General features: G+C 37.6%; 4 protein-coding genes across 10 annotated transcripts; 3 read left to right on the forward strand and 1 right to left on the reverse strand.

The window, feature by feature from the left end:
- The first annotated feature begins 2,766 nt into the window (after nt 1-2,766).
- Nucleotides 2,767-16,586, forward strand: LOC104603739 (butanoate--CoA ligase AAE1). Of its 2 annotated transcripts, XM_088888018.1 has the most exons (3): nt 3,244-3,381; nt 4,398-4,530; nt 14,962-16,586. In XM_088888018.1, exons 2-3 carry the CDS (start codon nt 4,501-4,503, stop codon nt 16,432-16,434), a joined length of 1,503 nt encoding a protein of 500 aa, XP_088744144.1. In that variant the 5' UTR covers nt 3,244-3,381; nt 4,398-4,500; the 3' UTR covers nt 16,435-16,586. The 2 variants fall into 2 exon arrangements, with proteins under 2 accessions (XP_010266143.1, XP_088744144.1); XM_010267841.3 differs by lacking the exon at nt 4,398-4,530 and having other exon boundaries at nt 2,767-3,381.
- Nucleotides 16,587-21,745: 5,159 nt separating this feature from the next.
- Nucleotides 21,746-33,546, forward strand: LOC104603738 (Zn-dependent exopeptidases superfamily protein). Of its 4 annotated transcripts, none has more exons than XM_010267839.3 (11): nt 21,753-22,040; nt 22,451-22,508; nt 22,601-22,711; nt 23,024-23,161; nt 26,936-27,005; nt 27,091-27,146; nt 27,345-27,470; nt 31,155-31,294; nt 32,725-32,797; nt 32,863-32,937; nt 33,020-33,546. In XM_010267839.3, exons 1-11 carry the CDS (start codon nt 21,907-21,909, stop codon nt 33,338-33,340), a joined length of 1,302 nt encoding a protein of 433 aa, XP_010266141.1. In that variant the 5' UTR covers nt 21,753-21,906; the 3' UTR covers nt 33,341-33,546. The 4 variants fall into 4 exon arrangements, with proteins under 4 accessions (XP_019054363.1, XP_088743423.1, XP_010266141.1 ...); XM_010267840.2 differs by having other exon boundaries at nt 21,814-22,040; nt 23,005-23,161; XM_088887297.1 differs by lacking the exons at nt 26,936-27,005; nt 27,091-27,146 and having other exon boundaries at nt 21,752-22,040.
- Nucleotides 33,547-37,113: 3,567 nt separating this feature from the next.
- Nucleotides 37,114-49,446, reverse strand: LOC104603737 (Pentatricopeptide repeat (PPR-like) superfamily protein). Of its 3 annotated transcripts, none has more exons than XM_010267837.3 (5): nt 47,620-49,446; nt 46,717-46,869; nt 45,965-46,036; nt 37,595-37,807; nt 37,114-37,441 (listed from the first exon to the last, which is right to left on the reverse strand). In XM_010267837.3, the coding sequence occupies exons 1-4, from the start codon at nt 49,357-49,359 to the stop codon at nt 37,697-37,699; spliced, it is 2,076 nt and encodes a 691-aa protein (XP_010266139.1). In that variant the 5' UTR covers nt 49,360-49,446; the 3' UTR covers nt 37,114-37,441; nt 37,595-37,696. The 3 variants fall into 3 exon arrangements, with proteins under 3 accessions (XP_010266139.1, XP_010266137.1, XP_010266140.1); XM_010267835.3 differs by having other exon boundaries at nt 37,114-37,480; nt 47,620-49,445; XM_010267838.3 differs by lacking the exons at nt 45,965-46,036; nt 46,717-46,869 and having other exon boundaries at nt 37,114-37,480.
- Nucleotides 49,447-54,975: 5,529 nt separating this feature from the next.
- On the forward strand, nt 54,976-57,458 carry LOC148791179 (uncharacterized). The gene is made up of 4 exons (XM_088887501.1): nt 54,976-55,375; nt 55,880-56,257; nt 56,640-56,983; nt 57,075-57,458. The coding sequence occupies exons 1-4, from the start codon at nt 54,976-54,978 to the stop codon at nt 57,456-57,458; spliced, it is 1,506 nt and encodes a 501-aa protein (XP_088743627.1).
- Nucleotides 57,459-71,663: the final 14,205 nt, after the last annotated feature.

A 71,663-nucleotide genomic window follows, 5' to 3' on the forward strand; every position in this document is an offset into this window, starting at 1 on the left:
TCAGAATTTTTAAAACGTTGGAAAAAAGTAAAGCTTAACACATAAAATGTAAAGCTTTTAGATCTTAATCACACACCATCTAAGTTAAGCAAACAAATAAAGTTTGACTTTAATTGTATCTTCAGACGAAAAAGGTAAGGCTTTTAGAAAAAAGGGAACAATACAATTATCAAATCCCAAGCACTAATGAGACAAAAACTCAAATGTACGTAAGAATTGAGTTTCGGTTTTCAAAACAAATACCCAGAAACTCAGATTTCAACTCATTCGATGTATGTTTGTAAAAAGAAATTGAATAAAATTTACTTTTTGTGTGCACGTGTTCTCTTAGATGAATCAGCAAATGACTGTGATTAATGGTAGCACATTTCCCAAAAGAAAAGCTCAGAACGAAAACATCAAGAAAATAAAATATTGATAAAAAAAAAACTTCAGATACATGAAAGCAAATATTCTCTTTTCTATTTTTGTGGAAAAACCACAGAGAAATTACTTCTATGACTAGATCAAATCAAATATTCTCTTTTTAAAAAAAGATATAAAGTACTGTTGCGCATCAGACCGATACAGTACGGGAGGCAGTCACTTTTCACTCCTTTTCCAAAAAGAAGTTGATTATATAGAGAAAGGGGAAACTCTTTTTTTAAGGAGAAGTACAGATACATAGGATGCAGAATTCTCAATTTCTGATCTAGAAAAGATATATTTCATTTGTTTTTTGCTTTTCAACCTGCCATTTGTTCTTGCCCCATTGCGAAAGTGTGTAAAAGACTTATTTGAAAAAACAATTTATTTATATAAAAATAAAATACAATATAATAAAAGAGAAATGATATTATATGTCACATTATATACAAAATGTATATCCGGTGGTCACGGGGTTTGTCCAACACACCAACAACGAGGGCCATAGGCCACTCAGTACGACGCTATGGACCTGCCCTCTGAAACCCAGAGCACGGCATCTCCTCCCCCGCCGGATCTTGTCAAAAAATCCAACGCCGACGATCATTCCGATAGATACATCGGGGGTATATACTCCCCATCCCTCTCATCTCAGATATTCTTAACCTCTTTTTTGCAATAAAAGAAACGCAGAATGGAAGAAGATACAGGTGCTAGCTCTGGTTAGGACTCAAAGGCTTGAAACAACGACAACGATGTCTTTTTGTGTCATCCCCAGAAAGCTCTTTGTCTTGATTATGAAACTTTTAGTTCGACAAGCCAACTGCTTGATTTCCCTTTAAAGCACAGAAACACATCACTTGTTTATGAGGTCTTCAGCGCCAACCCCCTGAGGCCCTGATCACGGAAACGATTGTGCTTTGTCTGGTCCACACAATTTTTATGGTTTTAATTAACGCCATATTCATTCTTCGAATAACCATGGATTTTGCTCTTATCTTTGCACTGCGTATCAGCCCAGCTGGAGACATTCTATGGTTAAACTCAAATCAGTGAATTTAGAGTGGAGTATTGCAGGAGGAAGAGAGAACAGATTCGAGAATACCTATCGGCGATTCTTCCCTTTTGCGTTTTTTCTATTGCAAAAAAGTTAAAAAAAATTAAAACAAAATCATAGCTGAGAATATCTGAGATGAGAGGGATGGAGAATTCTGGTGCATCTACTGGAATGATCGTGGCGTCGGATTTCTTGGCAAGATCCGGCGAAGGAGGAGATGGGGCGGTCTGAGTTTCAGAGGGCAGGTCGAAAGGAGTGAAATTCACTTTTTTGGGCGAAATCACTGAAATGGGAGCCAACGGCCGTCCCATTAGCTCCGCACGAGGTTGAGGCGCTTGCGTGTGGGAGGACACGCAGCGTTTTTAATGAGGGCAACGTCATTGGCTTATTGCATTGCAGTCGTCTATACATGTAAAGAGTGTGGGTAAGAAAAGTAATTAAGAAATCTGGGCTCGTAAAGATGTTCCTTATTACAAACAAACAAAATGAATACAAACACAAACATTAACGCGTAGCCGAAAGAAGTTTGTACTTTGCAGTCGTCCTAAGTACATTTTTGCATTTACAAGTGATGAAGGAAAATTTGGCCCGATCTCGCAATCACCCGACACGTGGTAAAAGCAAACAACTTGGGACAGCAGAGTGCGTAAAACGAGTACCGAAAGTAACGAAGTCCAAGCTCACTATCGAGCCCGAACTCCACCAGACCGCTCTACTAAGAGTCCGAGCTCCCTATTAAGAGTCCGAGCTCCCTATTAAGAACCCGAGCTCCCTACTGAGAACCCGAGCTCCCTACAAGGAGCACGAACTACCTCGGGTCCCAAGCCTCGCAAAGCTGTGACCCGAGCTGACCCATGGCAGTTCGGAACACTCCCCAAACCGAACTCAAGACATCTCGCTCGCCACTCCAGCACTTCGCTTCCGAAACACCAGGCTGACCAAACGTACCTGACACCAAGGACGTCCGTATTCAAGGGCGGCGCACCTGACTGATTTGGGATCTGACGCTTGATAGCCGCACTTCAAACGGCCTGCTACCGCCACCTGCCACCATCGTTACTAGCCGCAGAGACGGCTCCAACAAAAGGAGCAGCGGCGGTTCTATCCGGCCAGAGGAAATGACATCCAAACTGGCAGGAGCTCAGAAATAATCATGCCCGATCTGACAGAAGCCTGGAAGTGAGTGCGCGAGGTGGTTATAAAAGGCTCCTATCCCACAAGAACGAGGTATGCTAATTTTTGCGCTATCTGGCTTATCTTGCCTTTGAAAAGATTCTAACTTGAGTTTCGGAGCCCTTACGCCAGGTTCTCCCCGGAGCTTCTTCACTCCCTCCGTTTCAGGTCCCCTGCCACTCAATTCAGAAACAAGATCGTTAACGGCTAAGACCGGCCGGATTGTGCATCATCAACAAGGATGTAAAAAAGTTCTGGCATTGCAAATAAATGCAATGCAGCGTTTAGCTAAAAAACCGTGAGTCCAGTGGTTTATCTGAAGTGCAAATATAAATCAGGAGCAATATATCCACAATATTTACTTGCACAAGTATGTCAAAGAACATTTTCGTTTGTTTTGCAAGAAACTCTTCTATTCTGCCCAAATGAATTTACTTTCAAAAACATTTTCGTGTCGAATTCGCTCCGTTCTCAGAACGTCATATTTCGCTCAAACATCTCAATTACTACATTTCTCCAAGAAAGTTGAATCAGACTTCGAGAAATCAACAGAGGGCCTTTTTCGATGCTCAGCGAACTACGTTCCTCTTTCTCCTATAAGCTTCTTAGAGCGAGCAGCACGTGTTTATGGAGAGAGAACATCTGTTGTTTATGGGGGTGTCCGGTTTACATGGAGAAAAACGCTAGAACGATGTGTCAGGCTTGCTTCTGCTCTGACCCAGAAGGGGATTTCCCGAGGGGACGTCGTAAGTTAAAGCTTTTGTTCGTTTCTTGTATCCTTGTCTTCTGGGCTTCTCTTTGTTTTTGCATCTTTTTATTCTGCGATGAATTACTTGAACTATTTCCCTGATTTTATCTTCTGGGTTGTTGTTTAGTTCTGTTTTTCTTTCTTGGGTTTCAATTTAAATATACGATTGACTCTTATGTTTTTTATTAAGTAGGATACTTTTGAACTTTAGTTTGTTTTGCATGCAGTGTGTTTTATGGACTATGTTTCCCGTTCCCCCTTTGTTCATTGTTGTCTGGTTTTTCTTCTTTTAGTCTTAAAATATTCTGTCCGATTAAACCCCCTTTTCTTGATCATCCTGCTTGATGTTTCTGTTTGTATTTCATTTGTTAGTCTTTGATGAATCTCTATTAACTTAAAGGCAGATTTTAATTGAACTCTTAGCTACTTATAAATAGCTTCACCAGAACCAGAAAACTGTTAAAGAAATCGGTGAATCAGCATGCAAAGTTTGTATTTCATTGAATACTTTTCTTGCTCATCCTGTTTGATGTTTCAGTTTCTATTTCATTTGTTAGTCTTTGACGAATCTCTATGAACTTAAACGCAGATTTAATTGAATATTTAGCTACTCATAAATAGCTTCATTGGAACCAGAAAATTCTTAGGTGAATCAGCATACAAAGTTTGTATTTCATTGAATACTTTTCTTGCTCATCCTGTTCGATGTTTCAGTTTGTATTTCATTTGTTAGTCTTTAACGAATCTCTCTTAACTTAAACGCAGATTTTAATTGAATACTTAGCTATTTATAAATAGCTTCATCATAACCAGAAGGTTGTTAAGAAATCGGTCACTCAGCATATGCAAAAGTTGTTCCTTTTATAATTATTGAGTTTTGGTTGTTCATTTCCCAGATTCCTTTTGAGCTCCTAGTGTAAAATGTGTTTTATTTAGTTGGCTTAACATCATTTGATTAGACTCTAGGTTTGTTCTTCCTGTAGAAGGATGATAAATTTTGCTAATGTGCATCAGATAACAATGCAATAGGGATAAAGCATCACAGTTCCATATCCAATTCCTTGGAAATTGGAGTGGTTGGCACACTGTTTTAGGATTGGCTGAGCTTATCCTGTTTATGGGAGAAAAACAATTCGGAAAAACAGAGGTTTGTCTTGTATTTAAATCTTGGCCTCATTTATGCTCTTGTCAATGCATTTGTCTTTAGTGTCCATCAAATGTATTGGCAATTATACAAGAGGGACCTGGAGGTTCAAAACAAGCAAACAATTGCTAGAAATGTAAGATCAGTTCAGCTTTGTTAATTTGAACATGTCGCACATTAGGAAATTAATAGGCTTCTTACCTTGGAGAATCAATTGCAATGATCTAGCTATGCCAACTCAACTATCAAAGCTGTGCTGTTATAGATTATATAGAAGGATTAGATGGGACTACAGTTGCTACAGCAGCATCCAGAAGGTACTGTTGGAAACAATATATTTTGTAATGTTGTTCACAGTGGAGACAACAGAGAGAATGGAAAAATCGAATGCAAGTAAAAGAAGAAAAGATCGTCTGTTAACAACGAATGAGAAGCATGTTTGTGGCATTCACCTTGACCAACCAATCTAAAATGAGCTAAACCAAACAGATTCTTTTTTAGGGTAAATCTCTTAAACTACCCCTACTGTTTGTTTAATTGACCAAGTATACCCTTACTGTTTAACTTTTGTCTGATGCTACCCCTACTATTTCTGACAATTGGCTAGCTATACCACTACTGTTAACATACGTTAATGCTCGATCCCACGTAACCTATTAAAATTTTTTAAAACTCAATATTACTCTCATCCCGTTCATCTCAACACCAGAAAACCTTCTTTGGTCGTTGAAGTTCTCAGACCTCCCTCTCCCCCTCTGTTCTCTCTCTCCCATCATCAAAATGGTGGCAGAAAAATGATGTTCAAGCCACCCTCCCGTCATTTCAAAACCTCCATTGGGCTCAAACAGAACGCCAATCCCAAAACATTTCAGTTGTGCTATGGAGTTTCTCTCCGTCGAACTGGCAGTGTCGTCATCAGGTGTTTCCATCGACTTTGGGAGGCATCCGATGAGTACCAACTCGTCGAAGGAGAAACTTCGTAGTCTTCGTAGTTTTTGCCTTCATTTATGCCCTTTGACGGCGACATTCCTCGACCCCTCACCTGGCATGGCCAACAACTGCATGTAGTGGTGGTGGTTTTAGTAGCAGCAGTAGCAGTAGAGGAGAACCAGGAGGATGAGATCGGAGAGGACGATGAGGAGGAAATTGAAACTCTAGATTGATGTTCATCGTTGGCTTCGTGTATATGCTCTTTCGATCTGGAGGTGAAAAGGGAGGCGAGCAGAGAGAACTTGTTGTATTTCTTCTTACGACCATGTGCGGTGGTGTTTGAGGTGGGACCCACTTTATGAGTACTGTAAAATTGTTGATCGAACTGATTGTGGTGCCAGGAGGAATCGTCCGAGTGGCAGCAAATGTAAGGACAGATGGAGTGGGGAAAGATCAACGGCGGTGGATGTGAATCAGATTTCCGACGTTCTTCGGCTTGGGTTTGGACTTGAGTGGCGATGAGAGCGAAAAGGCGCTCACGGAGACAAGAAGCGTAGATGCCAACACTACTGCTGAGGTCGGAGAGATGCTTCTTGATGATGCGCATTTTGGCAGCTCCCGGCTGGCTAGTGACTCAAATGCCTGGTAATCCCTACCTGGAAGGTGGCTTGGACGTCTAGCTGAATGGTGACGAGCTGGAGAGGTGGCTCTGATGCCTAGCTGAATGGTGATGAGCTGGAGAGGTGGCTTTGATGCCTAACTGAGTGGTGACGAGCTGGAGAGGTGGAGCCTAACTGAGTGGTGACGAGCTAGAGAGGTGGCTCTAATGCCTAGCTAAATGATGACAAGCTGGAGAGGTGGCTCTGATGCCTAGCTAAATGGAGACGAGCTGGAGAGGTGGCTTTGATGCCTAATTGAATGGTGACAAGTTGGAGAGGTGGCTCTGATGCCTAACTAAGTAGTGACGAGCTGGGGAGGTGGCTCTGATGCCTAGCTGAATGGTGACGAGCTAGAGAGGTGGCTTTGATGCCTAATTGAGTGGTGACGAGCTGGAGAAGTGGCTTTGATGCCTAACTGAGTGGTGACGAGCTGGAGAGGTGGCGCTAATGCCTAGCTAAATAGTGACAAGCTGGAGAGGTGGCTCTGATGCCTAGCTAAATGGTGACGAGCTGGAGAGGTGGCTTTGATGCCTAATTGAATGGTGACGAGCTGAAGAGGTGGCTCTGATGCCTAGCTGAATGGTGACGGGCTGAAGAAGTGGCTCTGATGCCTAGCTGAATGGTGACGAGTTGGAGAGGTGGCTCTGATGCCTAGTTGAATGGTGACGAGCTGGAGAGGTGACCCTAATGCCTAGCTGAATGGTGATGAGCTGGAGAGGTGGCTCTGATGCGACTTGCAAGGAAACAATGTTAGAGTGCCTGGGTTGCTTTACCCGGGGTGGGCACTCCGATGCTTAAGTTAGCGAATCAGAGATTTTAAGATAGCTAAATGTGAGAGAGTTGGAGAGCTGCAAGAACTAAAAATTGCACATCTACCTAGGTCTCAGGGGTTGATGCCCTTATATAGTTGGGCTGCCGTGGGTCTCGTGAAACGCTCCCAGAATCCTCGACCCACGACGTAGAGGTCCATTCCGCTTTGGAAGGAGGATAACGTGCCAGTTAATAAGGCTTACCGTTTCCCTCCGATTCGGGCGGGATGAGGATAAGGCCTACGGTTACGCGGCGTGATCCCGAAAGGAGACAACTGGCAAACTTCTAGAATGGTAGGTCGCCAGGTGGGCGATAGAGGCAGATCACTAGGTTGCCAAGTCGGCGACAGAGGCAGGTTGTCAGGTCGGCAGCAGAGGAAGGTCGCCAGGTCGGCGATAGAAGTAGATCGCCAAGTCGACGACAGAGGCAGGTCTCTAGGTCAGTGGCAGAAGTAGGTCGCTAGGTCGGCAGTAGAGGCAGGTCGCCAGGTTGGCAGCAGAAGTAGGTCACCAGGTCGGCGATAGAGGCAGGTCGCCAGTAGGGACCCCATTTTGGCTAAGGCAAGTTGTCGCCTAGGTGATGCTGAGATGTAGTCCAGCTGTTCTGATATGCCATGTGTCATGATGTCAGTGGAGGGCCAAATCTGCCCTCATCACTTCTTACACCTCATTTACCCAATTTGCATTGTTACCTCTCTCTCTTTCTTTTGTCTGCTAGTGCCATGTTCTATTCTTATGGCTAAATTTGTTTTGATCATCGTTCACATAAACCCAGTAAAGGAGGAATACAATTTTTTAGGTTGCCAACACACAAGAAGATCTTGATGACACAACAACGAAAAGTGCAAACGATCCATCTGGGAGGGAAGAAACACTGTGGAGGGTTGTTCCTCATGAAGGTTTTCCGAAAGATCGATTGCAGTGGTCCAAGTTGCAGTATTCATGCATGTTGAAGAAGTTGAAAGACTGTATTACTCGGTAGTGAAGGACCCTTATTTCACCGTCCCTACCACCATCATGGAAACTTATTTGACCATCCCCGTCAGATGGCCCTTAATGGAGCCACCAGAGAGTTCTCTTCACTGCTAAGTGGAGGTCATCAGATCAGAGTCGGCCCTGTTTTGTTTCCCCATCACTCGATCCCTGTTTTGTTCCCCTCACTAGAAACGGACATATCTACACACCTGTACCTTCCAAGCAACACCCACCAATAAAAATGTTGGACCGAGTGGCCTATGGCCCTCGATATATATCATCCTCGACGTGTAGGACTATCTGTAGGCCAACGGGAATAACCACACAATCGATGGAGTATTTGCTCTATGTGGACCAGCATGCACACACAATCAACACATCTTTTGCAATTATTATTATTATTATTTATTATTTTCCTATAAAATAAAATATGTTTTGACTTATCTCTTTTAAACTTGGTCCACTAGAGTAGTTGTTGGTTGAGAATATGTCTCAACAACCAAGGACAAGTGTCTCATCCCAGTGGAGGCTAATCCCAACTGTTTAGAGAGATTTGTGGGTAGTTCCTATCCATTGGAACAAACCCAACAGTCATAAAAGGGTCTATAAATAAAACCCAAAATATTGAGTGCACTTGAACTATTGAGAACATTTTTCACTCTCAACATAACACTCTCTCTTAATCTCTCTTGATTATTAGCAATTCTAGTTGTGGTAGAAAATTGTGGACTGTTGAAGAAGTTTGGGCCCGTGTCCAAACTTGGCAAGAGTTCCTGGATTTTCACATTGTATCATCACAACCTTCAATGGTATCAGAGCCAACTTCAAAGCTCATTTGGCATGGTGGAGAGGATACATAGAGCCACTGGATCTGTAGAAAAGAATTTTCTGTCATTTTCTTTCCAAACCAGGTGTGGTCGTTCCACTCCCAATTTTTTTATTCTTTTTTTCGAAATTTGTGATTGGGTTGTTGCTCATGTACTTTGGCTAAATCATTCTCATTAGAATATTATTTCCATGATTTGAATCTGAAAATCTTTGGGTTTATGTTTGTTTAAACATCAAATATCCTTTTAATTTTAATAGGCCAAAGCATTATAATAGCATCGAAGTTTCATACTTTGATTGAGTTGTATGCATTGCATACCTTTAAATTTGTCTTTTTTTTTTTAGTTACAAAAATCATTCTTTTGAAGCAATCATAATCTTTCGATGATTCAGATTTGGTTTTTGATAAGTTACTAAATAGGTATTTATGAGATTAATTTTAGAGGCTATTGTGTTTTCCTTTTATTTTAGTAAAATTACTTTCAAAGATAAAGTAGTGTGTGATCATCTATCCATTTGAATTTGGATTGTTCTTGAGCAACCTCTAAAATGGTTACATTCAAAAGAACGACTTGATTTACTGGGCCTCTAACTACTTGCCGCCGTTTAATCTCCTATGGTGTCTTCTACACAAAAGCCTTAGAGGTTTTCTTTTTCTTTTTTGATTTTCCAAAGTAATAAATTGGGAATTAAAAAAAAAGAGAGAAAATTCTTGAGTCGGCCAAAACTTTGTGAGATTTTTTTTTTCACTAAGTTGTTATCTATTTGACTTGCATTGAAAATTATAACTTTCTTTCGGTTACAAAAATTTGTTGCATATTAATCCTATTTTTTTTAGTGATTGAGAATAGGATTTTGATAAGCCATTAAATAGTTGTTTTTAGAGTAATTTAGTGGTTGTTTAATTTCCTTTTATTTTTTAGGGAAACCACTATCTCAAATAAAGTGGCATGTGATTATCTTTCCTCCTAAATTTTTTGTTTATTCTGAATAACCTTTAAGGCCATTAAAATTTTCTTCTAAGTGATTCGGTTGAATAGGATATTAATCAGTAATTACTTGCTATTTAAAAATCCTATTTAATGTCCCATTTTATTTCCTACACAAAAGGCAAGGTTTTTGGTTTCCTTTTGTCTTTCTAAACTAATAGCTAAAACTTTGATTACTCAGGGATTGGGAGTGTTTAGTCTTTCCATTTATTTTATCCTTTCTAATTATTCTCCTCAAAGTAAATTATCCTTTGTTACCCATTTGATTCACGATTGGAAAATAAATTTCCTTTAGATCACTAAAAAAAAAAGTTGCATGTGAATCCTACCTTTTAGTTGCTGGATTGTTGATAAGCCACAAATAGCCATTTATAAAAATGATGATTTAGTGAATTATTTAAATCTCTTCTTATTTTGGGAAATTATTCTCCAAATTATAGTGGCATGTTTTATTAACTTTTATGATCATTATAGGCATTTGAACATTTTTAGGTTCTAAATTCCTATTATTAAATCTACCCTTTTGTTATTTAGTTTTGTTCAAATTGTCGGCTAAAAGAAAAAAAAAGGAATTGCAAGAATTAATATCATATTGAAGTTCAAAAAAAAATGATACTACTTGATTAAAGTTTCAAATGAGAAAATTTTGGATTTGCATCTCTTTTTCATTGAACTGCTGCATTAGTATTTGATTAACATTGGAGTAATGAAACTTCTTTCTCATAATATTCCTGGATTTTAGTGATCAAAACTTAAGAAATAAAAATGGAGATATCTCATATCTATTTGCTAGAGTGATTTATTGGGCCACTTGATATATATTTTTAATCTCTGTTATTTGGTATATTACTCTCCTAAAAACTCTTGTGCCCATTTTCCTTTTTGAAACTAAATTGTTTTTGCAAGTTGTTCTTCTAAGATTAGCACCTAAATGATTCAATTGTTGGATAGTTAACCACTAGTCACTACTTACTCTCCTATTTAATTTCCTAAAAAAAGATCATTAGAATTTTTTGGACTTCCCTATTTATGTTAGAATTGATTTGTCTCTAATAGGAATCTAGCATATCTTTTGCCTACCTTTATCTCTTCAAGATAGCATCTTATCCTATTAAATCTCATTTGAATTTCAAGAGCAACAATTAGCATATCAACTAAACTTTTTTAATTTTTGGACACCATGTACTAGAGGTCCAACGACTCTTTGTATCTTTTATTGCTTCTTGAAATAATAGGCCATGTGAAATTGCTTATTTTTCATAATTTGTGTGATGCACTTTCTTAGATGATGGTTTTTGAGAATTGTATATAGGTCACTACATTAAATTGCTGAAAAATCATATATCTTTGTAAAAATATTTTGATTACTACATAATATTTGAACAATTATTATGTGATCATCAATTCTCTTATAATTGCAATATAGTCTTTGAATTGTTGAAACGTTTATTGTTTAGTCCTTTATAAAATATCATACTTCAATCCCTAATTTATACATATACTCCCTCAGGATTGTAAAATTAAGAGTAGAAAATGTACTCCTAAATTTTAAAATAATAAAAAATAATAGAGAAATTACTATCCTTATTAATTAAGGAAGAACAAGGATAGTGGGAGTGAAATAGTACACACTAAAAAAAAAAAGTAGGAATGGGAAGCATGGGAGGATCATCAGCTGTAGTTAGTGAATTGAGCAAAATTGAGAAATTAAATGGAACTAATTTTCATATGTGGAAAAGGAGAAGTAGGAGAATTTTGGAAAGAGGAGATGAATTACATAGTAGACAAGGAAATTCCTTTATCTCTAAAAGATGAGACATCTCCGAAGACAAATAAAGAATTTGAAAAGTTTGTGAAAGATAATCAAAATGCAATATTAGCCATGTTAACTTTTATGGAACCCGATATAAATTTAATTTTTGAGGAACATGAAAATGCAATGGTTGAAGCCATAATTGATACATATGATAAAGTGATTGAAACTGATGTAGAACTTTTAATTGAAAAGTATTATGCATGTAAGATGGTTGTATCCACCATATTAATGTATAGCCAAGGAATTAGCTACTACCAAAGATCCTATGCCTAAGAAAATGCAAGTATCCACCATATTATATAGCCATCAGAATCTTGAGAACTTGTAGGGATAACATTAAACCTATCTGATACAACACTAAATATGCAAAACCTCTCTACTTTATTTGCCCTTGAATCAAAGAGGGAAAACAAAAAGAAAATATCACAAGCAATGATGGCAACGTCAAAAATAATAAGGCTAAAATGAAAATGAAGATGTCCCTCAACAAAATGAAAAATTCAAGGAAAAATATGAGGGAGAGAATAAATGGAGAAAGAATTCAAATAAAAACTTCAAGAAAAGGTTTCAATGTTACCATTGTGGAAAATTGGGCCATACTAAGTGCATTTGTAGAGAATTGAAAAATGAAGAAAAATAAAGGAGAAAATGAAACAAAGGATATCATATGCTAAATCACTCCTTAGTGGGAAATATATTGAAAAAATCCTAAGTATTGAAATTTACATAATAAATAAAATACCCATTAAGACTTTATGAAATGTGGAATGGTAGGAAGCAAGACCTATCACATATAAAAATATAGGGTTCGAAATATCTATATGTTAGACCCTATTTATAAAAAAAAGGCTAGGTAATAAAAGGGTAAAGTGTTCCTAGAAGATTCCAAGGGTTACACATGGTACAAAAGTGATTAAAAAAAATACAAATTCTAGAGGATGAAAAAAAAAAGGAATATGTAATGCATAAATTAAAATAAGCATTATATGGATTAAAATGAGCTTCTAAAAAGTGGTCTTGCACTTTTCACAATGAGTTATGGATATAATACTCATTAGTGGGAATTCTCACATGATTACCAGGTATTAAGGGGAAGAATTCCTCTCTTTCACAACAATCCTACTTGGATACAATTATTTTGATTGAAAATATTTAATCTGGTAAGAACTACAACTAAGAAGGGAAGAAAATTATGTAAGGAAAAGACTCAACGAAAAAGGAATAAGAGAAAATGAAAACAAATACATATGCTCAAATGCATTAAAGGTATTGCTAGTTAATATTAAAATAACATTGGAAATTGCATTAGAAGGTGATTAGAGGGATACTAAGAATTATTCAAGGAGTAAAAAAAATATTATAAATTAACCTAGCAATGCAATGATTTGAAATTGATAAAATATTGTGATACAAGTTTTATTTTGCATGAGACAACCTACTACTAATTATATTTTCCTCTTGGAAGGAGGAGCAGTCTCCTAGAAAGAAAGTGTGTAACAAAACACACAATGAAAATGGAGTTTATTGCAATAAAACTACAGTTGAAGCAATGAAGCAATATGGATCCACAAGTTTATTGAAAATGTCAAGGTGGACGGTACATCGTACACCTACAAGACCGGTCCTGAACAAAAATGTTGATCAGGCCGCAATCTAAATCATCAAAGATAAAGAGATTGGGTTGATTGAAAAGCATAAGCTACTACAACATCATTATGTTCTTGATGTATGTAAAAAAAGAATATGAATTGAATATGTGCCAGCATGTGAAATAGTTGCCAAACCGTTGACCAAGCCCAATTTAATTGTTGGGCAATTTTAAATGGCACGTGAGGTCAACAGGACTACTGGGCAGCTAGTACATCTCGGGCCTATACGGCCAAGTGGGAGATGTTGGACCGAGTGGCCTATGGCCCTCGATATATATCATCCTCGATGTGTAGGACTATCCATAGGCCAACAGGAATAACCACACGATCAATGGAGTATTTGCTCTATGTGGAACAGCATGCACACACAATCAACACATTTTTTTCAATTACTATTATTATTATTATTATTATTATTTTCCTATAAAATAAAATCTGTTTTGACCTATCACTTTTAAACTTGGTCCACTAGAGAGGAGTAGTTGGTTGAGAAAATGTCTCAACAACCAGGGACAAGTGTCTCGTCCCAGTGGAGGCTAATCCCAACTGTTTAGAGAGATTTGTGGGTAATTCCTATCCATTGGAACAAACCCAACAGTCATAAAAGGGTCTATAAATAGAACCCAAAATATTGAGGAGTGCACTTGAACTTTTGAGAACATTTCTCACTCTCAACATAACACTCTCTCTTAATCTCTCTTGATTATTAGCAATTCTAGTTGTGGTAGAAAATTGCCTCCACTTTGGATTGTTGAAGAAGTTTGGGCCCCGTGTCCAAACTTGGCAAAGAGTTCCTGGATTTTCACATTGTATCATCACAACCTTCAAGAAATTGTCTTGGTAAAACCAAATCCGCTATCAATGTTCACTTGAGACTACTGAGAGGGAAAAAAAGATGAGGCAGAATACATTATAAGAAATATCTTTTACTGCGACAGCACCAGCTTTCTGATGTAAAACATCTATTGCAGTGTGGGGGTTCCTCGAATATTGAACGCAGTTGCAACAACAATGGAGATGAGGAGAGGAAGAATGAGAGAAGAGAGATCTGTAGCGAAGTGATTGGTAAGGCAGAGAGAACGAAGTTGAGCCTCCGAACGTCAGTCTCTTTCCATGGCCAACTGTTCATCGGTTGGATTTTATTTTGAAATTTGAGGAATAGTGGAGGGCAAATTTGGCATTTTATTTCTTTCCGTTAGCACTTAACAGCAATGTCAATTTTTATAAACAGTACAGTTGGTCTCTTTCCATGGCCAACTGTTCATCGGTTGGATTGAGGAATAGTGGAGGGAAAATTTGGCATTTTATTTCTTTCCGTTAGCACTTAACAGCAATGTCAATTTTTATAAACAGTACAGTTAGTCAATTTTGCAAACAGTAGAGATAGTTTAAGAGATTTATCCTTCTTTTTACTAGAAAAGATGCCAAGTATTTACCCATGTCACTGTGCCCTCAATATATTATCCTTCTACCTACTATCTCTTATGCTTCCTTTTGAGATGTTAGAATCTTTGGTTTTCCTTATTGATAGTAAGTTTGTCTTGCATACAAAAATCTTCTCTCTCATTATTGGACAGTGCAGCTAAATTCCCCCAAGGTTACTAGCTGAAATTTTCTTTTCTTCTAATCTTTAACCCTCAAGTTTATATCCTAGTGCTTTGGAGATGGCATCAGAATAAAGTTTTAGTCCATTTTGGGAGCTACTAGATGTGTTTCATAATCTAAATTGATGGTTATCTTCTGGATAATCTCCTAATTAACTTTGAATTGTTTGGACAGGTTGCTGCACTGGCCCCCAACATCCCAGCAATATATGAGCTGCATTTTGGTGTTCCAATGGCTGGAGCTGTTCTTTGTACACTTAACACACGGCACGATTCAGCCATGCTATCTTCTCTTCTAAGGCACTCAGAGGCCAAGATGATCTTCGTAGATTACCAATTACTTGAAGTTGCCCGTAGAGCAGTTGACCTTCTCTCCAAGACAAGCCAAAAGCTACCTCTCCTGGTTGTAATCCCTGAGTCTGATATCCCATCCACGACTGTTGGTAACATGAATTTCACTTCTGATAACTTGGAATATGAAAGCCTCCTAGACATTGGCAAACCTGATTTTGAGATTAGACGGCCAAAGGACGAATGGGATCCTATAACCTTGAATTACACTTCAGGCACATCGTCAAGGCCCAAAGGAGTGCTCTATAACCACAGAGGTGCCTATCTTAATTCACTTGCGACAGTTTTTCTCCATGGTATGGGGCCAATGCCTGTTTACCTATGGACCGTGCCCATGTTCCACTGCAATGGTTGGTGCCTCATTTGGGGAGTGGCTGTTCAGGGTGGCACTAACATATGCCTTAGAAAGGTATCACCAAAGGGCATATTTGACAGTATTGTTCTCCACAAGGTAACCCATATGGGTGGCGCACCTACTGTCTTGAACACAATTGTGAATGCAGCTGCCAGTGATCGGAGGCCACTTCCACATAAAGTTGAAGTTATGACAGGTGGTTCACCTCCACATCCACATATCCTGTCCAAGATGGAAGAACTGGGTTTTGGTGTATCTCATCTATATGGCCTAACAGAAACTTATGGTCCAGGGACCGTTTGCACTTGGAAACCCGAGTGGGATTCTTTGCCTCCCAGCCAAAGGGCGAAGATCAAATCCCGCCAGGGGATATACCATGTTGGGCTGGAGGAGGTTGATATAAGAGATCCCATCACCATGAAGAGTGTACCTCCAGATGGGAAAACAATAGGGGAGGTGATGTTTAGAGGTAACACTGTGATGAGTGGATACTTCAAAGATTTAAAAGCTACTGAGGAAGCTTTTAGTGGTGGTTGGTTCCGAAGTGGAGATCTTGGGATAAAACATGCTGATGGATATATAGAGTTGAAGGACCGATCAAAGGACATTATCATTTCAGGGGGAGAGAATATAAGTTCAATCGAGGTTGAATCGGTATTATTCAGTCATCCAGCAATTCTTGAGGCTGCAGTCGTAGCTCGACCCGATGATCACTGGGGGGACACGCCTTGTGCCTTCGTGAAATTAAAGGAAGGAAAGAACGCCAGTGCCGAAGAGATTATCAAATTTTGTCGCGATCGTCTACCACATTATATGGCCCCTCGAACTGTTATATTCGAGGATTTGCCGAAGACTTATACGGGAAAGACACAAAAGTTTGCCCTCAGGGAAAAAGCGAAGGCCATGGGCAGCCTTACCAAAGGGAATGCCAACAAGAATTGAGGTTTAAAGCTTTTGGAGTTTGATATTTCTGTGTCGTTTTTTTATATTGATTCTGACTATTTCAAGTTTCTATTCAACTCAGAATGAAACTAACTTGTGACTTGTGCGAGTTGATCTGATCCTTCAAAAGTTTGTTCGAGTCTTGAGCAAAAGAGCGGTTCCGAATCTTCTGATTAGCCCCCTTGAATTTTATTTTGCAACAAAGAGTCAAATACCCTCCTTAACTTTGGATTCCAGCATTTTTTACTGTTATTGGCATTCCATGGAATATTTCGTTAAACATTTCTTAAAACCCCAAACTATTTTATGTTTTTTATGAGATCATTTTTTCTTTTCACTTGGTTTTTCCAATTTCACTCTTAGGTTATGTTTGGTTTAAAAGAAAAAGAAGGGAAAGGTAGGGAAACTCATACAAGGTTTGTAAAGATTTCCTCACCTTTTTCTTCTTTTTTCTTCAAACCAAACACAGCCTTATTGTTTTTTTTTTTTACTTTCTTTCAACAAATTCACCTTGACAATGCCGTAAAATGATTACATTTTTTATAACTATTTGTGCTTTAGAATGTTTATTTTTGGCATTTTAATATTTGTTGTCAGCCCATAGAATCTCGAATTGGCAATTACATGATTTTACTTTCACAGGCAACCCGGCCATTAGCAAGTTAGGGGGCAAAGCACTAGAATCTAAAAGTTTTTGAGGTTCAAAGATGCATGGTTGCCAATGACATCATATGGTATACCGAATGGCAGAGCTGATTTACATACAAATAAAATAAAGATAAAAATTAACCAATTATTCCAGAATGCTGGCCAGTGGAATATGGATCAAGTAAATAACTTGTTTGAAGGAGTGGAGAGGACCTGTTACCTAATCGAGGTGTCAGCATGGTTTTCAAAATCGGACAGGAAAAACTAGGAACCGGTCAGGTGATTGGTTCTGTTATTCATCAAAATCGGATTTTTGTTAAAAAAAAAAAATGTTGATTTGGTTAATAAATCGCTGACTCAGGTGGTTGAACGGTTCAAACCGTTCAATAGTTTTGATTGTTTTTTAATTTTTTTATTAGAACGGATCAACTGTTTGGTTCGAACGAACAGACCATTCGGCCCGGGAACCGGACCCTAACCAGTTTGCTATCTGAGTCAGTTTTAAAAACCTTGGGTGTCAGTAAAGACCAGTTAGTTTGGAAGGGTACTAGAAATGGGTGCTACATAAGAATTCAAGTTTGGTAGTGTTTATAGTAAATTGATTCAATCATCTAGAGCAAGCGAGAAAAATATATTTAGAGAGCTATCCGGAAGACAAACTTAAGAATTCAAGTGTTCATGTGGAAGTTGTGTAACCGAGGAAGAGGATTATTTACAAATGAGGAATTATTAAGAGGAATATGAAGAGAGAAATTAAAAGGAATGTGAACTATGTCACTAACTGATGAATATTTACACCATTTACTTGTCACCTGTGCATTTGCACGAGCTGTTTGAATACAAGAAGCATACGCTTCAATTCTCAAACAGCTGATGGGACAATGATAGAAAGGTAGGGGTGTTAATGGACCGGTTTTGAATTGGACCCCGTCTAAAGCAAAATTAATTCGGATGGATTGGATGACCAACAAGACATATTGAATTGGACCATTTCAGACCTAATGGTCAAAAATATTTATTGGATTGGATTAGACTTGGTCCATCTATAATGAATTTATATTGGATTGGGTTGGATTTAGCCAATATCTGGACCATTGATAGAAGATAAGAATATAGGTGTCAATAGACCAGGTTTGGGTTAGAATTAATCTAAACTAAAACAAATTTGAACAGATTGGACAGTCCAAATATTGACTTGGACCAGTCCAAAATATTCATTTGATCGGATTAGACCTGATCCATAGATAATGGACTCACATTGGACCAAATCCAGTCCAATTGACACCCCTAATTAACGGTACGAAATTAGCAACAAGGTTTGCTAAGGATATGGAAATAAAGTACAGCTGAGTGAAGAGATTTGTTAATTGTTTGCAAATGGGTTAGCAAAGCAAGGAATGACTAGGGAATCTTTATTCTGGGCTCAATTATAATTTTGGTTTTTTCACTTTGAGGGCTCTTGCCTTTGTTGGGGGAGTCAAGAAAGTTTATCTCCCTACCTTTGCAATTAATTATTCTGTTTGATTAATGAAATCTTTGTTATTATTAAAAAAAAAAAGTGAACCAAACTACTAAAAGAGGACTGCTAGGTAAGTGGATGGTGTTTGCTTGGTTTATCTGGGAAGAACGAAACAAGATTGTTTTCCAAGGAGTTAAGCTAGACCCAAGAAGAGTTCACATCCTCACCATCAGAAGACCTCCACATTAGTACACCTATGTTGTAAAATACAACGGCTTTCATGGATGATAACACTGTTTTTTATATTTAGGACAAATTGCCAAAACCTCCCTTGAAGTTTCTGACCATTTCTGAAACCTCCCTTCAAGTTTGGTAATTGTGATCACCTCCCATGAACTTTCTATGACAACTGCAAGTAGACCCCTTTTGTTAGAATCCTCTAACAAAAGACATGAAAGTATCCAAAATACCCATGCAATTACTATTGAGGCTGGTCTCTACAAAAAAAAAATAATAATAATAATACAAATTTTATGAAACAGAAAAAAAAAGGAATTTAAAGTTAAAGCTTTACCTTTGAACGAATGATATGAAGGGAAATTTTGAAAAATAAATCAATTTCATAAAATATATTGGAAATGTTTGTAATAGCAATTCATATGAAAATAGAACTTGAAAAATAAATATTTTGGTCAAAAGTAATTGAATGGGTATTTTGAATATTTTCATGTCTCTTTTAGAGGATTCTAACAAAGGGGGGTCTACTTGCAACTATGTCAGAAAATTAAGGAGAGGGTGATTGCAATTACCAACTTCAAGGAGGATTTAGATACAAAGGATTCAGATCTTTATGGATGCCCAAACTATAGTGAAGGATATTAGTACAGCTAAGCAACCAAGATGGGAAGAACGCACTTTCTACGAAGAGGCCTTGTTACAATATTTTGATTACTATCAATTTGTATATATACCTAGGCAATATTAATACAATTGCACATAATATAGCAACTAAAGCTTAATATATATATATATATTCACACACACTACTTTAAAAAGCACAAATAGCCTTAGGAATATTTTTGGAGGGCAAAAGAGTAATCAATTTTTGATATTAAATGACTTGAGAAGAGACAATTATAAGATATCCAATGCATTCAATTTTCTCTCATTAAATCCAACAATTAAGGTATTAATGTGCATTCACCTTCATTTAATCATATATTTAAAGCATTTGGTTTCTTACCATCATTAAATTCTATTAATTAAATCCATGCATAATAAATTAATAACTACAATAACATAAAAACATACTTTTAAAATCTACTTAAAAAAATAATGTTTTCATCTAGGTGGTGGTAAGATATTAAACTGTTTTAGGTTAAATGAGTCAATTCATGTTGCCACAATTAAATAATAAAACTCAAAATAGATAAAATACAAAAAATATAGAAATTAAAAAAATGGGAACATTTTTAACATCATATATTTGACATATTAAATAATAATAAGTATAATAAATAAGAAATATTTTTATTAATCATGGAAATGAAATATAAAATTTAAAATCAAATAGAAATAAAACTATTTTTCCATTCTCTCTCATTAGATCTCATACTAAGGTATATTCTCTCATTAAACCCACAAAATTAATTTTAATAGTATAAAAATAAATATTTTGAAAAATAATTTGAAAACAAAACTATTTTCTTCCCTCCTAGTGTTGGGCAAGCAATTCAACCATTTGGGGTCAAATGGGTTAATAAATAATATCATAATTGAATAATAAAAAATTTAAATAGATAAAATATATAATACAAAAAATAAAAAGAATTTTACATATCTCTAATATTGTATATTCATTATACTAAATAAAAATACATATGAAATGTAAGAAGTAATTTTATTAATGATGAAAATGGAAACCCAATTTTAAAATCAACCTAGAAATGAAATTAAGTCATAGTCAAATAATAAAATTTTAAAAATAGAAAATTTAAAGAATAACAAAAGTAAAAATAGAAAAAAATCGGGCACATATCTAATGTTATATATTCATGAAAATAAATATTGAGTACAACTCTAATATTATACATTCATTATATTGAACAAAAATAAGTATTATACATAAGAAATAAATTTATCAATGATAGAAATGTAATACAAAATTTAGTGTCAACATAGGAATCAAACTATTTTCCTTTTTAAGTTGTGGGTTAATGGTTTGGGTCAAATGGATTTATTGATGATATGATAGTTAAACAACAAATCTTTAAAAAATAAAAAAGTACAAGTAATCAAAGAAATATATAAAAAATTATATCAAACAAAAATTAAGTGTGATAAGTAAAAATTATTTATATAATGTAGATAGTATATAATTTAAAACTGATCCAAAAGCAAAGATATTTTCTTATCTAGATGGTGGGTCAATGATCCAATTTTTCAAACAAAAATTCATGATGTCATAATTAAATAATAATAATAGTAATAGTAATTGTTATTATAATTTAAAATTTCCACATGTATATACACATTTACTACAAATATTTGAATTTATTTTTAATCATATTATTACTTTTATTAATTTTTAATTTGTCTTATATATCTAAAATTCAAATAATTAATATAAAAATTCAAGTTATAAGTTATTAATATATATATAGCCAGTCCGAACAGACGTACTGAGCGTCTGAACCGCAGCAGCAGGCTATAACAGCACGCCCCACTTTATCGTGCCGTGACGGCCCGCGGGCCTCAACCAAGCCCGGCACGGCCGTGTCCTGTGGACAGCCAGACACAGCTCTATATTACTATATAATGGATGTCGATGATTTATGCGAGTTATATTAGTAATTTTCCACTTAACATGTGACAGGCTGTCTCTGACATGACATGGGTGTCTCCGGAGATTTTGTAAGAATCGGGGGGAAATATATGGTAGATAAGGTTTTACTGTTTAAAATGAGACAAGTCAAATAAAATAGAAAGATACGTAATCACCGTTCATCACTGAGGCACAAAATGGCCCCATTTCTAGTTCTAAGATCAAGAACCGGGTTGAGACGATGAATTCTGGCCATCTGATATGAGGGCTCATCTGAGATTCCATCTTGGTGCCTTTTCTGTTCATCTGATCTGACTTTGGAATTTCAACGGAGTCATCTGTATGTCTGCATTACAGTTCACTTTTAATGACGAATTGACGATGATACCTAACTCATCAGGACCGTCGAAATTGTCGTGGAGATGTAGGAGTCGAGATAACCCTCTTGTCCTCTGGCATCGGAATGGGGTTCTTCTTTCGTTATTTCTGCTGAAAAATCGGCAGAACAAATGACAGAAAAGAAACATCAGCTTCTCTGCAGATGGGTTCTCTCCTTTCCAACTGCTCATCTTGGTTCTTATTCTTTGTCTTTCTGCAACTCTTGACACTAGTTAATGGCAGAAACCTCTCTAAAGCGTCCTTCACCCCGATCAAACGTGATCTCTACCATTCTAGGTACACCTACGAGGTTTAGCTTCTTTTATTTTCTTTTATTGGTATAGCTTTCCCTTTTTCGGGAGATTGCACCATCTTTTTCCTTTTTCCTCACCTACGTGATGCACTTATGCGTCTGCTTTCTTATAGTGATGAACTTGTAGCGTAATTGAATTGTATTTTTTTCCTTTTCTTGTTAATGTTCACGAGTCGATGGTTGTGACGAATAAAGGCAATAAACAGTTGTTTTCGGCAATCTGTGATTTTGTTTCCAACTTTGGAGAATTGGGAATAATTTTGAAATGGTTCTTGTTCGGTCATCCCTGCAATACTTGCCTTGAGAAATAGGAAATACTGCACTTTGTTCCCTGTTTTAAATAGACAGTAATTGAGATTGAATTTCTTTTTTTTTTTCTCCTTCACCTTTACAGTGATGCTTTGAAAGAGGGAATTAAAGCCCTGGTGCATCGTCACCCGGATAGGCTAACCGTAAGTAGTATTCTTCAGTTTCGCTCTTTTCTTATTATGCATTCATTTAGAATTCAGCTTCTGGCAATGTCAATTCTTTCTTTTTTAAATAGATGGAGACAATTAGGACTGGAAATGAGGGCTACAATGCAGAGATCCTGGTAGTTACTTATGCCCATGGCAGGAGGAAGATCGACGACAGTTCAAACATTCGTATCCTTCTTGTAAGTCTTCCAGGATAGCTGTTTATGTTGAATTAGTATTTACTGCTTGAGCATATCGAAATAACCATTTTGGTTTACAACCATAAATTCGTAGTCTCTGTTAGACCTTAGCGCTTTTGAATTGTACAAGAGGGGACGAAAAGAAAAGGATTAGAAATGGGAAAGGCTTTTATTCTCTTTTAGTACTACAGGAAACTCTATGATCCTTACAAAAGAATTTTTCTGAATATGCTATATACATCTAAATGTCCAATAGAATGTCTGAGATTGGCTATGGCTGGTGTTTTTGACAGAGGATTCCTTGTCTTCCAGAGTTTCGGTCAGCACGGAAGGGAGCTAATTACCTCCGAAGTTGCACTGCGGCTCCTGTCCATTTTAGGTGAGGAGTACCCAATCCCCAAGATGGGTCCAACATCCTTAAACAGTACACTGGAGAGGCTTGTCATAAAGGTAGTTGTCTATTCTAAAATTTGAACGCGGTTCTTTTGAGAAGTAATGAAGTATTAATGTGGGTTAATTTTGCCTATGATTACTAACTAAATCATTTACTAGAACTTTGTAGATTGAATTCTTCAATACAAACAGCTAGTCTTATAAGTTGGTCCGGTGGCCAATATATGATCTTGTTCTCTAACGTGTGTGAGTCAAGACAGATTGGACCAGGTTATAACCCAAACTTTAATCCAATGTTGCCTTTTCAGATTTTACCTACAGGAAATATGCTTAGCCATCTGCCTTTGAAGAAGGACCAGAACCATATATCATAATATAGTGTAATGTAAGTTGGATATGGAGCCAAATATATAATGTTTTCTTTAATGTTTATGACTAAATACCGAGTCGAGTCAGGTTATAAATTACAAGTTTCAGCCAGACCAAAAATTTTGGCCCCTGATTGGAGCAGTCACCAATGTCACCATTTCAGCTTTACTCTCTGAAAGTATGTTTATCCATCTGCCTTCTGAGAATGATCATTGTATGTTGTAAATTATAATCTTCTTAAATAAGGTTTCAGTACTCTATGTACCATTGAAGAAGGTGGAAATGAACAAATACAAACAGTAAAAATCTGACAGCACCAGATACTTTACTAAATAAAATTCTTTACAAAACATCCCCTGGCTCAGGAGTTCCCCATCCCAAAGTTTCCTCTGTATCTGTTCTAGGTAGAGAGTCTGTGAAACAGTTAACAGCCCTATGACCAACTTAAAACAAATTCAGGATTCAGGCTATTTGCTAGTGCTTATGCTTCTCTAACTAGAAACTTGAACCCCAACTCACCTTGAATGACAGCTAAAATATCTGCATTTAAAAGTTACCAAAACCTATAGCCCCCAGGGATCTGAGTGAACATTCTCCCTATTATCATTAGCAGCGCCCCTATCTGCAAGTGCCAGGGTTGCCTAGACTGCAACAATCAAAATCTAATTTCATTCTATCTATTTTTGGATCACTTCATTTTAACATTACTTGCTGAAAAAATAAATAAATAAATGCAATGCCCTCCCATCCCCTCAATAGGTCATCCATTGTGATTCCCTTGAATTGTTCACATGTCAATTATCAAAGCTCAATGTGCAATTCTCACAATGACTAAATCTATTAAAGAATGAATGTTTTGCTCCTTATTCTCAATTTTTTATTTTCACAAAATAAATCCCCCATACAGTGCCACAAAATTTCATGCCTTTCATCTTACAAGGAACCAGGTTTCCATGAAAGTGATTTCATACCTGAGATGCAAACAGACGAGACAATGAAGGGATTGGTGCTCTCCCTATTCTTGAGATAGAGAATGCACACATGATAGGATAAGCACCAAATCTTTTTATCATTATTATTTTTTTTTGTGTGTGTTGTGTCTTTTGATTGGTGGATAAGCACCAAATCTTCCAGTTCCCAACAAAATAACTTGTCTTTAGAGAAGTGCCTTTCCAAATGACATTTACAAGAAAATGTTGGTGTGAGTGGTTTCATACAATGCCTTGAAAAAAGAAACACAAGAAAAGGAACTTGGGTTTTGGAACCAAACTCCTCTCATCTACTCCCAATAGACAAAGAAACACATGTTTCAAATCTTCCGATAGGTTCACAATTTCTTGAGTTTTAAATCTTATGATTCACAATTTTTAGTCATGATTCCCAAGGATTTCAATTTGAATTTTATGTCCGAATCATTTTTTGAAAAATCTTACAATTTTTGTTTGAATCTTATTTTTGATTCATAAATCTTACAATTTATACAAGTCTTGCAATTCAAATCAATTCAATTAAGAATTAGTTCTCCACTTTGTCATTTTGTTTTGCTTATATTTAGTTTTGTCAAGGGTGACTTGTTTTAAAGACCTTATTCAAATGATTTGTTTATGTTATTTAAGACCATATTTTGAGTTTATTTTCCATATGTAGGATAAAGAGCCATAGTTTGTGGATTATTTGACTTTCAAATCAAATTTGATTATTATATCATCTTATACTTCTATTGCACAAGTGGTAAATTATATTGTAAGGTAAAAAAAAACACTATTGTGCCATTACAACCTAAAATATAATGAGAATATACCGATGCAAGTAAGCTACAGACTACAGAGTTAATGTCTTCATTTTTTTAACAAGTATTTGACTATTGCAAATGTATATATATATACATTTGGACTTAAGAGAACAAAGTGAGAGCAGAGACCGTCAGTGAGAAGTGGTATCATTATGATTAATGGCGAGAAGCAGTTGCCGGTTAGAGAGACACCAGACTGTTTGGAACAGGTTGTGCTGACTGTTGAGTGATTGCTCTGCTTCTTCATAGTGCCTTAGTTAGTGCCTCTTCTTTTCTGTGTTGAGTGATTGCTTTCTAGAATCCACAACTTTTCGTGTTTGTAGTTTGTACCTATCACAACTAAAATCATTTGGCAATAGTACAAAATTATCATTACTCATTACAAAACTAAACCAACTTTGCATCTTTATGAACCAGACATATTTGCATTTGTACTGAACATTTTTGTAGTTGTACTCTTCTGAAACAGAGCCTTAGGTTCTGTTTGTTTGTAGTGCAAATCATAACCAAATACAAATGTTGCACCCAGTTGAGTTTTGAATCTGTTTGTTTGTTTGTAATTATGATTTGTATTCATTGGCAGTGCAAATTTTGCTTCTCAAAAACGGATGCAAAATTTGCACCACCCTGCCCCTACCTCAATTCTCTCTCATATAAAGTGGGAACCACATCATCTTTCTTCCTACCTCATTCCCAAACAAATAACGGATGCAAATAACCAAATACAAATGTTGCACCCAGTTGAGTTTTGAATCTGTTTGTTTGTTTGTAATTATGATTTGTACTCATTAGCAGTGCAAATTTTGCTTCTCAAAAACGGATGCAAAATTTGCACCACCCTGCCCCTACCTCAATTCTCTCTCATATAAAGTGGGAACCGCATCATCTTGCTTCCTACCTCACTCCCAAACAAATAACCTTCCTCCTAGCCGCATTCTTTTAAATATGAGGAGAGGGTTACATCATTTTACTGCCTATTTTACTTCTCACAAACAAATAGTTAGGGATGAACATGGGCCGGACCAGGCCAGATCGGGTTTTAACAAAGTGTTAACATTAAATAGGGCTGCTGGGGCCCAGCCCAGCCCACACCTCTGGCTTGATTATATATGTCTGGGCCCAAGGATGGGCTGTGCTGGGCTGGCCTGTTAATTATGGTTTTTTAATTTTTTTAAGATAAATAAAAAATAAACTTTATTAGAGAGAAAGGAAAAGGAAATTACAGCAAGGTGATAAGGAATCACCCAGCAATAGCAGACCCAAAAAACAACAGACCCGCCCTAACAAAGCCCCTAAAAACAGAGAAAAAACATACATGCATACCAAAGCACCTTAAGAAACAAACCCATATCCAAATACAAATATCACAACAAAATCACAGAGGTCCCTACCACCAACCCCTAAAACAACTAAAACAGTTTTTTTTTTAATTAGCATTTTAATTTAATATTTATATACAATTATACATAATACATGCCATATATATGAAATATTATACCATACCTATAAAAGTTATTATACCATTATAAAATATTTAACTTTTTACCATATATATGTATAACTTCCAGGCCAGGCCAGACCGTCTAGGTCTAAGGTTTGCTTGGCCTAGAGAAGAAATGCTTGAAGGAACTCACATCCCCGGTTCTCTAATATGTTTTTCAATATGTCAGGTTGTGCCAATGGAAAATCTGAATGGTCGCAAACTTGTTGAAGCTGGAGATCTCTGTGAGAGGAGAAATGGTCATACAATTCATTGTATTGTTTTTTAATATCATGTGCTTGCTTTTCTATTTATAGGAATGCTTAAGTTTCTATTATTTGTTAGGAAGGGGAGTAGATCTCAACCGAAATTGGAGTGTAGACTGGGGAAAAAAAGAGAAGGTGTGCTTTGCCTTATCGTGTTTATTTTTGAGCACCGAAACCTAGTTTCTTTTTACCTATATCAGGGCTGTTAATTCTTGTTGTTTGTTGGATGTTTCTCCCTCATTTGGGATTCTATTCTTCTGGTCCAATATAGTAATGATATTTTGTTCTGTAGTACTAAGATTCTTTGTTCTATGTTTTTTCCTCTAACTGTAGGACTATGATCCATATGAGGAAAATCCAGGAACAGCTCCTTTTAGCGAACCTGAAACTCAAATAATGCAGAAACTCTCAGCATCATTTGATCCACATATATGGGTTAATGTGCACTCTGGAATGGAAGTAAGTCATGCCTCTTTTCCATGATTCCTTGTTGTTGAGTTCCTTATCCCCCACTGAATTTTGATCCATTTTCACTGTTGTAGTCTAATATGCATATGGTGCACATGCAAGAAGTGATCTAGTCATCCAAATTACCCTTTTCCTTTACATTTAATATTTGTTTTCTAGCCTATATATCCATTCAACACAAAATAAATTCATTGATCAAATGGTTAGGATCACAATTTGGGTCAATTCAACCCTAAGGTCCACACTTCACATGCACAAGAAGTAGATAGACCAACATCGTTACCTGCCCTTGTCTAAAAGGATGTGGGAACCCTTGCCTTTTAACACCACAACCAAGCATTGTTGTGGTGCATTGCTTCCAAGGACTACCCTTGCCCACTTGACACTACACTCAAGTTAAGGTGTGGCTAGGGGTGGATTCGAGCTGAGCCAAGCCGAATACTTGGCTATTCGAGTTCGGCTCATCGAAATAATCATAGGTTCGAGCTAGAGACTTGAGCTTGAGCTTGGCTCGGTTCAAAGCTCGCAAGTTCAAGCTTGACTCGGCTCGAGCTTGAGTACAAGCCAAGTTTTTTCTAAAAAATAAAAATTATACATATAAAAATGTTTTTTATTTTACATACAACAAAATAAGAATTATAAAAATTATTTACTATTATACATAAAAAATAAAAATATTATTATATATAATAAAATTTTATTATTTTATATATATTTATATGTATATAATGAAAAATTATTTATTTATTTTACTAGGCTCGTGAGCCTTACGAGTCGAGCTTCACTAGGCTCTAGCTCGGCTCAACTAGCAAACGAGACTATGTATCAGGCTCGAGCTATGCTCAAAGCTCAATTTAAACCGAGCCTAGCTGAGCTTTTCATGAGTTGAGCTCGAATAGCTCGTGAGAAGCTCAGTTCGTGGCCACCCCTAGGTGTGGCTTTCACCTCTATGGATGCCCTAGGATGAGCACAAAAAGACAAATCAGGATGCATAACCATGAGAGTTTGGCAAAAGTTTTAGTGCCAGCTTCCAGTCTGACACAATCCTCCTCCTTTATCTGGGCTTGAGATCGGCGGTGTGAGACAAATTCACACTATTGGAGTTGTGGAAAAATAAATATATTTTATCGTTTGTCCTTCATGTCCCCAAACTTAATACCAATCTTTTATCTGTGGCAACATTAGCATTCTTAGGCTTTCCTGTCTGACTATTCTTCTTAAAATTGTTGCTATTCTTGTTATTCCTAAACCTGTCCGGGAGAAGATTTGGATGAAGCTTCCAGCAAGTGTTCTTAGTATGCCTCGGTTTCTTGCAGTATTCACATATCACCTCTTTCTTCTCAATCGGACCCTTCAGCTTTATTCCAGCATGTACAAAGTGTTCTGTAGGTAGACTGTAACTAAACATGTCTTCTACTTTCTTCACTGCTTACCATAGCATATGCCTGGACATGAGTAACCTCATCCTTGGTCAAGAATATTTTGCCTAGTAATGTCGAACTCAAGGTTGAGTCCTGTAAGAAACTCAAACACCCTGTTTCGTTCCACCAGTTTCCTAAAAGTCTCTACATCCTTAGTACTCTCCCATACAACTATCTCCATAACATCAATTTCCTACCATAATGTGATTTCAGCATAGAGTAGTAGATTTCTACACTCTTCTCCTCTATCTTAGATTTTTCACATCACTCTTCAGCTTATAGGCTCTTGCTACATTCAACTTCTGTGAATAGGTTTCCGTAACATTGTCCTAGATCTCCTTGGTTGAAAACATCCAAAGATAATGCATAGAGTTAACCAACGATCTGATTACTATGTAGTTCTCGTGCATCCATTTCTCATATGTAGGGTCCGTCTCTGTAAGTTTCACCTTACTGCCTGTGAGATACCCTAATTTACCTCTACTACAAACATAAATCCGTATAGACTGTGCCCAAGCTAGGTAATTGATTCTATCTAACTTAATTGTGGTCACTCTAGTCAAAAAGGAATCTACTGAGCCAAGCCCGGATACTGGCATCTGCTTGTACTCACTTCCAGATTGCTCCATTGATCAAATGAAAATCAAAAAACTAGATTTTCAGACTTTATAAACTTAATTGAGGTCAAAACAGTACCCGAATACTTGACAACTAGGGTTTCGCTGCACTCGGCTGTCGAGGAGGGAGAGAGAAGAGGCAGCCCCTCCTAGGCTCCTACCAAAGCTTCCCAACCTCCTTCAAGTTTTAACCACACACTTCTAGGAGTCAAAATACACCTCCCAAGCATTGAGCGCCACACCAAAAGCTTCTCCTTGACCTATAACTTCAAAGCTCTCCAGTCGGCTAGGGTTTGTGGTAGAAAAAATACAGCATCACTTTTTGGCAGTTTTCGGCCGGACTTCAACTCTCCAAACCCTCTACCAACTAGGCAAAAGATCCTCTGATCTATAGGGAACTTGTCTCTCCATACACTCTCCTAATCGAAGGGTGTATGAGAAAAGAGAAAACAAAAAAACAAAAAAAAAAAAGAGAAGGGAAAATCTGTTCTGATATCAAGAAGTAAATCAGTCCTCTAAAACTGATATAAACTTGATTAAAAATAGAGAAGAAAGTGGAAGACAGCAAAACAGAAGAAGAAGATGGAGAAAAGAAGAGGAAGAAGAAGAAGAGTTCGATAATCTTCTCTCTCCCCTCACTAATCCTTTTGTTAATCTTCATTTTCTATGTTAATTACAAGTATGCCTTTAAGTGGGAGGCCAGCTAAGCAAGAACTTAAAATAAACTTATAAAAAGAAGTAACAGGCCCATTAACAAACAAATAAATAACACACTACATAAATAAAAGAATAGATACTAGGGCCTATTAGGCCCTGTCTCTCTACACTACCAGATATGTATAAGAGATATACATGTATACGTAGTATGGGCAGCCCAGTGCATGATGCTCCCACCAATGTGGGATCTGGGGAGGATGGACAGATGTACGCAGCCTTACCCTTGCACATACAGAGAGTTCCAAGATTGAACCCTGGTCACCCAGGTCACAATGGAGCAACCCAACTGTTGTGCAAAGGCCCTTCATGTATATGCTAGTGCAAAGTCTACAATATATTGGACAGGTCAACCTATGGTTGAACAAGTGACTGAGAAGTAGCTTCCTTTCTGAGTTGACCTCCAGGTTGGTTTTCCTTAATAAAGGTTAATGGTAAGGTCCAACTTTTGCTGTTTGCTTTATGGGTGGTAAGCCGGGTCAAACTGCCAGTTCACGGTTTTGTTATCATTGGTCAAACAATTAAGTTACTGGCTAAGCTGAAGCCAAATTTTATTTGTTTATGCTAAAGTACACAGGTCAAGTTATTTAAAAAATCATTAAAATAGGTAAGGATTTAAAAAAAAAAAAGTGTTTTTGCATTGTAGTTTATCAGTGCTTTTAGTTCTGATGTATTTTTTTAAGCTGACTTTTGTCTGAACCAACTAGCAAATGAGTTGTACTTTAAATTTGATATTCACTGTGCGGACACCTTTTAGATTAGTGATTTTGTTACAAGATTATTCTGAATGTAATCTGTTGCCTACAGTATTCTCTGCTTCTATTATCTCCCATTTGTTTTCCTTGCATATTCCCTTTTCTTGTTTCTTTCCTGATTCTTGTCCTTGGAATTAACCATTTTCTTACCTTATTTCATTTACTCAGGCTCTATTCATGCCATATGACCACAAGAACACGACACCAAATGGTTTGGCATCACACATAATGAAGTCAATGCTTGAAGAATTGAACCATCTTCACTGCCTAGACAGATGCTTGGTTGGGTCAGGGGGAGGCTCCGTCGGGTTTGTACTAGATCATAATGTGAATGAAAGAAGATCATGAAACAATTTCCAGTCACTAAATTATAGCTAATATTTACATTGAACTAAGCAACCCTTGTACTAAAAATGCTCATGATTCAAATCAACCACCCTGAAGATAATCATCTTCTGGCATTTTCTCAACAGTTTTTGGCTTTAAAAATAAAATCGCATTCTTAGCTGCTTGTTGACATTTTTTTCAGATGGTATTTTTTGGCTTACTAATGTCTTTTTTCGTTTTTATTTTAATGACTTGTAAACTCACATATAACTTATAAGGGAAAGGGAAAAACATAGTGGTATTGCAGGAGTTACCAGCTTAATGGTGTCTGGTTTCAATATCAAAGATTGCACAATTAATGATGTATGAACTATGAATCAGAAGTTCAAATTTGTCCCCAGTTCACATTGTATAGTGGGCAACAGTTGGGTGTGGGCTATGAATTCAGAAAATGCTTAGTTATAACCTCGCATGTAGTGTACCATGAAAGTGAGACAGAAGAGGAAGAATTATGTGGAGGTGTGCAAGAGCAGCACTGATCTGGTCCGTGTGGGAATAAAGGAATAACAGAATTTTCCAAGAGAAGGAGAGAAGCCCAGAAGAGATGGACTGCATTCTAAATAGGGTGATCTTGTGGCTAAAATCACTGGACCTATTCCATCAATTCTCATTTAATGATATTTGGAGGAACTGGTTAGCAGTGGCTAATTGTTCATCCATAAAGACTAAAGTGAGTATGGCTTGGGAACCCACTCCTGAAAGATTCTTGAAGCTGAATTTCGGCGGAAGTAGTCTTGATAATCCAGGTCCGTCAGGGGTGGGAGGGGTACTGAGGAATGAGAATGAGAATGTGGTTCTTATTTTCTCAGGACCCATAGGAGTTGGAAACTCTACTAGGGCGGAACTTGCTGCCGCTATCCAGGGAATACAGTTAGCAGTGCAGATAGGTGTGGAACAGTTGATAATAGAAGGGGACTCCAAGGTGGTAGTGAGCTGGCTACAAAATCCGGACTCTATAGTGTGGTATTTTAAGAATGAAATTAAAAAAATCAACTGCCTAACAAGAAGCTTGACAGTGAGAATACAATGGGTGGGGAGCAAACTCTATGGCTGATGGTCTTGCAAAGCAAGGGGTAAATAGGGAAAGTTTGTATTGGGCTCAATTGTAGACTGAATCTGTTTTGTATCTTTTGTCTTTCTTCCTACTGTTAGGAGAGGATGCAGCTCGTGCCTCTCCACGGGAAGCTTGTAATTGCATTAGTTTTTATTATTGAAATTTATCCTTATTTATCAAAAAGAAACATGAAAGTGAGACTATATAAATATTTTTTAACAAACATGATAATTCTATTACTTTGGCATTTGATCCATAATAATTTGCTAATTGAGAAAATTCCCTACATAATTTCAGGTACCTAGCACATGGGACTGCTACAGATTACATGTATGACATTGTCAAGGCACCAATGGCTTTCACTTTTGAGGTGAGTAAACTACATCTTACCATTGGTCACTTGTGAGGTCCTTATTTACTTGTTTTGTCTTACAGATCTATGGCGATGAAGAGGCCTCCTCAAAGGACTGCTTTAGAATGTTCAATCCTATTGATCTGGCCACATTCAATGTAGGTTATTTACATTTAAAACAGTTAGTACTTTTAATTTAGCTATATGACAGTCTCTTCACACTTTTTTTTTGGGTTTCAGAGAGTTCTAAACGACTGGTGTTCAGTATTCTTGACATTATTTGAGACTGGACCCCGCCGGCTGGATGAAATCCATTCAAAGGTTTCTCTCCCTGATTTGGAGAAGCTGATATCTATAGATGAGTACTTAGATGGATACTTGATGGGGAGGAAGAGTAGGTATGGAAAACAGACAGAGGTGCTTGATTTTGGGATGCAGGAGATAAGAACATATTTTAGGCTCTTTCTTTTATCATCAGTGCTTTTAATGTTCATGTTCTGTTCTAGAATTTCAAAGAGCAAAGGTAGCAGCAGACCAATGGTATCAGCCTTACCTGTCTGAATCTGTTTTCTGCTGATTCAACAAAGAAAAGAGAGGTGAAAGGAAAAAACAAAAGATGTAAGGTATTAATTTATGGTCATCATTCTTAGGGGAGGATTTTTGTGTGTAGAAAATGATTTTGTAACTTACACGACTATACAAAATTTCAGTGTAAAAGCAATTATTTACCACAATGAAAAATATCCTGATATTTTTTGGGTTTAAAAGCATTGCACCGTCTACGATTTCTTAATATTCATTATCACCTTGGATCATCCTACATTCAATCTGCGCAGAATTTTGGGAGATTTACTTTCAAAGTGATGCACTGGTGAGAAGCGTTGGTTCAATTGAAAAGGATAAACAAGGTGGTACTGCCAAAAAAAACGCCAGGTAAAAGTGCTTCATGGCTTCATTCAAGTCAGAGAAATCTCTTTTGTATTTTGCACGTGTTTATGGTGCATGTGGTGGAAATGTAACCAGTAATCTTCATTATTATCACCACCATCTAAGCTTTGTTCCAACTGTACCGGATGGCTACATGAATCTTGTTTCTCCCTTCCGTTCTGTTCACTTTCATGTCCTTCGTTAAATTATAGACACTTCTAATCATTTCTTGTTAGTCTATGATCATTCTGATCTTTCGCCAACTCATTCTGCCCCCAATCAACGTATCACCTGTTACAGGTCTTCTCCGCAGTCCGCACACAGCCCAACCTAGTCTTCTTTCTGTCGTTTTATTACCTATTTAGATGAATTGACTGGAGATTCTGTCCTCTACAATTTTTCCACTCATTCAATCCATTGCTGATGAGAAATGAGGAAAAGATGGGCCATTGCTAGGTTTTTTTTTTTGGATAAAGGCTTAGATTCAATCAATATCCATCTTTCGACAACATTTTAGTAGGTAACCAATCCCCCAGTACCCGTACCTCCCCCCCAATTAGCCACAGTATTTGATCCCAACTCCCAAGCCTGTGCTACAACCAGCGAGAGAAGTTAGCAACTATTAATTAAAATTTACAGATATCTTAAATTCCTCTTATTTGCCTACCCCCGATACTTTAAACCATGCCTGGGACTGGAGATTCAAATAGTAGTCTTTTCCTTTTGTTCCTTTCTTCTTCGAGGCTTATATGTAAGCGAGAATCAAGAGCACTTTATTCACTCCATTCCACGTTTACAGTCAACCTAAATCTTTCCGGGCTCCGTCTCATTGGTCAAACCGAAGTAGTCAATTTATTTGCGTAATTTCATGATGCCATAAAAACCCAGGTCATTTCCATAGTCTCATAAAACCAGTGGTATGTGGGCGAGAATAGGGTATGATTTCCGGTTCAATTTTCATTTGGGATTGCTTTTAGATTTTATTTTGGGGTAAATTTTTTAAATTACCCTTATGATTTGTCTAATTTTAGGGTAAATCAGAAGAGCTTGCTTGCAAATTCTTGTTTGGCCTCCCCATCTATTGAAGAGTCGGCATGATATGCTGACGGCCTGATGCTCACAGTTTGCCAATTTTTTTTGGCTTCCGATGTTATGGTTGTTGTTCTGCAATTGGGCTTGAGAGGATTTTTGGTTGTCAGCAGCGAGATGAGATGATGGAGAAGATTTTTGGTTGATCAAAACAGACCACTGTTTCTTGGAAACTACAGGCACAATAAGTAGATCGATGAAGACCCGTTTGAATTTGGAATACAAGCATCCAGAGTCCGGCGAGATTCCAATCGAAAACAGCTCAAATGGCTGGAAAATCATTGGTCGCATGTGCATGAAATAAAAAATGAAGAATGGGAACTAAGAGAGGTTACAGAGCGAAATCGATGAACTGCTCCATACAGTTTTTCGTTAAATCCGCACAGTGAATAGGCGTACCTTCCCACGGTCACCCACTTCAATCGCCCTCTCCTAGAGCGTCATCAAAAGTCACGCTTTCAAGCCTTCATCTCAGACCTCCCCCTCTGCCTCGGGTCTCTCTCTCCTTTCTCCGTTCTCAGACCTCCTCCTCCGCCTGTCTCTATCTCTCTCCCGACCTCCGCTCTCTGGTCTCTCTCAACCTCCGTTCTCAGACCTTCTCTCCGGTCTTTCAGTAAAGGGTAAATTTCTTAAAACTATTCTTATGATTTAGTTAATTGAGTAAGTGTACCCTAAAATTGATTAAGTGTATATTTAGTGTTTATAATAATTGACTAAATGTATCCTCAATCATTAAATATGAACGGAAAAGTTAAATACCCATTTTACCCTTATGTGAAAGTATATTTTTGTCCCTGATTTAATTAACTCCTCTCAGACACTCACCCCATCTGTCGAAAGAGAAGAGGGAGGAGCGCCATCCATCCATAGCGGTCGCTGCAACTGGGGGACAGCTTTCCAACATTTCATGACTTCCCTATGGGCGCCATTTAATGGCTTCCATGTACCATCAGCAGCACCTCTTTCCACCATTTCATTCCCACCTCTTGTTCTTCTTCTTCCACTGAAATCGAAGACAACCCACTGATGTGAACCCCTGTGATCGTTGTGCCAGAAGCGACAGAAACAGGGCCTTCTCTTTAACAGAAGATCTAATCCTAACATCTCCGGCAACAGCGGCAACCACCGGCGGTGAACAGTGGCGGATCTGCCCTTCTCTTTTTTTTCCTGTTCGTTTTGGCCAGACCAAGCAGCAGATCGAGCAGCGGCGGATCTCCCCTGTTTGTCTTGCTGAAGCTCTCCGAAAGCCGGCATATCTGCCAATGCTCTTCACAGCGGCAACCACCGACGGAGAACAGCGGCGGAGCTGCCCTTTTCTTTTCTTTCCTGTGCGTTTTGGCCAAACCAAGCGGCAGATCGAGCATCGGCGGATCTCCCTTGTTTGTCTTGCTGAAGCTCTCCGAAAGCCAGCAAATCCGCCACTGCTCTTCACAACGGCAACCATCGGCAGAGAACAGCGGAGGATCTGCCCTTTTCTTTTTTTTCCTGTGTTATGGCCAGACCAAGCGGCAGATTGAGCAGCGGCGGATCTCCCCTGTTTATCTTGCTGAAGCTCTCCGAAAGCCGGCAGATCCGCCACTGCTCTTCACAGCGGCGGACCTGCCCTTATCTTTTTTTCCCATGCATTTTGGCCAGACCAAGCGGCGGATCTCCGCTGTTCGTCTTGCTGAAGCTCTCAGAAAGCCGGCAGATCTGCCACTGCTCTTCGTCACTTGGTCCGACCAAAACACACAGCAAAGCAACGGCGGAGCTTAATGGCCTTTTCCAACTAAGAATCGACTGAAATTTTGCAGGGGTTCATTCATAAATGTGCGTTCGCTTTTGTCATTTCTTGGTTTCTGATTTCAGAGATGGAGATCCATCATCTAATGGGTTCCACTTTTTCTTCAGCTTTACATTTTAAGCTGCAAAAAAAATTAGCATGCTTGCAAAGCTTCTCTATTCTCTTGCTCGAAGACAACTGAATCAAATCCGTGCAATTGTGATAGAAAACCCTAAACCCCATAAACTAAATCCCCTACTAAGAGCACTCCCCCTCTCCCTCTCGTCTCGTCTGTACAGAATCTTTCTTTTTTTGTGTGTGTGCTTAACTCCCCCTCTTCCTCTTGTCTCGTCTGTATAGAAGCTTTCATTGTTGCTCAGGCGGTGGCCAGTCGGTGCTCTGGCAGACATGGGAGAGGGATAATAAGCTTCGGAAGTCGGGATTAATGATTGTGGGAGGAATTGGGTTTTTAAAAATTTTTAAACGTCATGTGACATCACGTGTTTATGGATTTTGATGGAATATTAACGGAGGTTAAAAGGTAAGGATAGAGTTATTCGAAATAGTAAGAACAGCATACAAGTACGAATCATGTCAGTCTTCATGCGAAACTAGAAGATGCTACTTTTTTCAGTGATATCTTTCATTGTATGATATAACATGACCACTTGATCAGAAGTCAGTATTTTTGCTGCTTCTTCCACCGTATGATACAAGATGGTGTCAAGTACTGGGGTCATGTACATGCATGTGTATCTAACAGGTGTAAGACAAAAACAAACAAATGCTCAGATTTGTATTTTGATTTTTGGGGTGTGTATCGCATCCTCTTTTCTTTCCCTGGAAACAAGAGTCGTATTTGAAGTTGAAATGTCGAATTCTGTCTGAGATCATCATAAGAACCCAATGTGAATCAATTGATCCTGCAGGAAAATAAAGGATAAATTGCCCAATAAAGATCATTATGTATGGGGATTCACCAACCTCATACATGGACCTATCTGTATAATATATTAGAAAGACGCATGGCTACCAACCTCAAATGGTGGATTATATTCAGATTGTGTGCATTCGGAAGCTCAAACCAAATAGAAAAATCGTCAAAATTTGTTTTTCTGGACTTTCTCATGTATTCTCTGTCATCTTCTCAATGTCTGCCTCATGTATCTAAGAGCAGATCGCAGCATTGCTCTAGCTTTTCTATCTGGAGTACAGCCAGACAGAATCATGTCTTCATAGATAGCCGGAACCTGATACATTAAGCATTAGTGCAACATTATCAAAGATATTCATCCTGTTCAAGTTAGCACATATGGAAACAGCAAAACTACAATTTTTTTGTCACCTTGATTTAGAGATTTAGATAAGGTTTCTAGGCATGGATATTCATCCTGTTCAAGTTAGCACATATGAAAACAGCAAAACTACAATTTTTTTGTCACCTTGGTTTAGAGATTTAGATAAGGTTTCTAGGCATGGATTCGTGCATAGGTTTCTGACTTGCCTGACCACAATTTCTGAGTATAGAGGCATAGTCCAACTCTTATGTATATTCAGGTAGGCCATCATGCCATGTGATATAGGCTTCAAATGTTCTCAAACTCATTTATGGAACATCTCCCTCAATTTTAATCTAATCTCTGTCCGCCTTTAATCTCATTCAAAAGCTTAGTAGGCTTTCACACTTGCATTTCCAGATTTCATTATGGCAATCTAGTATTAATCAGACAATTTTAAGCACATTGTGTCAGGTCAAATTTTGGCTGATATAGAAGGCATTAGGACTTCCACAAGCCCCATAAGCCCACAAAAAGGAACCCACACAGCACTTGATTCTGGTTCTCAAAAGACATCACCCACATAAAACTCAAACAACCCCTAACCGACCAACTCAGAGATTTAAACCCCCAGCACACCCACCCAACAACCAAAACAAGAAAAACCACCCAAAAACAAAATCCCACATCACAAAAACGAAGGAACATTGCCCACTCACTCCAAATCTCCAGCAGTTGAAACAGAAATTTCTTTCTTTTTCTTCTTTTTTCTTCTTTCCCCTTCGGTTGAGACCAATCCTGAACAATCCCCCCTTCAGTCTAGCAAACGCTTTTGAAACTGGAACAGTCCAATTATTTTTTTGGTGTCTGAATCTCCTTACTGCATTAGGAAGAGCCTCAAAATTCTTCATCTCCTCGATATTATGATTAATCCATTCCAACTCTAAAACCATGTTTTTCTCAAACATTTATCTGCTGCCCCATCATCGTCCTTCTTTAGAGCAGCCCTTTCATCTTTCAGTAATCTAACTTCCTCCTCCACATCAACTGGTGTGGAATCTTCAACAAGAGTTGACTTTCCTTTCTCTCCACCCTTCAAAATCCCACCACAAAAAGCTATACAATCAGATGTTTCAGAAAATCAGTATTGCATTTCTAAAAAATGGGTAGCCATCATTCAAGAAATAATGGAGCACCATCCATCCTTAAAATCTTCAACCCTATGGAAGCAAACTGGGGCAAGACCTTTGCCCAACAAATGAGGGTCCAATCAATATGGCTGGTCACTTCTTCCACAGGGGAGCTCTTACTTTGAAAAATCCGAGCATTTCTCTCCAGACATTTCAATACTGCAAAAGGTAGCTAATCCCAAAGGATCTTTCCCTTCTGCAAGAAACCTGGGGCCCTCCATGAAGACAAAAGAACATCCAGGTTTGAGGGGGAGACCCAACATCTACAAAAAATCCTAAACAAATGGCACCAAATAGCATAGGAGAAAGGGCAATGTAGCAATACGTGGCTGACTGACTCTGGGTTCTCTCCACAAAAACTACATAGAGGGCCCAACACTATACCTCTTTTCAGTAGCTGGTCCACCATTTGAATATATCCCAAACAGCGCCCATAAAAAGAAAATTGTCTTAGAGAGGACCTTAGCTCACCAAATCCAACACCAGCCAAGCAGTAGTAATTTGTAGCAAGAATTGGTAGAAAAACATCCTGACTTTTCACCCAACCAGATTCTATAGTCTTTCTGCTGAGGGTTTAACTACACTTCACTCAACTTGCTGAGAAAATCTTCCACCAAAGAAACCTCCCAATCATTTAGGTTTGTCCTCAACTGAGGCACCCAAATTGACTGATTGCCCACCCAGTCAACACACTTACTAACAGAGCAATTTCTATCAGCAGCAATTTGATAGTTGATGCAAGGCTGGAACACAGAGCTCAAAGGGCTGTCACCACACCAAGTATCATTCCAGAAGAAAATGTGCTCTCCATTCCCAGGTTTTAACTTAACATGCTTGTCGAATTCCTGCTTCAGGTTCTAACTCCCTTCCACACACTAGAGCCATAAGATTGAGTGGGATAGAGAGTTTCCCAGTTCATGGGAGCTATACCATATTTACTCCCCACCACCTGTCTCCAAAGTTGATTACGTTCTTCACCAAAACACCACAATCACTTGCAAAGGAGAGCCCTATTCATAGATTTTAACTGTCTAAAACCAGTACCCCCAACTTCCTTTGGTTCACAAATTTTGTTCCAAGCTACCATGTGAAGTTTCTGCTCCTCCTTAGGACCCTCTCAAAGGATGTCTCTCCCAATCTTCTCCAAGCAATTTACCACCCCAGAGGGAGTTGTAAACAGACAAAAAAAATAGGTAGGAAGGCTTGAGAGCACACTCCGTATGAGAACCAGCTTACCTCCTTTAGATAAATACGTTTTCTTCCAACCAGACAATCTAACCTGGACCCACTCAATGACTGGATCCCAAATAGAAGAAGAGTTGTAACTTGCCCCAACAGAAGACCAAGGAATCTTGTCGGCAATGAACCCACACTACAGCCCAAAGAGACTGCTAACTCATTTATATGGGGAACCTCCCCTACTGGGATTAGTTGGATCTTCTGTAGATTAATCTTCAGCCTAGAAACAGCTTCAAAATAGATGAAAAGACACCACAAACACAACATATCCTCCTGCTTTTCCCTAGTGAAAATGATGGTGTCATCAACGAACTAAACTCTCAGCCCATCAGCCCCCACGGAAAAACTTCAGTGTGTCCACCCTCTTCTACCCAAAGGTTCCACTACGAGAGAAAAAGAAATGGGGAGAGTGGATCAGCCTGTTGAATGCCACGCTCACCAGGGAAATAATCAACAAAGGCACCATTAATAATCACCAAGTACATGGCAAGGTGCCAACCAGGTGGTTGGTAAGGTCTCCTGCTGGTTGTAGCGGAGATTTGGAATCGCCCACCTGCACCTGGATTGGGGGATGGACTACCCCCCGTTGTGTAGCCCTTCAAAAGATATCAAAAAAAAAAAAAAATCACCAAGTACATTGGATCAGAGATACAACAAGCAATCCACTTCCACCAAAGAACACCAAAGCCCATTCTCCTCGGAATCTAATCTACAAATTGCCACCTTACATGATTATATGCTTTTTTTCCAATTCGAGCTTGCAAATGACTCCCGGCTCCCCCTATCTAACTCTAGAAACCACACATTCATTTGCTATTAACAGCCCGTCTAAGATCCGTTGTCCATCCACAAAAGCACCCTGGTAAGGTAAAGTTTTGGACAGACCTGTGGTGGGGCAATTCCACTTTAACGGAATCTTATCCTAGAATTTTCAACCTCACCCTAAACAAAGAAGCAACCATCTCTCAGTGTCTCCCCACTTCTCCCAATGAAAACAACATAAATTTGAGCCTTAGAAGACCCTTAAGGGACTCGGAGATTAGTGAGCTAACTGATCTCTTCCTCTCTCTCAGAGAACCCCAAACTCCCAAGACTCCCGTGTCCGGAAACCCCACCCTGTTGGTGAGTTCTCTTCCAAATCTTTCCTCGAGGCTCTGGTTGCAAGAGACCGGGACTGTGTCTTCCCTTTCAAGAAGATCTGGTGTAAGTCTGTTCCCTCAAGAGTGTGTTTTTTCGTTTGGGAGGCCTGTCAGAATCGAGTAAACACCTGTGAATTACTGCAGAAGAAAATTCTTGGAAGACTTTATATCTCTCCTCATTTCTGCATCCTTTGTTTTTGTGAGGGGAAGACAGCTGATCACCTTTTCATACACTGCCAGGTAACCAACAACATCTGGAACTACTTCTTACAGCTAGTTGGGTACAGCTGGGTGGCTCCTAATCATCTTCAGGACCTGATTTCCCAGTGGCAAGAAAAAGGTCTGAACAAGAGAGGTAAGGTATACTGGCAAATAGTGTTACATTGCTGTGCTATGGGGAATTTGGGAAGAAAGGAATAATCGGTTGTTTGAAAACAAGGTAAAATCCAAGAGTGAGCTGATCCATCATATCAATTATCACTGCAATTTGTGGGCTTCTAGCTCAGAAGTGTTCACAGGAATCAATGTTAATGACCTTAACAGGAATGTTGTTAACTTTCTGTTCTCCTCCCCTTCTATCCCACATACCCCCAAGGTTCCATCAATAAGAAGGGAAGGAGATTGGACTAAGTTTTGACGGTAGTGCATCGGGTAGCCCTGGAGTTGCTGGCATAGGGAGAACTTTAAGAGACGAAAATGGGTTCATCTGTTGGGTGTACAGTGGACCGATTGGTATAGCTGACTCTACAAAGGCAGAAGTGTTAGCAGCTCTCACAGGGATTGCCTAGTCAGCAGACTGGACATTCAGAACCTCTTCATCAAAGGCAACTCAGCAAACACCATAAAATGGTTAGGAAAACAGGAGGCTGGACCATGGAGACTTAGTCACTTCCTAGCAGAGGCAAGGGACCTATTGGCTTCTAAGAACGCATCTCTGTACTGGATTCCAAGGGATTTAAACGCCATTGCAGATGGATTAGCAAAACTAGGTGCTATACTGGAGACATTGTATTGTGACAAATTTCTACCTGTGTAATTTTTAGGGGCCTGACCCCTGTTTAGTACTCGTACACCTTCATGTGTACCCCCTATTTCTTTTAATGAAATCTGTTAACTTCCTTTAAAAAAAAAAGGTAAAACTAATTTTCTCACCACTCTTCGAATGCGGTTAGTCAGCACCTTCGTAAGTAATTTGTAAAAACTTCCAATCAAGCTGATTGGGCAATAGTCCTTCAAGTTGGCACTTGGAAGCACCCTACAACTTCAGAATTAATGAAATGAAAGTAGATTTTGATGCATATGACAGAGTACACGTCACATAAAAGTCTTGAAGAGCCACCATGACACCTGATTTGATGGTCTCCCAATAATTAGTATAAAAAAGTCACCGGGAAACCATTAGGCCTCACAGTCTTGTCCCCTTTGAGGTCCTTGAGAGCTGCCAAAACTTCTGTTTCATCAAACGGCTTCTCCGGCCAGTCCCTATCTTCATCACTTAACCATTGAAACTCCACCCCATCCGATTGGGGCCTCTACCCTTGCTCATCAGGGAACAAAAGCTTGTAGTAATTTAGTATACCTTCAGCCACCTCCTCTTTTGATTCCAACAAATCCCCATCCTCCCTAATACTTGTGGTCGAGTTCGCCCTGCATCTTGTATTTTCCATTTGGTGAAAGAACTCTGTGTTCTTATCACCTGCTTTCAACCATAGAGCCCTAGACTTTTGCCACCACAAGATTTCCTCCACTCTTGCAAGCTTGCAGAACTCATCCCTAGCCACAAGGGATCTCCTTATGTCATCATCTAAGAGGGTGCCCACGGCCTCCTTCTCATCTACCTCTTTAAATGGCATTTAGCATTCTCTCCTTCCTATCTGCAACATAGCCTAGTTCATCTGGGCCCATTCTTTGATGTAGGCCTTCAAGCACTCCAGCTTAAAACAAAAAGTCCTCTCTGGATTGTTGAGGGAAGGAATGGAGTCCCACCACTGTTTCACTTTTTCAACAAAACCAGGCAAAAGGCATGAGTTCAAATCTGAAAGGTCCTGGCCTCCTGGGTATCAAGAAATACCTTCCAGATAAAGAAGTGGCACGTGATCAGACATTGGTCTCAGCAAAGCTCGTTGCACCAAGTCTGGAAACTCCTGCTCCCACTCCCCATTAATAAGGAAGTGATCCAATCTAGATAGAGATGAATTGGATGTAAAATTGATCCACGTGAAAGTTGCACCCTCTAGAGGGAGATCTATAAGACCCATGTGATCAATAATAAATTCACCAAACTCCAGCATGTCCACCGACAAGCATGAGTCCCCTTTCTCCTCACAGGTATATCTAACAATGTTGAAGTCTCCTCCCACACACCATCATAAAAGATACACCTCCTCCAACTCAGCCTAGAGGCTAGAACTCAAATCTTCTTCCCCCATTAACTGGCTCATACACCCCTGTGAGATTTCCTCCCAAAATTCTTGAGCCAAACTGAGAGAAAAACTCCCTCATCATCTAATCCACCATTTCAACCACAGCAGCATCCCAAATGATGACAATTCCTCTAGACAAACAAATAGTTGGTTTTGCAACCCACCAACAAGACCACCCTTTCCACATTTCTTTATTTAAACTATCACACCGCACCTCTTTCTGTGTTTCTTGTAGAATCACAATATTAGGAGATCACCTGTGGATAACAGCCTTCACAGAACTCCATTTCTCTAGGACTCCCAGTCCCCTTACATTCCAAAAGAATAACTTCATGAGTGACTGAGAAAAATGTGACCCCTTTGAGAGCCTCCATCTCCCTTCCCCCTCCCCCGATAGGCCTCCCACTCCCCTGATGATCGTTGAGTGTCCACTCCAACCTATGTTACTCCCTTGCTAGTTTTGGATTCTGCTTCAACAAGGCATTAAGGTCCTCCCCACCGCCTGCATTCCTTTTCTCTATGGCCATAAACAATGCCATGACCTCGTCCTCATAACCATCGAAAGAAACACCCAAAAATCTTCCAATGTCTTTAATGTTCTGGTGTACCCACTCACACATGCTTGCAACTCCCTTCAAAACCTGCTGGATCTCAAAGGACTTTGACTCCTCACCCATGACAAGGATTGGGCCTGATTAGCTTCCTGAGATAGACACAGCACCCTCCTGTCCTGCTCCTCCACGGCTAAGGGAAGCTTTGAAGTCACCACCGCTAACTCCTTGGAAATAGAGCAGCTTTCCTGATCAAGCTCCACAACTCCCTCACCAAGCATCAACGGCCCCATCCCATCAACCTGAAACTTACCTTGAATGGCAATAGATGGATTATCTACAATTGCTAATCTCGCCAGTCCATCGGTGGTGACACAACAATCAACAACCCCTTCAGGCCCCACCAGAAGTTTCTTTTCCCTTAAACCCATCATCCTTAAAGTTCATTTCTTTCACTTCTCTAAACGCGCTCCTTGAGTTTCCACCTAAGAAAAATAAGCCTAAAATTTAGCTGACTTCCACCTTTGTTTTCATTACCTTATCCAAGTCCATTGCTCCCTGAACTACATTCATCTCATTTATTCCACCTCATCTTGCTCCTCTTCTTCTCCCTCCCCACTATTATCTTCCAAAGGCCTGGTTCTGTACATTTTTTCCTCTGTTAGGCATAATTCTTTGGCAACTTCCTTGACCAACCACCTTCGATTCCCTCTCCTCCCACCCCCACCATTGTCTCTCCCTCCATCCCTTCTTTTTCTCTCACCCTTCCTAAAGTTGACTCACCTCCTTTCTCCTCCCCACTTCTTCTTTTCAACTCCTTCCGCTGCATCCTTCTCCCTACTCCCCAAAGCCCCTCTGGCTTTCCCACCCACCCCCCTTTCTTCCTTCTCAGACTTAACCCCTCTCTCACCCCCTTGTTCTTGTTCCAGAACCCCTCCAACAACACAGGTCTGGCCCACATCCTTTGTTCTTTCCAAACTACCATCCTCCCCGAGTTTTTCCAGTTGGGGCTCCTTAGCTTGAGTTTACATCTGGTCACAGCACTTCCTCACAACCCTCCAATTAAATACAGATGTGCTAGAAATGGAAATCAAAAAGCAAATCATGTGATGTTTTGAATTTTAACAAAAGGTTGGCATGTCCATGACTCCATTTTAATTAGGCATCACAAGGAAGTGGTGACCAGGGTCACACTAGAAGTAATCTCTACTAGCTTGTCTCTACTCACTGCAGTCAATAATTTAACTGAGAGAGAGAGACAGAGAAGCCAAGGGTATACGGTATACATACAGCTGCATTAGATTAGTCTTAACTATCAAAGTAAGTAATCCTCTATACGCATAACCAAACCATTTAGCCTGACTTTTCCTTATATTGGGGCAACCCCCAGATGCAGGGTCTGGTGACCAGGGTCACAGTAGTCCCAGTGCACGAGGCTCCCACCAATGCGGGGTCTGGGGAGGGACATTATGATAAGTAGAAAATAGAACAAATCAAAAAATGTAAAATAAGGATTCTTTTTCACAAAGAGTGGTTAAAATTCCTCAAACTATGCCTTTAAAAAAAGGAGCAAGAAAGGAATTTCTACCTTTTCAAACTTCTCCACCCGGATGAGAGCTTTCATAAGGGTAGTATATGTAACTACGTCTGGCTGCAAGTCCTGATAATATGAGAGGACACAGAATTTAATGGTGTGTATAGATAGAGAAAACACACACACACAAAAAAAAAAAAAAAAAAAAAAAACACATGCATGCCTCAACAAGGTTAAGAAAATGGTGGTTGAAGGGAAGGCCAGATGGCTACGCCATGCCTGGAGGTTAAGTCTCATCACCCATGCATTATTTAGGACATGGACTTTAGATGTTCTGTTAAGACCTGTTATTGGAGAGTTGGATTTATCAGTTCCACTGGAAGTGGCTGCTGGGGAGAAACTCTCTCTCTCGCTTCATTTCAAAAACATTATGTTTACATTCTCAGAGAATGAGAGAATGAGGAAAGCGGATAGGAGGCTGAGGTTGAAGGAGATTCCAATGGTGATGCAGTGATGGATTGGATGAAGGATGATTGGTAGAAAGGAAGTGTGGATGACTCCCTCCATCCATCCATCCAACCTGAGGTCCAGGTGAAAAAAAAAAATTAGTCTCTTCTTCTTTGGGAGGAGACAATTTCACTAGAGATCAAGGCATTTGTTCATGCCTGAAGATCAGCTAATTGCTTGAAGATGGGGTAGGTGAGGTTATCTCATTGTGCTTATCTTTTTGGGGGGTTAGGGGCTGCTTGCTATCAAAAGAAAACAGGACAAAGATCACTATGGAAAAGTGTAAATCAACAACTTACATTTTCCTTCATGTACTGCAATACAGCGAAAGCTTCTGTATCCCTTCTGTCCTCACCAAATGCATTAATTAATGAATTGAGAACTAAAACACTAGGCTTTAAGCCATCAGCCCTCATGACCCTAAATGCATTTACTGCTTGTTCAGACAAACCCTGTCAACAGATGGAGGTAATATTGGTTTTCTTGCTCAACAGTCTAATCTCTTCATGGAAAAAATATATATTCTCCTAAACAAAAGACATTATAATTGTGAAAGATAGTTGTCCTAATGTTCTCAACTTACTGAAATTTGTTTTACCAAAAAAAAGAACTTACTGAAATTTGGTGATTATCTATTAATTAGGTTATTGGACAATTGTTGTCCCACAGAATAATAAATATTATGATCAAAGTCGTTAATCTTTTCTAGCAATAGTAAAACTTGTATGAAGAGAGGAAATATACACCACAGTGTACTCTCACCAGAAGGATTGTGGTTCCTGGCATCCCCTTTGTGCCAATTGTAACAAACGATCACCAACCAAACTATATACATATATATATATATAGTCATAAATAGACTGATATGGATCATTATGAACCATCTAATTGGGCAATATTAACCAATCAAACATGCTCATAATCCCTTGAAATTATACAAAAGGATTGGTGCCATCAGTCAGAGGTGCTCTACACTGGAATTTTGGGCTTCAATTTTCAATCAATTTAATAGCAAATCAACCATTTTCTTCCCCGTATGGACAATAAAAGCAAATCAACCATTTCCTAATTTATGATTCAGGAGTAACCAAAATACCTGCTGAAGAACATAATCATCTGGTTTTAATGAATGAAATTACTATAAATATGGACGAAAAAAAAGTATCTTTTAAGATGAAGAAAACTTAGGTTTAGGAAAATACTCTTTGTGCATATGCATTGACCAAGGCATGATACATGGTTGGGGATGGTTTCAATCCTGCAGATTTCATGGCCTCCAAGCACTCTATTGCGTCCTTAAACCTTCCTGATTGCCCGTAAATGTCAATAAGTGTGGTATAAGTGACAACGTTAGGCAGTAATCCTTGACTCTGCATCTTCCCCAACAAGCTCTTCACCTCTTCCCACTTCTCTTGCTCCCCCAACGAATTAATCATGATATTGTACGTTGTGGTGCATGGCAAGCACCCGCTTTCCTGCATTGCCTGAAATAGTTCCTCAGCTCTATCATGGCGCCCAGACTTGCAGTGGCAATCAATAAGTGTGTTCCATGTAACTGTGTCAGGCTGAATTCCATCCAATTGCATCCGTTCAAATGTTGCCATCGTATGTTCCAGACAATTGTACTTCCCAAAAGTGTCAATCATTACATTATAGAAGTGCCGGTCAGGACGTACCCCGCTGCTCCTCATCTCCTTGAGAACCGAAAATGATTTTTGCCACTCCCCTCTATCCCGATAACTGGCCAATATCCTACTAAATACATATGAATTGGGTTGTACATTGTTGGCCTCCATTTCTTTGAGAACAATCCTTGCACTCTCCCACCGGCCAGCGTTGGCATAAGCATCAATCAAAAGACTGTAAGTATGCTCATCCGGTGACAACCCACCTCTCTCCATCTCAGACACAATCGATTCAGCATCTCGCAAAGAACCCGTCTTCACATAGCCTTTAAGAAGCGCATTATATGCTCTGGTCCTCGGTTTCAATCCCCCTTCTTTCATCTCTTCGAAAATTGCTTCGGCCTCCTCAGTCCGGCCCAAATTCCCCAATGCAGCGATTACAGCAACAAGAGTGGCAGTCTTGGGGCTCAACCCTTGGCCTTGAACCATGGCTAGGAAGAACATTGCCCGGTCTGGGTCCCCAGCCTTAGCGAATGCCACAATGAGGTCGTTCAGAAGCTGCCCATCGAGCTCAATCTTATCTGTCTCCATCTCCCCATATAGCTTCTGCAATACCGACGAGTCCACCTTGTTAGTGCGAGTAAGTGACTGGATTATGAGGCTGTAATTGACGAAATCGGACTGGTAGCCGTCGCGACGCATCCGAGACATCAAATTCAGGGCTTTCTCAAGGTCGTCATTGCGGGCACATGCGCCAATAAGGGCGTTATAGGTTAGAGGAGTTAAGATCTGGCGTTGAGAGAGCAAGAATGCCTCGTAGAGCTTGTCGGAGCGGCCGAGGGCGTGAATGAGAATAGAGTATAATAGCTCGTACGAGAAGCAAAGGTTATGTCTCTGAAGCCATGAGACAAGGGCGTAGGCGGTTTCGAGAGTGGAAGGAGAAGAACACAGAGATTTTAGGAGGGAGTGCCAAAGTGGGGCTGGGACAGCGCGGTAGGACTCGGCGAGGCGGAGTTCGATAGGGTCGAGAGAGGTGGGAGAATCGGTATCGGAATCGGAGTCGGTGTCGGAGGTGGTAGAGTAAGCGGTAGTGGATGAGAGGAATCGAATGAGAGGATCGAAATCGTAGCGACGGTTGTGAAGAGAATTGCAATTGTCTAGTGAAGAGGAAGTGGTAGCGATGGTGGTGGCGCTTGTGACTGCTGTAGTGAAGAGCGTGATTGGTGGTAACGGAAAAAAGTGGTGATGACGCAAATTTGGGGAGAAGACGTTAATCGAAGGGAAGCGAGTGGGAGGAAGTGGGGGCAGAAGAAGCATGTTCTTCTTCTCCTTCCTTCTACTGCTGCTGCTACTGCTACTGTTGCCTTAGTGATGGAAGAATTGATATGGTTTTGGTAGTTTTGGATAAATTTTATCGAGATCCAGGATGACGCATGGAGAACCATCCACGTGACTAGAAGTAGGAGTGGCTGTGTAAATTAACTAACTATATCCTATGAAACGTTTCAGTATCCTTACTATTTTTAATAAGGGTAAATTATAAAGACCCTTGTGTTAATGTTCTGTGTTAATTTCAAAAAGAAATCATCCAACAGTTTAAAGTTTTTTATATGTCCAAGCTATCCTTTTTATATTGTTAATTGTCTTCTCATCTGAAGTTAGGTAAAAGGGAATAAAAACAGCGGTTTTGAAATATTTAATGGAGAACATTAATGGTCCGTTTGGTTTGGGACACGTTTGTTTTGAATGAACTGCTATAATGAGTTTCTCCCATGATTTTCGTTCTTTTATGTACCATTTTTACCTATTTTCATGAATGAGCTCCTCACGAGATTTCCGTTCGCATTTTTCTCAGCCGCCGTCCAACCATCTTCTCACCGGCATCATCTCTGGCGATCTTCTCATCGGCGCCATCTCTGTCCAAATCTATCATCTGGTATCTACACATTTCTAGATATGTTGTGTTTTCTAGATCTGTGTTTTTTCTAAGTCTATTGTAGATTTGTTCTCAAATACATTCGTCATCTTCTCAATTTGTATTTAGTTTAAGAGTTGCCATTAGATCTGGTAATGCTCGAACTGATCATATCTGTTTTTTTTTTCATTTTTTATTGTGTTTCAGGTTATCTCAGGCAACCCAAGGGGTTGCTGTTAGATCTATTGTGTTTTATAGATTTGTGTTTTTTGTTTTCATTTTTTGTTTAATGCTTTGTATTTATTAGTAGTTTCTTGAATCAAGCTTTACATACAAATGGGTCAAGCCCAACTAAAGAACGACAAATGGGTCAAGCTTTGTTGTTAATTTTTTTGAATAATCAAGCTTAGTACATTTCATTGTGGTTAATTTTTTTGATAATAAAGAAAATTTACATTCAAGTTTGTGGTAGAGCAGTAGAAGGGTCAGTATAATATGTTAAGATATAAAGCCACTAATTTTCTTCCTATTTAGACCATGGATAAGGGGGGATTTTGAAATATAAAAATTTGTAAACAAATATAAGGCCATTAATAAGGTTTGATTTTGAGAGATGAATTAAAAAAAAGGAAAACAAATACAAGTTTTGGAGAACCACATAATGGGAAAATAAGCAAGATAAATCATGAAGAACATTGAATAAGAAAAGTAATAGAGAATAAAATATAAACCAAAAACAGAGTATATCTATGCAGTTGGAGAAATATAAAGCACCCGGCAAAAGAGGATAAGAGCATGCATGCCAACTCAACTTCCCATTCTTGTGACCATCTTCGAGGGGGTCTTTTCTTTAGTTCTCTCTCCCATGTCCAACCCCAAGCATCAGCAATGGTATACATATGTCATGTACATCAAAGATCTTTCTTTCATGCATCACCTTGAGTGCTTCATGAATATCCTCGGGAAACCAGTCATCATCATCATCATCCTGCATACACATAAAACAAACACCAGCTTTTGTGAACAAAAAGGTGAGCTTAGGTTTTGAAAAAAGCCTGAACAAGAATAGCATGCTTCAAATTGGCCTCTATATTATAGGGTTTAGATTTGACAAAACAATGATTAGAAACTATCAATTTAGTTACTGTGAAACATCAGATCAGTGACTTGGGATAGAATTTTTAGTTGCAATGGAACTTCAATTAGGTTCAGCACTTAGCCATTATTTATTTGCTCTACTCATTAATGAATTGACTAAACATATTCAGGAGCTACTGCAGTGTATGTTATTTGCTGATGGTGTAGTATTAATTGAAAAAACTAAAGAAGGATTAAGTGCAAAATAAGATAAATGGACAAATACCTTAAAAACAAGAGGTTTTAAAATAAGTAGGACTAGAACAAGATAAATGCAATGTAGATCTGATACTATTAGGAATGGAAATCAAGGTATTTTCATGGACACCACAAAGGATTGAGGACCCAAAGAGAATCTCCAAAGCCATTTATACAAGAAAGCAGTGTTCTTATCTTTCACCTTTCCTATATCAAGCCCCCCCTCCATGTATTTTCTAAACATAGGCTAACTATCACATTAAAATGTATACCTACATCTACTAGTGCTCTTTTTTTTAAGATAAATAAAAAGTAAAACTTTATTAGAGAGAAAGGAAAAGGAAATTACAACAGGGTGATAAGGAATAACCCAACAAGGAAAAAACCTACATCTACTAGTGCTCTAGTTGATATATTTTTTCTTTATTTATTTTTTTTCTTTTTGAGAAAAAGATGAAGTAAATGTTGCATCTAGCATAAAGGTGTCATGGATGAACCATTAGGCAACCATTAGGCAAGGTGTCAAATATGGATTTACACATAAACATTGAAGTATCTGACATAAAGGCACTCTTGTATAAGAATATGGGTATCATGGATGAACAACATTTCTCTTACCTAATTAATATTTATTCATATGTGAATGCTTTCATCATCACATAAATGATAAAAGGACATGATTTCAAAATGTTGACATGCTCATTAATGTATTTTTTGTGTTTTGAAGGGTTAAGATGACAAAAAACTTGTTCTTAAGAAAACCAAATAGGATATGAATCATATGTTGATATGCTTTTAATATTTTTTTTTTTAAAGAAAAGGTAAAGTATAATTGTATTAAAGCAAAACAAGTCCTTTGGACAATGAGAAGTTGCTAAAGAATGACCTCAAAGAAAAGATAATCCTCAAAAAAGTACTATTAAAAGTATCATCTTTAAACACAGTATGTATACACAACCAACTTCTAATAACCCCTATAGCAAAATTGATGACCTCGGCTTCAGATAAGCTTTGTGCTCAAAAATCCTATTGTTTCTTTGCTTGTACCCTGTGTTTGTATATTTAAATGTTGGTTTTGTAGCAAAACAAGGAGGTCTATTATTATCTGAAGCTCCCAATCATTAAAGCCCCTTTTAAAAGGAGTCCAACAAATGCAATTGTCAGTCAGCAAAAAAGAATCAGCTACAAAGAATTCCCTGCCTGTTGCTACATTATACAAGGCTAGAAACAACTCTATAAGAGTGTGATCCCTAATCCAGGGGTCTAATCAGAATCTGAGTCTTATACCATATCCAATTTTGTAGCCAATGCACCTTCTAAAATGTGTGGAAACTTAACAGATTCCTTTCCAAACACCACAACCATAAGTCAATGGCAGTAATCCAGCCTCCCAAAGGTTATCTGGTTCAACAGAGAACCTCCAAAGCCAACTTCCTAGTAAAGCAAAGTTGAAAGACTTTATATGTCTTATTCCCAAACTACCTTTGGACTGAGATTTACGAATATGATCCCAATTCACAGGATGGTATTTGGAAGAGTCTTTCCAACCTGTTTGAATTATGAAACTTAATCCTTTGCTAATTGTACAAACTGAGGGCTATTAGTTTCCTGCTTATAAACTATATTTGATGTTTAGTTGCGTATTTTTGAATTGAAACTCATTTTTCTTTAAACTTTTTACTACTTTTGTTAGTTTAATGTGGGGAATACATTGATGTGGTACTCCATGATGCAATTGGTACTTGCTTCTGTTATCCTACCTTAAACCTAGTAACTTGGTACTTAAAAACTATGATGTTTGGTTGCATTTTTTTCACTTAGAATCTCTCTTTTCTTTTACCCCTTTAGTTGGTTAATATAGAGATCTTTTCTTGGATGGTGTGGTACTCTTAATGATGCAGTTGGTACTTACTGCAGTTATCCTAACTCAAACCTGTGATCTTTTCATTTAGAAACAATGTATGGTGTTGAAATGCATATTTTTGAATTGGAAGTTGCCTTTTCTTTTAGCCCATTAGTTTGATTTTTGTTGATAACTTGGTTTAATCTGGATTTATATTAGCTGATATAAAAAGGAATTTTCTATATTAATGCGGTACTGTAGCAATGTAGCTGGTAATCATTATGATTATCCTACCTAGATTAATTGACTTTTTTAGATGGTTGTCTAAAAACTGTTTATAGTATCTAAATGTCTTTTTCCCTCCTTAGTGATTTTGGTTTTGTATCATCAGATTTATTTACAGGATCTTTCCTGTTCTAAACCAGAGTTTAAGCTGCGGATTTCCATACACCAGCTTCTGGGAAATCCACCACCTCCACCTTCGTGAGTTTGTTATAGAAGGACCTTACTGTGAAAAATCCTTCTTTATCCCACTTCCAAATTCTCCTCTCTCTATCTGTAGAGCTAGGAGTTATACCAGATAGCTATTGCATCAACTCCATCCACTGCCCAACCTCCCAATCATTTAAATTCCTTATGAACATTGGACAACAAATTGCAGTATCTCCTACCCAAGCAAAAGCCTCTGCAACCATGCAGTCTTTGTTTTGAGCAATTTCATAAAGATTGGAAAAGCTTTGATAAAGACGTTGATCCCCACACCAAATATCAGTCTAGAATTTGATTCTTGTGCCACCTCCCACATTGTATCTGATTCCTTTTCTGAATTCCTCTCCATACAGCACACCCATAAGACATTCTAGTCTCAGTTGGCTCCCAAGATGACACATCTGCTCCATACTTAGCTAGAATAATCCTTCTCCATAATGCATCAGGCTGTTCAAATTTATACTTTGTCAAATAAGAATGGGTGATCAGCCCTTTTCATTCTAATTTATACTTTGTCAAATAAGATAGGAAAATTACATAAATACTCCTGGACGTCCAACACAGAAAATAGTCATAATAGCCTATTTTAACAATGTAAAGAACAACATAAATCCCAATTAAATAAATGTCAATAAAAATCAAGAAAATTTACCATACCCAAGGATCCATGATAGGCAAAAAAACACCATTTTTTAGCTTTATAAACAGTTGTCCATCATAGACCTCCCACAAAAATGAACTGAAGAGATGAAATTTTAAAAAGATTAAATAGAGAAATTATGCATTGCAAGAAGAATAACTTCAACTTGTTACCTAAAATAAAGCTATGTAAATGATTTTAGACTCTAAAAGCATATACATGGTCAGATATTTAATTATTCAATTATGGTTATCAGACATAATTCCAAAGAAACCTTCATAAAATCATTTTATTATTTCATAACTTAGAGAGCCTTAGGAACCATTTTTTTAAAAACTGACCCATAGGCCAAACCGTTTGTGTCACAGTTCAACCGCCCAGGTCGAATGGGTCAGACCATGCCATGTTAGCAAACTACTCTAACACAACTACTCTAACCCCACTGCTTTAACCAACCAAACTACTCTAACCCAAGTGTCTCCCTCACAAATAACCTAAATCAAAATGAACCGCGCAGATATCTAATCCAAGTGTCTATAAAGATATATATTTTTGGGATGATAACTATATTTATTTGGCTTAGAATTTTCATTATCATGTGTATTCGTCTGCTAATAAAAAGAAATCATCATTTTTTGATCCCTTCCTTGCTTTAAATTGATTTGAGGAATCCTACTTTAACATTTCTTTACACATATTTTGCTTTGATAGATGGACAAAGAACTTCTTATTGCAGTGGTCGGTGCTGCAACCATTGCAACTACATTGACATTGACCATTCTACAAGAATGGATGGACTACGTGGGTGGGGAGCCATCTGTCAATCGGGACTTAGAAAGACAATATGTATTGGATCGATTATGTAGGGGAAGACCAGTTGATTGTTATAATCAGTTGAGAATGGGGAAGGAATCATTCTATAGGCTTTGCAAAATTTTCCAAGAAACCGATCGATTGAATGACACATTACGAAGTACCATGGAGGAACAAGTTGCTAGATTCCTACACATATTAGCACACAATGTTAGGAATAGAACGATGGGGTTCCATTTCAGTAGGTCTGGAGAGATTGTGAGTCGTCACTTCAACTTGGTAGTAGATGCAGTTTTAAGTATAGAAGATAGGTATTTAATCCAACCAAATGGTGCACTAGTACCTCCTGAGATTAGAAACCGAGCTGACTTTTGGCCATACTTTAAGGTAACAAACACATAAAAGTTTACATACATATGAACTATCTACACTATTATTTAGGCATTAAAAATTAAAATACACTATCAAAATGAAATGCTTCGCAGGATTGTGTTGGAGCAATTGATGGCCCGCATATACCTATAAAGGTTCCTACTGCAGATGTAGTTTGATTTTGTGGCTGTAAATGTTACCCGACACAAAATATTCTTGTTGAATGTTCATTCGACCTGTGTTTCACATATGTATTACCTGGATGGGAAGGTGTTGCACCAGATTCCCGCATGTTAATTAATGCACTAGTGAGAGAACATAAACTATATGTTCCTGCATGTATTAATACAAAGTCATGTAGGTCATATGGATGTTGCACAAGTAGATGTGGGGGTTTGTTTCTAATCTTGTTCTTTATATATTGAATTAGGTAAATATTATCTTGCGAATGCTGGGTTTGCTTTAAATATTGAATTTTTAACGCCGTATCGTAGCACAAGATACCATCTAAAGGAATGGGGAATACATCAACCTGAGAATCCAAAAGAATTGTTCAACCTCCGTCATGCATCACTTAGGAATGCAATTGAACGAATCTTCAGTGTCCTTAAGAAACGTTTCCCGATTTTGGTTTCTGAACAACATTACCCATTCAAAACTCAAGTAGAGATAGTATCTACTTGTTGCATATTACATAACCATGTCATGGAAGTGAATCCATATGATCGGATCATGTCTAAATATGAACAGGATGGAGGAGATGCAGACTTTGATGCAAATGATGGATATGAGTCGGGTGATGGGATGGGTACCCAAACAACTCAACCTTCCCAACACATTAGTATAAATGAACAGTCTAGAGAAGGGAACCGACTCAAGGAGGAGATAGCTAAACAAATGTGAGCAGACTACCAAGTATCTCGGTCTAGGCATCGAAATTAATTTTAGTTGTTTGTTTTTATTATATGGGACCTTGCTCTGAAATTATATTTTTAATTGTACTCTACTCTTATACGGATTTTAAACATTTTAATATTCAATATATGTGTTGGTGGATTTAGTAGCTTATGTTATTGAATTTGTTACGTGTATTGTATTTGTTACCATGCATGTAATTGTGTGAAATTGTGTCATGTTGTATTATATGTATGAAATGACTAATTACACTATGATTTCTTTATTTGAACCAGCAATGGATTCTGCACCTACTCAAAATGACATTAGGTCGGTCAAGCCTAACATGTCATGGACAACAGACATGGACAACCTATTAATAGAGACCCCCATTGAGCAAGCAAACCTTGGAAACAAGGTTGACAAAAGTTTTAAGGCTCCGACATATAATGTCGATGCTAGGGCTATAAGCTTGACATTTGGGGTGGACTGCACCTATAACAACATTCGAAACCGATTGAAAACAATAAAGAAAAACTTCACTACTATATCAAACATCCTAAACTCAAGTGGTTTCTCATGGAATGACCTTACAAAGACAATAGATGCAGAACCTAAAGTATGGGCTAAATACATCCTGGTAAGATTGATTTAGTATTATTTGTGTATAAATCTTGGCATTTTTTTATTGTAATGTGATGATGATAGAATTATTCATAACAAATGGCGAGGCACACCCTGAGGCAAAACAGTTTAAAAGGAAGTCAATCCACAACTACGACCAACTTGCAATAGTTTGTGGTAATGATCAAGTAACTGGGGCTGGAGATTTTACTGCTAGGGAGGCAACCTCAATGACTCCAAATAACACACAGACAATGCAGGAACCAGTGTATGAGGAGTTAGATGAGGGGGACAATACCAATGACTCTAACCTACAGGCTAGGCCACCAGAAGATGGTAGCTCTGCTGAAGGGAAAAGTTCGTTGGGGAAAAGAAAGTCATATGCTAGCATTGTTTCTGATGAAGTGCAGACAATTGCCTGTAACATTTCGTCGCTAGCAAATGCAGTTGAGAAGAGCATCTCTCTCTTGAAGAATGACCAAATTTTTTAGGACGTATATAGCCTTGGGGATGACAACCTGGAATTCCTCATTAAGGCAATAGACTTCTTATCTCAGTCTGAGAATAGGGCAATAACATTTTATGCCCTTAGGCCTCAATTGAGGAAAGCATGGCTGGATATGAAGCTTGCATCTGAATACTAGATTGGATGTTTACTTCTCTTTAAACATTGATAGACACTTGAACTAATTAGATATCCATTGCATTATTTTGTTACTAACTTTTATTGGGGTGCATTGGATATTTGCTTTGAGATACTGTATGAACATATACACAATGATTGAGATGCTATATAATTTTTTTTTTGCGACTTATTATTCATAGGTTGTAAATGTATGATATGGGTCATAGGTTAATTTGCAAATGTTTGGTGAAACCAAACATCTTGCAACTTGATTGATTGATGGATGATATAATTGCAGGTTTAGATGCATTGGATTTAATCCACTACAATTTGTGATTGTACCAATTCTCTTTATATGGTGGTGCTTGGTTGTAAATGTATGATATAGGTTATAGGTCCAAACATCTTACAACTTGATTGATTGATGGATGATATAATTGCAGGTTTAGATGCATTAGATTTAATCCACTGCAATTTGTGACTGTGATTTTTCTCTTTATATGGTGGTGCTTTGTTGTAAATGCATGATATGGGTCACAGGTTAATTAGCAAGTGTTTGGTGAAATATTGCGTTGGCTTTAGTACCATTGATGATATATTTGCAGGTTTGGTGAGATATATATATATTTACATCTGTATAGGTACTTATATGGCAAAATATTATATTGTGTTCAAAGGCCGTTGACTTGGAATCTATTTCACGTAGGCAAAGTATAATGCCCAAGTGCATAGGTTTAGCGGAGCAATTTTTTGCTCCTATAGCACTTATGAAGATGCAGTATTCCATTTGCAACAGTACCACTGCAATATGTATTCAATACCTTAAAACTCAACAGTTGGGAACCATTCTAGGATCCGTGCAAAGGATACTAGCACGAAGGTAAAGGCACCAAAAGAGGACCGTTCGCAATCGATGATCATTAGTTTGGTGGTTATGTCAATCTTATACTTGTTTAAATGATGCTTGCAAATATTTGGTTATTAGGGAATTGACCTATGACATGTTTGATGAAACCATTTATATTAGCAATTTCAAGTACGATATATATTTACTATGTAGGAATTTTTAATTATGCCATGTCATCGCGTTTCCCCAAAACAAGTCTTGTGATGTGAAATTGAAGAATGTATGAATTTATCAAACTAGGATGGATCCAATAATCCTATAAAATTTTCTTAGCAATCAAACACTAGGAAGCAGATTTGGCAGGATATCTGGTCTCAGCAACCAAATACAGGTGACAGGACTGAGAAAAAAAAATTCCCTTCTCATTCCATCCCATCCTTTCCCGGTAACCAAACGGACTGTAAGGGAATAAAGGGGACCCCTTTTATGACGAAGATCGGAAAAATGATGAATTAGAAGAGTTAACCAGAGACAACATCAAGGCCATAATCATGGTATGTGAAGTGAAACTCAAAAAGAAGGAAAACAATTATTGACCCCCTAAACCAGATCTATATATTTTATCGTTTCTTCTCCTCACATCGCTGATTCTATAAAAGTTATTAATTTTGTTTATACAATAGGAAGTGATGTCTGATGGCAACGAGAATGTCAGTCATGGCGGAGTTACAACTCTAAAAACTCTAAAAAAATTGTACTAACGGAATAAAAAGGGACCCGATGGCGGTGGATGGAGCTTTTGACAATGTGGATGAATAAAATAAGAAAAGAAAAATAGTAATAAATTGCATATTGAACTTTTCTTTTTAATTTACATTCTTAACATAAAACATGCTTGAATTAATGCCTTCATTGTTCTATACAAGGTTTGTAAAGGTTTCCTTACCTTTTCCAACATTTTCTTTCAAACCAAATACAACCTTATTGTTCTTGTTGTTTATATTCTTTCATTATTATTACTTTTAGGGACAAAATATAAATAAAAGTTAGGACTTCACCAAATAGAAAAAACGAAATCTTTTACACATTATGCTTGACAATCATGGTCCCTATGTTTATAAGCCATGTACGAGACGTTTTACCTTTAAAGCTCTCTTCCAAATTGAAACCATCAAAACTAAATGAATACAATACATGGTTATAAGCCATGTACATGACAATGTTGCCTCTTCAAATGATGTCCATTACAAATATGATGAAGCTAACAACCAAGACAATGCTGGTGGTGAAATTGATCATTCCATCATTGTCTTTATGGAAAAACTATTTTGTCAAGGAAAAAATATATTTTCCAAATGGCCAAGAGAGCAACCACTTTCTTATATATTTCAGTTTCATTCAACAACATTCTATGGTAGTTTTGAAATTTTTGAAGAAATCAAATCACATGTCACCACATGATACAAATAACAAATTTTAAACTTTAGGTGCTAAAATAAAACTAGCCCTAAAGTACAAGGTACTAATATGCACTTTACCCTTATTCTTTTTTTCTTTATGGGGTTACACAATGGGAGCAGCCCATCCCTCTTGAGTGGCAGTACGATTTGACCCCATGTCACTACATGAATGAGTTGGAAATGCTACCAATTATTTATTAAGACAATCGGGTATGACTTGATTATACTTGACATCTATAGTTATCGATTATAATAACTATTTAGAACCTCATTTTGATGATACGACCTTAATAATACAAGGTGAAATATTAAAATGTTAATCAAATGTGTTTCTAATCATAATTATTTTATTCACTATTCATAAAATTTACCTTTTCCAGACATAAAAATATAACAAAAAGTATAAAATGCATATTTTTTATATATTGAATCAAGGTTCTAAATATGTTTCACTTATTTTTTCGAAATTGGTTCAAAGGGGCCGGTTTAAGGCCCGACTACCCTCTGAACCAGTGGCTGGCCCGATAGGGCGTATCAAGAAGCCACCGGCACGATACGTATTGGTCGATACGGTCTGGTACATGTCGATACTTTGAACCTTGTATTGAATATATAATCAGTTTGGAAAAGCAATAACCATTTCCAACAAAATTATTAATTGGGATAGTAGTACATGGCGCTCCAACTAGTCTTGGATTCGAACCATGGGAGGTGCTTATGTTGTTCTAAACTTTATGGTGTTTTCTTTTAAGATATTTTGGGTAGGTAACTCTCTAAACTTATGTTGCTTTTCTCTGCCTTTTAATTGCTTTAGTTGAAAATGGTGTTAGGCTTTTGTGTGTTGTCTTCCTTTCCTATATAGGGTTTCCTTTGGTTTTCGAAAATGATCTAGGGTTCCTTTTGTTTTTGGTTCCCATTTATTCTTGTGTTGTTTTTGTTTCTTTTTTTTTATACTCATTGTTGGGGTTTCTTCCCCCTTTGTGAGATTTTTTGTACCCTTGGATGGGGTCAGTTCTTTTCTCTAGATTTTTTTTTTTGTTTCCTTTCTCTAGTCCTTATTGGTTTATTCTTAGTCTTCACCTCGTGTTTTGTTTAGAGAACTATCCTTGGGGTCCTAAAGATGTGGTGTTTACTGATCTAGTGTTAGAAGGTTGGTGATGATGTTTGGGAAAAAAAGTGAATAAGAATTGTTGTACATGAAGAGTTGAGTGGGGGAAATACAAAAAAGGTGGTGATTCTATTTCTAGGTTATCTAGGAATGTAATGAAATTGTCTTCTATGCATTTTGTTTGTGGAGAAATGTAGAGGTATATGTAGGAAAATGTTTAATTACTTTCCACCAAACCAACCTTGGTTGTTGTGCTTTATGTATGCAAATCCACCTAAAAGGTCTAAGTTGGAGTTTCAAAGAAATCTAGTTGATGATATGCTTGATTTGTGCCCAAATGGTTTACCTTGCATCTTTATTGGGAGATCGGCTTCCGTTAGGGTAAGCTCGTGCCCACACCGTTCCAACCGCCTTTTGTAACCTTACATTGGGAATATCTCCCCATGAAATAAAACACATAAGTATAAACATATTGTCAATGCAAGGATTTCAATGTTGTTTTTTATGCAAATTGTAATGATGCAAATTGTAATGATGGTGATTGAGAAATTGGAGATAGTAGGAACTTGAACTTAGTTCACATGTTTAAAGAATTTATGCATAAGTTTCAATTGACCGAAATAAATGTTGGTGAAGGGATAAAAGTTGGTCTAGTAGGCAATTGGATTTAGAAAGGATAGGAAAAAAAGTGATAGATTGTATGTTTAAATTGAATGTATAAACTTGTTCAAGTCGATTAAAGTTGGGGCCAAAGTAGGGTTCAAACCGGAAACCTTTAGTTGCGGATTTAAACTTTAATGAGCTTTCAAAACCAAAACCCTTTAACTTTTTTCAAAGTTGACTATAAGAACAATAATGTGTGGGAATTATAAAAGATGGTTGGAATTTCCCAATTCCATGTTTTGCTAGTTTCAAAATAGAAAAAAAAGGATTGTATTAGTAGAAAGGTTTGGAAGACCTATTTTGATATAAAAACTATGAAAGAAATAAGAAAAGAAAGAGAATATAATGTTTATGCAAAGAAAGAAAGAGGAGAGAGATTAAAGAGAATAGGAGAAACCAAAATTTGGTTTGGATGCCCCTTTCATTAGTTTATATACTCACAAATAAAAACATAGTACAAAGACAAGTATGCCCTCAGTAAGTTAATTACTTGTAAGAACTAAATAAACCCTCTTAAATTAAAACATAAACTAATGGGCATTGGGCCCAATAACTCCCCAACTATGATTTGTAAATAAAAACAAGTGATATCAGCCCAAAAACTCAACACTCCCCTCAAGTTGGGAATAGATGTCACACATTTTCAACTTGCATAGATCATGCTCCAACACGTTTCTTGCAACACCTTTTGTAAGAACATCAATAAGTTAATGCTTCGTCCTATCATGTCGAATTGGGTTATGGGCAATGTTAGTTGCTATTTGATTGTCACAGTATAGCATCATAGGTTATTCGACCACAACTCCAATCTCCCCTAACAAGGAACGAACCCATAGGAACTCTAAAACACCATGTGCCATGGCTATGTATTCAGCTTCCACACTTGACATTGCCACAACTATTTGTTTCTTACTCTTCCATGAAACTATATTACATTCTACAATAGTGCAAACTCCTTATGTAAATCTCCTATCATCTAGACACCTTGCTCAATCAACATCTATGTAAGCCTCTAACTTTAATTGTCTATGGTCAGCAAACAGTATGCCTCTACCTGGATATCCTTTCAAATAGGAAAGTATCCTATTAATAGCCTCCTAATGTTGAAATCGTAGGGAATGCATGTATTGACTCACTATACTAAGTGCACAAGAGATGCCTAGTTGTGTCATATATGTGTATCAATTGCCCTTATCCAAAGTTTTTGTCTCTTATATATCATATGCTTGGACCTTGCCACCTTAATGCCCATAAAGTACTTCAATTCCCCAAGATCCTTAATCTCAAACTCTTTGTACAGGTTCCTCTTCAAGGTATCAATCTCACTCGAATCATTTATTGTGACTACAATGTCATCTACATACACTATCAAAATTGACACCAGTGAACCCCTCCTCTTCACCTCTTCACACAAAGAGTATGATTAGATTGAGTTTGAGTAAAGCTAAGTACAACCAATGCACTTCTAAACCTATCAAACCAAGCTCTAGGTGATTACTTCAAACCATATAGACTTTTTTGATCTACATACCTTTTCATTATTCATATCATTATAAAAGCCAACTGGAAGGTCAATGTGCACCTCTTCTTACAATTCCCCATTAAAAAATGCATTATTTACATCAAGTTGGAAGAGTGGCCAAGAGTATGTACTATGTAGCTGCTAGTGATAGAAGAAACTAGACTGAGCTCATCTCTGCCACTGCTGCAAAAGTCTCAAAATAATCTATGCCATAAGTTTGAATGTACTCTTTTGCAACCACCGTCGCCTTGTACCTTTCTATACTTCCACTAGTCTTGTACTTCAATGTATAAACCCATCTACATCCAACTATCTCATTGCCATCAAATAAATCCCCAATCACCCATGTCATATTTTTAATCAATGCTTTCATTTCCTCATGCATAACTGCCTTGCACTCAATTTTGGAGAGAGCCTCACTAACACTCCTGGGAATAGACATAAAGTCGAGGGAGGAAAGGGAGGCTCGATACAAAGGGGATAATCCACTACAGGAAAGATAGTATGAAATACAATGAGTAGTACACTTCATTTCCCCTTTTTGGAGTGCAATAGGGATATCTAGGTCATCTTCAATGGTGTTAGGAATAGTGATAGTGGTATCAATAGGAACTAAACCATTAGAGGAAATAAGAGGCATACTTGAGTTTGTGTCCATTAAACTTGAAATATCCAAGGAACCAATAGGGAGTGACATGGGTTTCTCTGATGTGGAATTAACCTCCCTATGCTGTCATAGGTGCTATCATGTAAAACAATGAGAAATAGGACACAATGGATGTGGCAAAGTGGGAGTAGGCGGGTTAGACATTGGAGTGGACAAAGGAGGTAGAATAGGAAGTGGTATAGATTACTCACTTCCTTCCCCAAAACATTCCCCCTGAGAGGAACTTCCCGAGAAAAAAAGGTATGGACTCAAAAAAGTGACATCCATAGTAACGCATCAAAGACTGGATCATAACAACAATACCCCTTATGATTTGCTACATACATAAGGAAGACACACTTCTTTGCCTTAGGGTTCAGTTTTAAGTGGTGAAGACCAAGAACATGGACAAAGCATACACATCCAAAACCCTAAGAGGAATATGGAATATCTCATCCCTAGGAAAAATAAGGCTAAACAGAGTGTTATATTCAAGAACATGAGAAGGCACCTAATTATTCAAGAAAAACTGTTGTAATGACTACATCACCCCAAAAATGAATTGGAATTATAGAGTTCAACATCATGTTTCTTGCTGCTTCCATAATATGTTTGTTCTTCTTTTCTGCTATACCATTCAGTTATGGAGTGTATGTATAACTATTTTGATGGATTACTTTATGCTCCAATATGTATGATGCCAAGTTTTTTTTTTCAAAGTATTCCATGGCATTATCTGATCTAAACACTTTCACTTGTACCCCAAACTGCGTCAGCACCATATAATGGAACTATTAAATCATAAATGGTATCTCATCACAGTATCTCATCAAATATATCAAAGAGTATTGTGAATAGTCATCCACAAATAGAAGAAAATTCTGATAGCCGCCCATGGAAGAAATATGGTAATGGTCCCCACACATCAGTATGAACGATCTAAAAACTATAAGAACATGTTTTATTACTTTATTTAAAGGAATGTCTATAATGCTTTTCAAGTTGACCAAGCTGTACAAACTGGAGACCCAAACAATTTTAAAAACAAAAAACACAAAGAAGCAAAAGACAAATGCCTTAACTGATTATGCCAAAGCATAATCTGACACACCGACTATGACTCAATGTTCCTACTGACATGATAACTCTGATGACTGGGAAGCACATCAAGAAGATATATTCCATTAACTTTAGGATCATTCCCACTTATCCTCTTTTATTCCGGATCCTGCAAAACACAATGACCGTGAGAAAAAAAAAATCATTGAACTATTCAAATTCTTTGTCAAGCTACTAACAAATAAAAGATTAGTACTCAGTCTAGGAACACAAAGGATGCATGGTAGGGTAATGGTATTGGTTATTTTGGCAGACCCTTTCCTAGTAATAGGAACATATGATCCATTGGATGTAGGAACTTTATCTCTACCAAGGCAGAGGTGGTATGAAGAGAAAATTGTGGAAGTATTGATCATATGTTCTAAGGCTCCTGAGTCTATAATCCAATGAGGTCCCCCATTACTTGTAGTTGATACATAGTTTGCAGTGGCATGTGAACTACCTATATGTGCAAATGAAGTAAAATGACTACCTCATGATCCACCTGCACATTGTTGCCAACCTGACAATGAGTTGGAATTAGTTGTATCCCTCTAATTAAAAAACTGACCATATATCTCTAATTCGGTCCTCGATGCAACTGCTACAACAAACTCTAGAGAAACTATAGTAGGTGGTCATGATAAATCACCAGTCACTGCCACACATTTCCCTTATTATTTTTGAGCCGGCTCAGTATAAAGTGTGGGTAAAACTTCCAACATGTATCTCTAGTATATTTAGGTTTCTTACAGTACTCACATACCATATCCTTCTTGTCTTCCTTCCTCGATTCACTTTCACCCTTGTCCCCACTTTGCTTAGGCTTCACTGTGCTAACCAAACCATAGCTGACTGATTAAGGCTTGGGTTCCTCATCATCATATTCCTTCTACTCTCATCTCCAAACACAAGGCATGTGCCTGAGGGGGAGAGTTACACTATCTTGGGAAAGAATATGTTGTTGTACAATGCCATACTTAGGGTTAAGTCCTGCTAGAAATTCAATGTCATCTTCCAATAAGTTGTTGCATTTTTGCTACTTTCCCAAACCAATCTCCAAATGATCTATTTCCTGCCATAAGGTTTTGAGGTCTAAAAAATAAATTGCAATAGACTTATCTTCCTGCCTAGTAGAAATCACATGATTTCTCAACTAGTAGGCTCTACCAACATCCTTATTATGTGAATAAGTTTATTCTACTCCATCTCAAATCTCTTTAGCCGTGTTAGTCCATCAAAAAATCTTACTTATATGGGGAAAAATGGAATTGCATAGCCAAGTCATCACTATGTAGTTCTTTTGTACCCATCAGGAGTAGTTGGTTTCATGTTTATTTTATTCACCGGTGATATACCCCAATTTCCCATGAGCTCCAATGGCCATCTTTGTAGATTGTGGCCATTTTAAGTAGTTTGTACCATTTGTAGTGATGGTCCTAGCCCTGAAGAGATCTCCAACACCTCCTCCTCATGGTCCTACTTCACCTGCAAATTTGTTTTCAACTCCACAACCTTCCATAACTCCCAGAGCAGACTAGGAAATCAATTTGAAATGAAAAGAAAGGTATTTATCTCCTTTAGAAACCTTAAACATCTTCATGGTACCCTATAAGTCCCTATATCCAAAGATTCCTTTTTTCCGTGGAAGTATGAGAATAAATAAAAGTGGCTGCCACTCCCTCCAGAGGCCCTAAAAAAGGTTGGTACTTGAATCGCTCTATTCAGAAAACCTCAAGGAACCCTAGAAAACTAGAGCGGCACTTCCCAAGTCAAAACTGAAGAGTCATACTAAATTATGACTCAACCCCTTTCTCCAATTCTTCATGATTTTGGTGCTAAACCCTATACCAGCTAAAAGGGATTTCAATCCACAAAAAAAAAAATCCAAAATCTGGGCTTACCTGAAGTCTTCGATCAACCCTTTACATTTTCATGCAGTCCACCGATCTAAGGTTGCATAATGAAGCAGCTCAAAAACTCTCTAAACTTACTCTGATACCAAGTAGAAAAGTTTAGAAGATCTGTTTTTATATAAAAATTGTGGAAGAAAGAAGAAAAGAAAGTTTATGTAGATAAAGAAAGATGAGAGAGATTGAAGAGAATGGGATAAGCCAATTTTAGGTTTAGCTGCCCCTTTCATTAGCTTATATACTCACAAATAAAAACATAGTACAAAGACAAGTATGATGTTAGTAGGTCAGCTACTTGTAAGAACTGAATAAACACTCCTAACTTAAAACATAAACTAATGGGCCTTGGGCCCAATAACTCCCTAACTATGCTATGTAAATAAAAACAAGTGATATCAACCTATAACTCAATAGTATCAAGAAGATGCTAAAGACTTTGAATAAAGAAAAGTTTGGAAATATTAATCACAAAGTGAAATGGATAAATGAGCAAGTAATCAATTTGGAGGAGAACACTCATGTTTGAGAAAATTACGAGGAAATATTGAAGCTAAAACGTATGAGAGAGAAACTACTCTCTTAGTAGGAAATGTATTGGAGACAAAACCTAGACAATTATGGCTGCAAAAAGGGAATCAAGGTACATGTTTTTTTTTCATAAGGATATAAATTCTAGAAGACAAAGAAACCAAATCTCTTGGATTAAAAATGATCAAGGTGAATGGGTTCTAACCATAAGGGCATTGTTAAGGCTTTTGTTAATTCTTTCGGAACTTTGTTTAAATCACATTGATCTAAAAAATTTAAGGGCATCACAAGTTTATTTAGGAGTGTTGTAACTGAAAGTGATAATGAGTGCCTACAGTTGTGCCTACTCTAGAGGAGGTTAGGGAAGTCAATAGGTGGGTTTAAAGCTCCAAGATTTGATAACTTTCTGGCTATTGTTTACCAAAATTTTTGGGATATCATGGAAGAGGAAGTTTATGAGTTTGTTTGTGATTTTTTTTTTAAAATAAGAGGTTTGTATGAAGAATTAATCATACTTTCTTGACATTGGTTCCAAAAGTTAAGAACCCAAATCAAGTGAAGCATTTTCGGCTAATTAGTATTTGTAACGTTTTGTATAAAATTATAACAAAATTGTTGGTTAATAGGTTAAAACCCTTCATGCATAAATGCACTTCTCCATATCAATAAGCTTCCATTCAAGGTAGACTAATTCATTATATAGTGTTGGCCTAATACGTATTTCATTACCTCAAAACTAAGAAAGCTAAGGAAGGTTTTATGGCAGTTAAACTTTACATATCAAAGGCCTATGATTCATTGGAATGGGATTACTTGTTTTGGGTTCTAAAATCATTGTTTTTTTTTTCTCAAGAATGGTGTGGTTTATTATGGGCTTGTATTGCTACTCCAAAATTTAAACTTTGATCAACGGTGTTCCTAAAGGTCACTTTTCATCTTCTAGGGGTCTAAGACAAAGGGATCATATTTCCCCATACTTGTTTTTGATGATGAGGATGCTATAGACATTGTGGGTTTACTTAAACAACTCCAATAGATATCAGGTTTTGTCTATAAATTTTCAATTTTTTGGTGTTTATTTTAATAAGAATACCCTACCCAAGGGAGCCAAAATGCTTATGATACAAATGATGATGTCTTAGTTAACAAAGACATTAAGTATTTGGGGTCCCCTGATATGGGAAAAAGCAAAAACACAAATTTTTGGAATATATTTTAGAAAAAAACAAGAGGAAACTTAATAATTGGAAAGCTTCATCTCTATCTAATTTTTTGTTGGGAAGCATGTCCTAATCAAGTCAGTTATTCAAACAGCCCCTTTGTATTGTATGGGTGTTACTAGGTTCCCTCAAAAGACAATTAAAGAAATGGAAAAAAAAAACTCAAAGAAAATTATGGTGGAATAAGGGAGGAAACAACAAACACATGAAATGGGTTGCTTGAAGCAAGCTTTGTGCACCAAAATTAGATGGGGTTTGGGTTTTATAAATTTGAACCTTATGAATAGGGCACTTTTAAGTAAGCTAGCGAGTGTGGATATTTTTGACATAATCATAATCTTTGTGGGTTAGAGTTTTACAAAGTAAATACATTCAGAATAAAAAGATGATTCTAATGAAAGCTCCATTATATGTTTCCTTCTTGTGGAAAACTTTGGTGAATGAAATATTATCTATTCCCTAGTTTAGGGGTTCAAGTTCATGGCCATTCAAATGTGACTGTTTGGGATTTCCTATGGATCTAGGAAAAATGATAAGTTCCATGTTCCAATTGGGCCACCTGTTAAAGAGCACAAAGACCTGGTCATCAAGGATTTAATTTCTGATTTTGAGTTTTGGAATCAACAATTAATCCATGATCTTTCCCCTCGATAGGAACAATTATTTTTAAATACACATATTTTCTATAGAGGTAAGGATCAATTTCTTTGGACACCCTCCTCTAGTGGGAAATTTTTAGTTGGGGAAAATTCTTGAGCACTCCCTGAACTTTGGGGATCGTGTCAAGTTAGTCCCCAAACTTCAAAACGTGTCCCTGCAATACCCTGAACTCTCAAATTGTGTCTAATAGGCCCTTATCATTAGTTGACCGTCAATCAACACTATCACATGACATCAGGTACGCATTAAATATTTTCAAAATGTTAAAATTACCCTTTATGATATTTTTTTTGTCCACTCTACCCATTTCGTCTAAGTATTAAACGAAGGAAAGGGGAAGAAGGGTTATGAAATTGGGCAAGTGATTGGCCAGTTACAGTTGATCGTTGAACGGGGAAGCTTGAACATGGGAGCAGGAGCTTCAACAATTGACCGGTGTCTAGTTTCATAACCATTTTCCCCCTTTCCTTATTCTAACACTCAGACAAAATGGATGAAATGGTTAGAAAAATATCATAAAGGGTAATCTTGCATTTTGAAGTTATTTAATTCACACATGATGTCATGTGACGGTGTTGACTAACAATCAACTAATGGTAGGGACCTATTAGACACAATTTGAAAGTTTAGGGTATTGTAGAGACATGTTTTGAAGTTTGGGGATTGACTTAAAATTTAGAGTACTGTTCAAGAACTTTCCCTTTTAGCTTAGAAGTTTAATGAACTAACAGGAAAGTCATTTACCATTGGGTAATAGAGATCGGAAATGGATCAGAAGGATTTTGAAATTAAAGATATCCCATAAGTTTAAGTTGCTCTTGTGGAGGCTTTATTGGGGTTTTGTTTTACTTGAATTATATCGATTTTGAACGATCATTTGTGTCCTTTTTGTAATTATGATAATGAAGCTCAATTGTCTATTTGTTATTTGTTAGTCCCTGCTCAATTAGCTATTTACCATAATAAATGTCAAATTTGCATGATTTGTTGAATCTTCCTCACTAGCTTGTTGGAAATAACTCAAATAAGCAAGAGTAATGTAATTTATTATCCTGGTTGGCTATGGCTTGGTATTTTGTGTGAGAAATAAAGAATGGTGTAATTTTTAAGAAATTGGATAGTAATGCTTTTTGGGTGTTAAGGAAAATTGATTGAATAATAATGCAATGTAATTTGAGTGATGTTCCTAATCCACATTTTAATAGTAATAACTCTTTAGCCGTCTCAAATTATTTTTCTCCCTAATAGTTATTATGTTATATGTGATGTTGGAGTGATGAAATATAAATGTGGAATATATGGAGCTTGCGTCTAACTTACTTAATTTTATTGTTGCTACACAGGGCAAGGTGGGTTTTGTTCATGACCCAATTGAAGCTGAATTTGCAACAGTTTGGGAAGCCATATTTCTTGCTAATGGTAGATGTTGGAGGGAGCTAACAATTCTCTTATGCCAAAGTGCCAATGGAAGCAAGGAAAGGAAGCTATCATATCTTGGCGTTTTTCTTTTTTGTTTTATAGAATTGGGAACTTGGATAAATTGTTTTCAGTTGTAAATTTTGTTTACAAGCCTCAATACTACATTGAGGAATTGAGATTTTCTGCCAATAAAACATGTTCTGACCCTCTACCAACTTAATCTCACACCACACATCTAATCCATGGCAGGTCTCAGTCTCATGGTGAGATGTGTGGTGTTAGATTAAGTTGGTAGAGGGTTGGAATGTGTTCTTTTGGCAGGTGATCCGAACGAGCTCTACACTAAGCCAAATCATATCATTGCCCAAGAGGCTAAGTCTTTAGTTGATTGGATGGTTTTGAAAACTAGACTAGATCAGATGGCCAGATTACATGATCTAGGAACTGGTTAAAAATGTTGGTTTGGTCAGCGACCTGTTGACTCAAGTGATTGAACCATTGATATAGACAACGGTTTTTGGCTTTTTTTTTTAATTTTTTAAATTTTAAACCAGAATAGGCCATTCATTCAATCCCAGGAATTGATCCCAAAACAGTTATGTGTCCGATCCGGTTTTTAAAACATTGGTTCATCATTGCATTTAGAACTCCCCTTGTAGCTGGTTAAACCCTTTTGTCCATTCTCTTGTTTCTTAATTATATTATTTACTTTTCATTTATCTAAAACAAAAGGATACAGAGCTAGGGATGCAAACAGATTGGATTTGAATAAGGGTATATTCGAATCCAATTCGACATTGTTCATATGGATCCGATTTGATATGACAATTTGATCGGATCTGATAGGACTCGATTTGAATTTGAATCCTATTGATAAGTCGGATCTTTGGATCCGACCAGACTTATTTTCTTTTAAAAATAATAAATTATTAAAAGAAAAATATACTAATTTAAATGAAGTAAAAACAAAAGATACAAGTATTTTTA

Source organism: Nelumbo nucifera, chromosome 5, assembly GCF_055504915.1.
Source record: "Nelumbo nucifera cultivar China Antique chromosome 5, China Antique-T2T, whole genome shotgun sequence".
NCBI classification, from domain to species: domain Eukaryota; kingdom Viridiplantae; phylum Streptophyta; class Magnoliopsida; order Proteales; family Nelumbonaceae; genus Nelumbo; species Nelumbo nucifera.

Excerpts from the sequence above, each read along its gene's own strand:
- LOC104603739 (XM_010267841.3), top strand. The coding sequence starts at position 3,061 with ATGAATTTACTTTCAAAAACATTTTCGTGTCGAATTCGCTCCGTTCTC. Across the intron at positions 3,382-14,961 it reads GGATTTCCCGAGGGGACGTC|GTTGCTGCACTGGCCCCCAA; the intron begins GTAAGTTAAAGC and ends TTGTTTGGACAG.
- LOC104603738 (XM_010267839.3), top strand. The coding sequence starts at position 21,907 with ATGGGTTCTCTCCTTTCCAACTGCTCATCTTGGTTCTTATTCTTTGTC. Across the intron at positions 22,712-23,023 it reads CAAACATTCGTATCCTTCTT|AGTTTCGGTCAGCACGGAAG; the intron begins GTAAGTCTTCCA and ends CTTGTCTTCCAG. Across the intron at positions 27,006-27,090 it reads TCTCTGTGAGAGGAGAAATG|GAAGGGGAGTAGATCTCAAC; the intron begins GTCATACAATTC and ends ATTATTTGTTAG.
- LOC148791179 (XM_088887501.1), top strand. The coding sequence starts at position 54,976 with ATGGACAAAGAACTTCTTATTGCAGTGGTCGGTGCTGCAACCATTGCA. Across the intron at positions 55,376-55,879 it reads GGTAGTAGATGCAGTTTTAA|GTAAATATTATCTTGCGAAT; the intron begins GTATAGAAGATA and ends ATATTGAATTAG. Across the intron at positions 56,984-57,074 it reads TATGGGCTAAATACATCCTG|GCACACCCTGAGGCAAAACA; the intron begins GTAAGATTGATT and ends ACAAATGGCGAG.
- LOC104603737 (XM_010267837.3), bottom strand. The coding sequence starts at position 49,359 with ATGCTTCTTCTGCCCCCACTTCCTCCCACTCGCTTCCCTTCGATTAAC. Across the intron at positions 46,870-47,619 it reads TCAATGCATATGCACAAAGA|GGTTTGTCTGAACAAGCAGT; the intron begins GTATTTTCCTAA and ends ATCTGTTGACAG. Across the intron at positions 46,037-46,716 it reads TGCAGTACATGAAGGAAAAT|GACTTGCAGCCAGACGTAGT; the intron begins GTAAGTTGTTGA and ends TCATATTATCAG.